Genomic DNA, 61216 nt, shown 5'->3' with positions numbered 1-61216 from the left:
GAGGGGTTATATAGGGGAGGAATTCTCCTTAATTGGGGGTTAACCAGTGTCCAATCACCAGAGGTGCCTATATAACCCACTATGTAATGAAGCTCCTGTGTCCCGTGATGTATGATCAAGAAATCTTCATTTTGCAAAGAATTGTGGGAAAAAATTACAACATAAAAAAGCTCACCATGCCTCTTACTAAATACCTTGGAATGTCTACTTTCCAAAAAGGGGTCATTTGGGGGGTATTTGTACTTTCCTGGCTTGTTTGGGTCACAAGAAGTGAGATAGTCCACCAGTACATCAGATGTGATCAATTTTGTATGATTTGCAACACATCTTGTAGACTCTCTAACTTTCACAAAGACCAAATAATATCCACTAATTTGGGTTATTTTTACCAAAGATATGTAGCAGTATAAATTGTGGCCAAAATTCATGAAGACAAATTAATAATTTGCAAAATTTTATCACAGAAACAAAGAAAAATGTGTTTTGTTTCAAAATTTTCGGTCTTTTTTCATTTATAGTGCAAAAAATAAAAAACCCCAGAGGTGATCAAATGCCACCAAAAGAAAGCTCTATTTGTATGAAAAAAAGGACAAAAATCATTTTGGTACAGTGTAGCATGACTGAGTAATTGTCATTCAAAGTGTGAGAGCGCCGAAAGCTGAAAATTGGTCTGGTCACGAGGGGGGATTAAGTGCCCAGTTATCAAGTGGTTAAAGGGTAAGTTCAACTTCAGGCACATGCTACATGTTTCACCCATTTTTAAACTCCCTGTGACAGCTTGCACCCACTGTCACCATTAGAAAAGAGTGCATCATTCATTTGCAGAGTTCTGTGAATGAATAGACTGCAAGTACTGACAGCCTTTGTGGGTGTTGGTGAGCGCTTTGGTACCATAGTTCATTGATTCTTCCTGCTCTCAGGTAACTTGCCTGCCTGTATGAGCTATGGGCAGACGGCTAGGCTGAGAGCCCGCAGGAGCCTGAGATTGCACCCGCAATATTTATATACTAACATGCAACTGTGTTTGAGCTTTGGGATGCAAACCCTAATGCAGGGGGAGGCAACCTCGGCACTCCAGCCGTGGTGAAACTACAAATCCCATCATGCCTCATGCTGGTGATTTTAGGGGTCTTGCAGTGTCTCATGGGACTCGTAGTTTCACCAAAGCTGGAGGGCCGCCCATCAGTGCCGCATGTCAGTGCCGCATGTCAGCGCTGCATATCAGTGCCGCCCATCAGTGCTGCTTATCAGTCCCGCCCATCAGTGCTGCTTATCAGTGCTGCTTATCAGTGCCACCCATCAGTGCTGCATATCAGTCCCGCCTATCAGTGCTGCCCATCAGTGCTGCATATCAGTGCTTCATATCAGTGACACCCACCAGTGCTGCATATCAGTCCCACCCATCAGTGCTGCCCATCAGTGCTGCATATCAGTGCTTCATATCAGTGACACCCAACAGTGCTGCATATCAGTCCTGCCCATCAGTGTGGCATATCAGCACTGCATATCAGTGCTGCCCATCAGTGCTGCATATCAATCCCGCCTATCAGTGCTCAATAGTTCCCCCTTATCAGTGCCGCCTCCTCAATGCCCGTCAATGAAGGAGAAAAAAAAATGTAAAAAAATGTTGGTCTTTTTTAATTTGTTTAGCAAAAAAAAAAACCCAGTAGTGATCAAATACCACCAAAATAAAAGCATGTACCATAAAATAAATAAATATTTTTTCTTTATATTTTTTTTTATATTTTATTTATTTTTTTAAAGATTTAAAGATACTGTCAAATATTTATTAACCCGACACAGCCAAGCAAAGCTTTTTCTAAAGGGATTTCTTATTACAGAATCCAGACCAGTATTGGATGCATTTTGATTGGCTGTTATGAGTCCTTCGCTCTGCTTGTTGGGCCACTTGTAATAAATGATTTGGTATCACACTGGTGGCAATGAATATAAAGTCACTCACCTCGGTTCCCGCCATTGGAAATGAAGGTAGGTACGGCTTATCTCACAATCTGTTAAAACAAAATGAAGCAGTAAGACTTCTGAACTCGATATACGTACATACTGGTTTTGAGTGGCACCCCCCCCCCCCCCCCTTGTTTCACTGTGGAAATAGACATAGAATCTGAGTGGTGTCCAAACCTGTTTTTAAGCCTTTAGCGCTTGCGATAATGTTTGCATCATAGAGAAAGAGTCACCAGTCACCACCGCTCCAGGCAGGTCGGCCGACAATGAAGCCTCTCCTCCAGTTTTAGAAGCCACAGGACCTGACAATGCATGTAACAATGAAGAGAGGGAGAAAATTCTGGACAGCCGCAACCCGAAAATATATTTTGACTTTTTATTAATAAAAACGGGATTGCAAAATACAAGCCACAGCAGGATGGACAGAAAATACCCAACCCACTCCTCCAATCCTTACACTGGTCACCATTCAGTGTCCGCCAACATTCTCCTCCAATCCCAACACTGGTCTCCATTCAGTGTCTGCCAACCCTCTCCTCCAATCCCTACACTGGTCATCATTCAGTGTCCGCCAACCCTCTACTCCAATCCCTACACTGATCACCATTCAGTGTCTGCCCCCCCTCTCCTCCAATCCCTACACTGGTCTCCATTTAGTTTCCACCAACCCTCTCCTTCAATCCCTACACTGGTCTCCATTTAGTGTCCGCCAACCCCCTCCTTCAATTCCTACACTGGTCTCCATTCAGTGTCTGCCAACCCTCTCCTTCAATTCCTACACTGGTCTCCATTCAGTGTCTGCCAACCCTCTCCTTCAATCCCTACACTGGTCTCCATTTAGTGTCCGCCAACCCCCTCCTTCAATTCCTACACTGGTCTCCATTCAGTGTCTGCCAACCCTCTCCTCCAATCCCTACTCTGGTCTCCATCCAGTGTCTGCCAACCCTCTCCTCCAATCCCTACATAGGTCTCCATTCCATGTCTGCCAACCCTCTCCTCCAATCCCTACTCTGGTCTCCATCCAGTGTCTGCCAACCCTCTCCTCCAATCCCTACATAGGTCTCCATTCAGTGTCCGCTAACCCTCTCCCTCGATTCCTACACTGGTCTCCATTCCGTGTCTGCCAACCTTCTCCTCCAATCCCTACACTGGCTTCCAATCACCCAGCGAATTAAATTCAAAATACTAACCACAACATACAAAGCCATTTACAACTCTGCCCCGAGCTACATCACCAATCTTGTCTCCAAATATCACCCAAACCGTCCCCTCTGCTCTTCTCAAGACCTTCTACTCTCTAGCTCCCTCGTCTCCTCCTCCCATGCTCATCTCCAGGATTTCTCCAGAGCCTCTCCCATCCTCTGGAACTCTCTACCTCAACCTGTCTGGCTATCCCCTACTCCTTGCTACCTTCAGGCGATCCCTGAAAACTCATCTCTTCCGAGAGGCCCATCATGCCTCCAACTAAACTCCTACCACTTCCATCATCTCCATTCCCCACAGTTACAGCCTTTTGTAGCACCTGCCCGACCCTATTAGATTGTAAGCTCTTCTGAGCAGGGCCATCTTAATCCTCCTGTATTTTAAACTGTATTGTCTCCTTTTATATTGTAAAGCGCTGCGTAATCTGTTGGCGCTATATAAATCTTGCATAATAATAATAATAATAATAATAATAATAATAATAAAAAATAAATGACTTCATGATATGAGTAGTGTGTGTACACCTGAAATCTAATCTATATACATAATTAGACCATATTGACACCCAATAGGTCCATGTGTAAATGTGTTATTATAATAAATTACTATAATAAACATGTGCATGAGCATATATATGTCCAAAAAAGAGTGAAGAGAAGAAGAAAAGAAGAAAAATCTTAGTATATTCATATGGGCTTTAGTAAAAATATATAATAAATGAATAAATGGATTAAGGAAAAAAGGGGGAGGGGAATGGAGACCTATCGGATGCAAGGAAAAAAAAAAAGAAAGCCCCACGATGAACAAATTAGTCACGCCATAAGTCGAGGCTCCAGTGTGTAAATCAAAGTGATCCCGGTATTCTCCTTAAAGCGGTTCTTCACCCTAAAGGGGAAGTTCCGCTAGTATTATCCCTCCCCCCCTCCGGTGCCACAATCGGCACCTTTTGGGGGGGAGGGGGGTGCAGTTACCTGGATAATCCAGGTAACTGCACCCACTTCCGGCCAGACCGCCGCATGGCTCCGCCCACCGCCGCATGGCTCCCCCCCCCCCCCCCGTTGTGTTCTGGGAAACACACAGTTCCCAGAGACACAGCGGGGAACCAGCGCAGCGCGACTCGCGCATGCGCAGTAGGGAACCGGGCAGTGAAGCCCTCTTGCTTCACTTCCCGATTCCCTGACAGAGGATGGCGGCGGTGGCTGCAGCGAGACGAGCGATCGCTCGTCATCTGCCGCCGACATCGCTGGAACCTGGGACAGGTAAGTGTGATATTATTAAAAGTCAGCAGCTGCAATATTAGTAGCTGCTGGCTTTTAATATTTTTTTTTTTTGTGCAGCTCCTCTTTAACCATCATTAGACTCAATACGCAGACAATCATGATATTAAAACCTGTTGTACAAAGCAACATGACTTAAAACATATACAACATACATAATAATATAGACATAGAAAATCTGCACAAGAATGTATAATGTGCACTAATGAATAAAAGTATCCTCATATTTCTACATATATGGAACTCATTCAAAATAATCAAATTATTTGATCTATTTAAATCTGTGTGATGTAGACTTGTTTCTGAGTGAGGGTTCTGCTTTGATTTAATTGGGTTTGATCACCATTGATCATATTCAATTAAATTCTATATGGACATTTGTCCCTCGTCCCGCGAAGGTCTCCAACAGGAACATTTACAATACAATACTTAATAAGTCTATATACACTGGGGTCTCGACATAAGGAAGGCAAAACAGGCAGTCAGTGCACTAAATGAAGGCCAAACGTGCAGTCAGTGCACTAAAGGAAGGCCAAATAGGCAGTCAGTGCACTAAAGGAAGGCCAAATAGGCAGTTAGTGCACTAAAGGAAGGCCAAATAGGCAGTTAGTGCACTAAAGGAAGGCCAAATAGGCAGTCAGTGCACTAAAGGAAGGCCAAGCAGGCAGTCCATGCACTAAAGGAAGGCCAAGCAGGCAGTTAGTGGCACTAAAGGAAGGCCAAACAAGCAGTCAGTCCACTAAAGGAAGGCCAAACAGGTAGTCAGTCCATTAAAGGAAGGTGAAACAGGTAGTCAGTGCACTAAATGAAGGCCATACAGACAGTGAGTGCACTAAATGAAGGCCAAACGGGCAGTCAGTGCCCTAAATGAAGGCCATACAGACAGTCAGTGCACTAAAGGAAGGCCAAATAGGCAGTCAGTGCACTAAAGGAAGGCCAAACAAGCAGTCAGTCCACTAAAGGAAGGCCAAACAAGCAGTCAGTCCACTAAAGGAAGGCCAAACAGGTAGTCAGTCCATTAAAGGAAGGTGAAACAGGTAGTCAGTGCACTAAATGAAGGCCATACAGACAGTCAGTGCACTAAATGAAGGCCAAATGGGCAGTCAGTGCCCTAAATGAAGGCCATACAGACAGTCAGTGCACTAAAGGAAGGCCAAATAGGCAGTCAGTGCACTAAAGGAAGGCCAAACAAACAGCCAGTGCACTAAATGAAGGCCATATAGACAGTCAGTGCACTAAATGACAGCCATACAGACAGTAAGTGCACTAAAGGAAGGCCAAATAGGCAGTCAGTGCACTAAAGGAAGGCCGAAAAGGCAGTCAGGGCACTAAAGAGAGGCCAAACAAACAGCCAGTGCACTAAAGGAAGGCCATACAGGCAGTCAATGCACTAAAAGAAGGCCAAACAGGCAGTTAGCGCACTAAATGAAGGCCATACAGACAGTGCACTAAAGATAAGATAAGATTTATTGTCACAATGAAATTAAATTGATACTCCACACATTATTCATACATCACAATGTTCAACCATGCATTTACCACAAAGGATTTAATTATACCAAAGGAATATATATTGTATGTATCGGCGTATAACACACACCTTTTCCCCCTGAAAACAGAGGGTAAACAGTGCCTGTATGCTATACGCTGATACTATGTTTTACCAACAGGGGGCAGGAATGGGACAGTCCGCCCTAGAAGCCACCCATTGGGGGGGGGGGGGGGGTTGTCAAGCCGGCCGTCCCGCCTCTGCTGGCTCTGGGACAGTTTAAAGTTGAGAAAAAAATTACTTGCCTGCCCCTTCTCCTACACCGCTCCTCCTGCATCATTGTAAATATCTCAATAGCTGTGTTTTTTTCTCCTCCTCCCACTCCTCCTCCCCTTAGGGTAGCTTTAGATTGGAGGAGGAGAGTGGTCACATGACCATCTATGAAACGTCAGAGGAGAGCAGTCATGTGACCAGATCAGTGGAAAAAAACTGAGCTATTGAGGTAAATTGAAGCCTCATTTTACACTAGGAGTGACACAGGAGGAGCAGTGTGGAAGGGGCCGGTGTTCTGCTGAGAACTGTCCCCCCATTGGATAGTGTCTGTCTGCCCCGTACTGCACAGGCTCAGTGCTTGCTCAGTAGGGAGGACAAGGAGAAGCCGAAAGTCTCTGAAGAAACGTAATAGTACTTTGTGCCCTGAGTCCAGGTTCAAGCCCCACCATGCAATTGGACATACGGTAGATGATGTTAAACAGCACTTAGTAAGAGGGCCCTTCACAGGCTCACTTCACTCGCCATGATTTGGGCACGGCCTCGCTTTGCTCGCAATTTTTTATTCTACCTCTATGTCCACTTGGATGGTGGGGCTTGAACCTGGACTCAGTGCGCAGGTGCCATTCATCTTCAGAGACTTTCGGCTTCTCCTTGTCCTCCGTATTGCACAAGCACAGTACAAGGCAGACACTATCCAACAGGGGACAGTATTCGACAAGACACCGGCAGTGATTTTTTTCTTAACTGTAAAGAATGCTGGTAGTGTAGGGTGGGGGCTGGCATACTGGATGGGGGTCTGTGTACTTGGGAGGGGGGCTGTAAAATGGATGGGGGGCTGTATACTGGGGAGGGGGGCTGTATACAGGATGAGGGGGCTAGTTACTGGATGAGGGGGCTGTATACTTGATGAGGGGGCTGTATACTGGATGAGGGGGTGGTATAATGGATGGGGGTTGTGTACTGGGGAGGGGGCTGTGTACTGGATGAGGGGGGCTATAAAATGGATGGGGGGCTGTATACTGGGGAGGGGGGCTGTATACAGGATGAGGGGGCTATATACTGGATGAGGGGGCAGTATACTGGATGAGGGGGCTGTATACAGGATGAGGGGGCTGTATAATGGATGGGGGTTGTGTACTGGGGAGGGGGTTGTGTACTGGGGAGGGGCCTGTGTACTGGATGAGGGCTGTGTACTGGATGGGGGGGCTGTGCACTGGATGGGGGCTGCGTACCGGGGAGGGGGGCTTTGTTCTAGATGGGGGGCTGTGTACGGTGCAGGGTGAGGGGTACAGTGTACTGTAAAGGGGGCTGTGAAAACATTTTTTCCTTAACCGATTGCCGACCGCCTAACGCACTTATACATCAGCAGAATGGTACGGGCAGGCAAAGCAATATATATATATATATATATATATATATATGTAGCTTTGAATTTGCCTAGCGCCCACCGCGGTCTCTGTGGCTGTGCCCACGGTATCCCACAATCAAGTCACGGAATGGCAGAATGGGGTGGGATGCCTTTGTAAACAACATATCCCTGTTCTGCCTAGTGACAGGCCACTGATTGTCTGATCCCTCTCATTGGGAGCAGCGATCAGTGTTGTGTCACAGTAAGCCCCGCCCCCACACAGTTATAACACATACCTGGGACACACTTAACCCCTTCCTCGCCCCCTTGTGGTTAACCCAGTCACTGCCAGTCGCATTTACACAGTAATCAGTGCATTTTCATAGCACTGATCACTGTATAAATGACAACGGTCCCAAAATAGCACCAAAAGTGTCCGATGTGTCCGCCATAATGTCGCAGTCACGTTAACAATCGCTGATCGCCACTATTACTAGTAAAAAAAAAATATTAATAAAAATATTATAAAACTATCCCCTATAACTTTTGCCCAAACCAATCTTTTTTTTTAATTAAAAATATGTAGAATAATACGTATTGACCTAAACTGAGCAAAAAATTATTTTGTTTTTTTTTATATATTTTTGGGGGATATTTATTTAGCAAAAAGTAAAAAATATTGTTTCGTTTTTTTCAAAACTGTCGCTCTATTTTTGTTTATAGCGCAAAAAATAAAAACCGCAGAGGGGATCAAATACCACCAAAAGAAAGCTCTATTTGTGGGGAAAAAGGAAGCCAATTTTGTTTTGGGAGCCACGTCGCCACGACCGCGCAATTGTCAGTTAAAGCGACGCAGTGCCGAATCGCAAAAAGTGGCACCGGTCATTTGGTAGCCAAATGGTCCAGAGCTGAAGTGGTTAAACTTCCCTCTTATAATTGGGGTGTGTGTTATATGCCGATAAATACGGTATATAAAAGTGTCCCCATAGTATAAAAGTAGAAAAAAAAAAAAAGTGTCATTATATAAAAAAAAAAAACCACAATAAAATAAGACTATAATGTGACCTCCTTTCATGTCATTCCTGCGTTGATAGCCTTAATAGCCCTGGGAAAGAAGATCTCTTTAACCACTGACAATTGTGCGGTCGTGCGACATGGCTCCCAAACAAAATTGACGTCCTTTTTTCCCCACAAATAGAGCTTTCTTTTGGTGGTATTTGATCACCTCTGCGGTTTTTATTGTTTGCGCTATAAACAAAAATAGAGCGACAATTTTGAAAAAAATGCATTATTTTTTACTTTTTGTTATAATAAATATCCCCCAAAAATATATAAAAAAACATTTTTTTTCCCTCAGTTTAGGCCGATACGTATTCTTCTACATATTTTTGGTAAAAAAAATCGCAATAAGCGATTATTGATTGGTTTGCGCAAAAGTTATAGCGTTTACAAAATAGGGATAGTTTTATAGCATTTTTATTAATAATTTTTTATTATTATTTTTTTACTAGTAATGGCGGCGATCAGCAATTTTTATTGTGACTGCGACATTATGGCGGACACATCGGACATTTTTGACACATTTTTGGGACCATTGTCATTTATACAGCAATCAGTGCTATATAAATGCAGTGATTCCTGTGTAAATGACACTGGCAGTGAAGGGGTTAACCAGTGGGTGGCAGTGTAGGGGTTAAGTGTTCCTAGGGGTGTGTTACTAACTGTGGGGGGGTTGGGCTTTCATTTATTGAACACTGATCTCTGCTCCAATCACATGGAGCAGAGATCAGCGTCACTAGTTGCTAGGCAGAATGGAGAAATGTTGTTTACACAGCATTTCCTCCATTCGGCCGCTCCGTGAGACGATCGCGGGGATGCCCGCGGCGGTCGAGTCCACGGGTCCCGCAACCGGACTCACGGGGGTCCCGACCAGCGCGGGAGCGTGCCACCGGCAGCACGCTCCTGATGGCAGGACGGCATTGAAGATTGGACGTACCTGTACACCAATATGCCTGCCCGTGCCATTCTGTCGACGTACATCGTCGTGCGCTGGTCGGGAACCGGTTAAATCTATTTGTCCGTGTTTTAATCACCCTAAAACGTCTCCCAGATGGCAATAAGGTAAAGTAATGACAACCAGGATGAGTCGGGTTTCTCACTATTTTTCCTGCTCCACAAAGGCAACGAGTCTCATATATTTCTTCTAGAGAAACAAGTTCACACCCTACAATTTTCATCCACTCTCCTTAGAGCATTTTTTATCTGCCTGCGTATAACTAGGGTACCGAACTAGAATACAATACGTTAATGTACTCTCTATGGCGGAGCCATAGAAGGTCTCTAGTACCGTCCTTCCCAAGCCATTCTTCCTAAGGAGTCGCCAAAAATATAAACGCTGTTGCGATTTCTTAATGATGGCTTTAATGTTGATTGTCCACGATAAGTTTTCAGAAATGCATGTTCCCAAAAAACTTAAAGGTAGAGACCCGCTCCACGCACGCGCCTTTAATAAAAAGCGGTACTGGTTCAGGCCTGTTCCTTCTGAAATCTATAATCAGTTCCTTTGTTTTCCCTGTATTTAGGATCAGGTTATGTTCTGGACACCATTCCACTTTCCTCTCAACCTCTCTCCTGTATTGCTCCTCATCGTCTCCAGTGATACAACCGATTACGGTAGTGTCATCAGTAAACGTAACTATACTATTGGTTTTTATAATAGGGGGTCATATGTGTACAGCACATAGAGAAAGGGACTTAAAGCGGGAGTCCGCCGGGACTCCGCGTTTTTTTTTTTTTTAAAGCCAGCAGCTACAAATGCTGCAGCTGCTGACTTTTAAAATAGTGACACTTACCTGTCCAGCGCGCCCGCGATGTCGGCACCCGAAGCCGATCTCTCGATAGTCTCTCGGGTGCTGCCGCCGCCATCTTGGGTATGGGAATCAGGAAGTGGAGCCTTTCGGCTTCATTTCCCGGTTCCCTACTGCGCATGCGCGAGTCGCGCTGCGCAATAAGGATGGACCCGCTGCCTCTGGGATCCGTGTGTTTCCCATCAGGCAGCGGGGGACTTTCGGAAAGGGGCGTAATCTACGCCCCTTTCTGCAGAGAGCTATCCTGGAAGTGGGTGCAGATACCTGTACTGTACAGGTACCTGCACCCCCCTCCCCCCTGAAAGGTGCCAATTGTTCCGATGAGCGGAATGTCCACTTTAGGGTGGACCTCCGCTTTAACACACAGCCCTGTGGTGCTTCAAAACGTATTTCTCCCTTGGAAGAAACAAACTTATCCAATTTGACCACCTGTGAACGATGGACCAAAAAAATCCCATATCCAACAAGCAAAGGCCGGCAAATCCAATCCGATCTGGAATGATGGTATTAACCCTTTCATGACTAAGGCCGCGTACACACGGGCGGATTGTCCGCCCAACTAAGTACGTCAGACAGTCTGACAGACTGTCCGTCATACTTTTGAATGAACGGACTTGACCACACACGATGAACGAACAGTCCGCCGAAAACTTGCACGATGACGTGTACAGCACGTATGACGGGACTATAAATTCGACGTCCAATACACTGCAATGCAACCTTCGGCCGTGTAAATCCTTTCCGAGCATGCGCCATACTTAGTCCGTCCAACTTGCCTACTAACGAGCGGACTGTCCGCTGAAACCAAGTTTGGACGGACAAACTTACGGAAATTCCGAAAGACTTGGTTCGGCAGATTGTCCGCTGAACTGTGTTTCAGCGGACTAAGTTGGGCGGACAGTCCGCCCGTGTGTACGCGGCCTAAGCCTATTTTCGGCATTTGGTGTTTAAATCCATATTTAAAATCCATATTTTTTGCTAGAAAAATTACTTGGAACCCCCAAACATTATATATATATTTTTTTTAGCAGAGACTCTAGAGAATAAAACGGCGATTGTTGCAATATTTTATGTCACACGGTATTTGCGCAGCGGTGTTTTAAACGCAACTTTTTGGGAAAAGGGACACTTTCATGAATTAAAAAAAAAAAAAAAAACAGTAAAACTAGCCCAATTTTTTTGCATAATGTGAAAGATAATGTTACGCCGAGTAAATAGATACCAAACATGTCACACTTTATAATCGCACGCACTTGTAGATTGACGACAAAGTACGGTACCTAAAAATCTCAATAGGCGATGCTTTAAAAAATATTTACGGTTACCAAGTTAGCGTGACAGAGGAGGTCTAGTGCTAGAATTATTGCTCTCGCTCTGACGATCGCGGTGATACCTCACATGTGTGATTTGAACACCGTTTACATATGCGGGCGCAACTTCCGTATGCGTTTTCTTTGCTTTGCGAGCTCGCGGGGACGGCGGGCGCTTAAAATTTTTTTTTATTTTTTTATTTATTTTATTTATTTTAAAATGACTAAATTGTTTTTAAAAAAAAAAAATTAAATTTTGATCACTTTTATTGCTGTCACAAGGAATGTAAACATCCCTTGTGACAGTAATAGGTGGTGACAGGTACTTTTTATGGAGGGATCGGGGGTCTAAAAGACCCCCCACCCCTCCTTTACACATCAATGTATTCAGATCGCCGAAAACGGCGATTCTGAATACCGTATATTTTTTTAAAACCGGCGCCATTGGCAGCCGAGTAAACGGGAAGTGACGTCATGACGTTGCTTCCGTGTTTACTATGAGGAGACTGGAACAAAGCCGATTACGGCTTCGTTCCAGTTCCTCCCCAGCGGCCGGAGGCAGCGCAACTTGAATCGGTGCTCCCGATCGAACGGGAGCACCGGTAACAGCGGCGGGAGGCGGCGGGAGGGGGGACGTCCCCTCCCGCTCCTCCGGCATAACAGCCGAGCGGCTTTCAGCCGCATCGGTTGTTATGGCTGGAAAGCCAATCGCCTGCTGAAGAAAACGGTACCGGGATGATGCCTGCAGGTGCGGGCATCATCCCGGTATACCCCCCGGAAGCCGAGTACGCAGATCTGCGTACGCTCGGCGGGAAAGGGTTAAAGGCAGTGCTTTAATCTATAAACAACATCCTTATGTCGTTTTCCAAATGCTCCAGATGTCTAAGTGCACCATGCAGCGCTAAAGTCATCGCATCTTCTGTGCTTCTATTTGCCCTATACCCAAACTGATAAGGATCTAAACTACCTGGTAATCTAGCTTTGATATATTTCAAGACCGACCTCTCAAAGTACTTCATTAGTACTGAGGTCAGTGCTATTGGTCTATAATTGTCTAAACTTCCCACATTTGACATTTTTGGAATTGGAATAATAGTGACAGATTTTAAACATGCCGGAACAGCAGCAGATGATAGTGATCGATTAAAGATCTTGGCAAAGTCTCCAGCTAATTGATCAGCACAAGCCTTAACTACTCTCCCTGGAATTCCATCTGGACCCGATGATTTCCTCGTATTTATAGCCTTAAACGCCTGCCTCACCTCATATTCCTGTATAGTGAGTGTACAGTTTCCTGGCCCTAAAGGACACCCTATATCTTGGTTTAGTAATACAACCTCAAACCGTGTGAAGAACCTATTTAATTCTTCAACCAGTGAAGCTCTAGAATTCCCTTCCATTTTTTTTAGTTCCTATATGTTGTGTCCAATACTGTATACCCTCCAGCCCTCCCTTGCATCGTCTTATAGGATAATTTGGCTTATTTTATGCCTCTGTAGCGCTGGTATCCTTGTCTTCTGATGTGTATTAGCAATTATAATGAAAGTCTATGGACGGTTCTATAGCTTAGTGTTTGGGACCATCTAGCAGCCAAATACTGAAGGTGAACTTAAATGATATTTGGCTTTCAAGCATTGAACTATTTACAGGAAGTGACTGTTATTTACATTGGAGAGTTGACCCTTTTACACCAGGATGCCGAGTGACCTAGCCATGGACACCCTCTCTTGCATTGCATGCTGGGTAGGAGATAAAAGGACCCTGAGCAGCCATTTTAGGTCTCTTGGGGAACGCATGGCCTGCCTGTTAGAACTTGTGCGGAGGCCTCCCGGAGCAAGCGGCCTGCTGCCCTTGCGGAATGCAACCCAGCTCAGTTGTATGAGTGACTGAAGTGCCAGAGACACAGTGATCGGATTGAGAGGATCCAGAGACACTCGTTTGAGCATAGGGAGACCAGGTCCACCTGTTGGAACTGGACGGAGTGACGGAGCTGGCTGACGCAGAAGCAAGCTGCAACCACCGGACCAAAGTCACCATACCAAGTTTCCGATCCAGTTGGTGAGCAGGTTGCTACCCAACGTTTTCTAAAGTCAGACTTATATACAGGCCTCGCTGGGATACTTAGTCCCATGGAGGAGGAGTATAGCAACTGACGCTAGGCAGGCATAAGGCCTACTTTCTATCACACTTCAAGCACTGTATTATATTTGTAGAAGCAACACTAGGATCATTCTTAATTTAACTTTAACTGCTTTAACTTTGGATTACACATTTATAAGGAGTTGTCATTGCTAGCGAAGATCCGAAGATAAAGAGTACTTTAAGTGAGATCTCACGCATAGCTATAAAAGTAGGGGGAGCTCATATATATATATATTGTTTGTAACTGTTTTATCAAAGTTCATTGTCCTGTCAATCTATTTTGGATGACAGCACAATTGCTGTAATCACCTATCTACAAATATATGTAGTAAAATATACTTTGGTTAAGTTGTGTGGAGTGTGTGGGAGCACCGGTAACAGCGGCGGGAGGGGGGGACGTCCCCTCCCGCTCCTCCGGCATAACAGCCGAGCGGCTTTTAGCCGCATCGGTTGTTATGGCTGGAAAGCCAATCGCCTGCTGAAGAAAACGGTACTGGGATGATGCCTGCAGGTGCGGGCATCATCCCGGTATACCCCCCGGAAGCCGAGTACGCAGATCTGCGTACGCTCGGCGGGAAAGGGTTAATTATACATGAATGTCAGGGAGCGTTTCTATGTGACTAGGGATGAGCCGAACACCCCCCGGTTCAGTTCGCACCAGAACTTTCGAACGGACCCCGCGTTCGTAACGAACGTTAGAACCCCATTGAAGTCTATGGGACTCGAACGTTCGAAATGGAAAGTGATAATTTTAACGGCTGATATGCAAGATACTGTCCTAAAAAGTGTTTGGGGACCTGACTCCTGCCTCAGGGGACATGGGTCAATGCAATAAAAAGTTTTAAAAGCGGCCGTTTTGGCGGGAACACTGATTTTAACCACTTCAGGACCGCCGTATTGCCAATGTACGTCAGCACAATGGCACAGGCAGGCACAATCACGTACATCTACGTGATTGCCTTCCAGCGGGTGGGGGGTCCGATCGGACCCCCTCCCGTTGGTTACGGCGGTCTGATTCGGTCCAGGAGCGCTCCGTGATGAGGGGATGGCCGTTGGTTTTCGGCCACCCCCTCTGGATCGCTCCTGGCCAATGAGAAGCTTCCTCCCCTGTGTATTGTTTACACAGGAAGGAGGAAGTGATGTCATTCTCCTCGGGGCGGTCTTTTTGACCGGACTACGAGGAGAAGACAGAAAGTAAGTGTGCACCAACACTACACTGACATGTAGGTACACACAGGCACACAAACCCCCCCCCCGACCCCCCCCCCCGATCGCCCCCCGATCCCCCCCGCCCCCCCTCCCCCCCCCAGTCACAGTGTCACTGATTGCATTGATCATTTCTTTACTGATCAATGCATTCAGTGTCAGTTGTGACAGTAAAAACTGTCAGGACAGTTAGTGTTAGGTCCAGGGTAGCCCCCTATCACCCCCCAATAAAGATTTAACCCCCTGATTGCCCCTAGAGTTAACCCTTTCACCCCCTTTTGCCAGTGTCACTAAGCGATCATTTTTCTGATCGCTGCATGTGTCGCTAGGTAGCTAGTTATTTTTTTAGGTTCACCGCCAGGTTTTTATATCGCTAGGTACCCCGATATACTACCCAATAATGGTTTTAACCCCCTGATTGCCGCTAGTTAACCCTTTCACCCCCTTTTGCCAGTGTCACTAAGCGATCGTTTTTCTGATCGCTGCATTAGTGTCGCTACAGTCGCTAGGTAGCTAGTTATTTTTTTAGGTTCACCGCCAGGTTTTTATAGCGCTAGGTACCCCGATATACTACCCAATAATGGTTTTAACCCCCTGATTTCCGCTAGTTAACCCTTTCACCCCCTTTTGCCAGTGTCACTAAGCGAAAAATTTTCTGAACGCTGCATCAGTGTCGCTAGTGTCGCTAGGTAGCTAGTTATTTTTTTAGGTTCACCGCCAGGTTTTTATAGCGCTAGGTACCCCGATATACTACCCAATAATGGTTTTAACCCCCTGATTGCTGCTAGTTAACCCTTTCACCCCCTTTCACCAGCGATCACAGTATAAGTGTCACTGGTGACGCTGGTTAGCCAGTTAGTTATTTAGGTTCCCCGTCAGGTTTTTATATAGCGCCAGGGACCCCCATATACTACCTAATAAAAATTTGAACCCCCTGATTGCTCCTAGTTAACCCTTTCACCACTGATCACCGTATAAGTGTTACGGGTGACTCTGGTTAGTTTGTTTTTTATAGCATCAGGGCACCCACCATTTATTACCCAATAAAGGTTTAACCCCCTGATCACCCGGCGGGTGATATCAATTAGGTTTTAGGGTCAGGGTCTGCGTCGCCCCAGGCAGCGCTAGGTTAGTGCTAGTACCGCTAACACCCACACACAAAGCATACACCTCCCGTAGTGCTATAGAATCTGAACAGATCAATATCTGATCTGATCAGATCTATACTAGCGTCCCCAGCAGTTTAGGGTTCCAAAAAAACGCATTGTTAGCGGGATCAGCCCAAATACCTGCTGGCACCTGTGTTTTGCCCCTCTGCCCAGCCCACCCAAGTGCAGTATCGATCGATCACTGTCACTTACAAAACACTAAACACATAACTGCAGCGATCGCAGAGTCAGGCCTGATCCCTGCCATCGCTAACAGGTTTTTTGGTAGCATTTTATATTCAAATCCGGAAGGCAGTGCTTGGTTTTCGGGGTCCCGTACGTGGCTAGGCTCCCAAAAAGTCCCCCACATGTGGTATCCCCGTACTCGGGAGAAGCAGCAGAATTTATTTTGGGGTGTAATTTGACTTCTGCCCATAGCATGTGTGAGCAATATATCATTTAGTGACAACTTTGTGCAAAAAAAAAAAAGTTTGTAATATTCCCGCAACTTGCGGCAAAATATAAAATATTCCATGGACTCAACATGCCTCTCAGTAAATAGCTTGGGGTGTCTACTTTCCAAAATGGGGTCATTTGGGGGGGTTTTGTGCTATTTTGGCATTTTATGGACTTCGAAACTGTGATAGGTAGTGAGGAGTTAAATCAAAAATTTGCACCCTTAGAAATCCTGAAGGTGGTGATTGGTTTTCGGGGTGCCGTGCGCGACTAGACTCCCAAAAAGTCCCACACATGTGGTATCCCCGTACTCAGGAGAAGCAGCAGAATGTATTTTGGAGTGTCATTTCACATATGCCCATAGCATGTGTGAGCAATATATCATTTAGTGACAACTTGGTGCAAAAAAAAAAAAGTTTGTAATATTCCCGCAACTTGTGGCAAAATATAAAATATTCCATGGACTCAACATGCCTCTCAGTAAATAGCTTGGGGTGTCTACTTTCCAAAATGGGGTCATTTTGGGGGGTTTTGTGCTATTTTGGCATTTTATGGCCTTCGAAACTGTGATAGGTAGTGAGGAGTTAAATCAAAAATTTGCACCCTTAGAAATCCTGAAGGTGGTGATTGGTTTTCGGGGTGCCGTGCGCGACTAGACTCCCAAAAAGTCCCACACATGTGGTATCCCCATACTCGGGAGAAGTAGCGGAATATATTTTGGGGTGCAATTCCACATATAACCATGGCATGTGTGAGCAATATATCATTTAGTGACAACTTTTTGTAAAAAAAAATTTTTTTTTTTTTTTTTGTCATTATTCAATCCCTTAGGACAAAAAAAATAAATATTCAATGGGCTCAACATACCCATCAGCAATTTCCTTGGGGTGTCTACTTTCCAAAATGGGGTCATTTGGGGGGGATTTGTACTGCCCTGCCATTTTAGCACCTCAAGAAATGAGATCGGCAGTCATAAATTAAAAGCTGTGTAAATTCCAGAAAATGTACTCTAGTTTGTAGACGCTATAACTTTTGCGCAAACCAAAAAATATACGCTTATTGACATTTTTTTTACTAAAGACATGTGGCTGAATAAATTTTGCCCTCAATGTATGACTAAAATTTAGTTTATTCGATTTTTCTTATAACAAAAAGAAGAAAATATCTTTTTTTTTCAAAATTTTCGCTCTTTTTCCATTTATATCGCAAAAAAAAAAAAATTGCAGAGGCAATCAAATACCATCAAAAGAAAGCTCTATTTGTGGGAAGAAAAGGACGCAAATTTCGTTTGGGTGCAATATTGCATGACCGCGCAATTACCAGTTAAAGCAGCGCAGTGCGAAATTGCAAAAAGACCTCTGGTCCTTAAGGTATTTATTGGTCCGGAGCTGAAGTGGTTAATGACGATTAAAGTGAAAAAAAAAAAATGAAATATTCCTTTAAATATGGTGCCTGGGGGGTGTCTGTAGTATGCCTGTGAAGTGCCACGTGTTTCCCGTGTTTAGAACAGTCCCTGCACAAAATGTCATTAAACGGAAATAACACCATTTAAAACTGCTTGCGGTTTTAATGTTATATCTGGTTCCTGCAATATGGTTGAAAATCATTCAGAAAAATGGCATGGGTAGCCCTCCCTGCCCATTACCAGCCTATTTGGGTCTTGTACGCATATTAAGGGGAACCCCGTACCCATATTAAAAAAAGGAAATGTGTGTGGCCCCCAGGCCCTATATACTCAGAACAGCAGTATACAGGTGGTGCAAACAAGACAGGGACTGTTGTAGGTTTGTTGTGTTAAGTTGAATCTGTTTGTAATTTTCAACTGGTACATTTTTAAAGTGTAGCTCCAGTCAAAAAAACTATTTTTAAGCTTTTTGGAAAACATAGGGAAGGGTTATCACCCCTGTATAATTTGTTTTGTCGTCCATCTTTTTTCATCTCACTTGCTGTTGTCTCCTTCCGTTTGCAAGTAGGAGATGTTTGTAAATTGGATGTTTGAAAGTAGGGGCCTACCCTATATGCTCTGCAGAAATGGCGGAACAAGGTGTTGGTTTTGCCACAACATTGTAAGCCCTCAAAGTGACTCTTGGTGGGCGCTGGAGCGCCCTGCTGTGAACGATTATATCAAGAATTGTAATTACATGCCATTGTTGAACAGTGGTAGAAAAATTGACCTTTGGTGGTTGTGGTGCTGGTGCCACAACACTATAAGTCCTCACCGTTACTCTGGGTGGGCACAGGAAGGGGCCCTCCTGTGAAATATTATATCAAGAATTGTAATTACATGTCCCTGTTAAACAGGGGCAGAAAAATTGGGCCTTAGGCACTGGTGCCATCACACTGCAACCTCTGCCATATACTCTAGTTTTATTGCAGGAATTAGCCCTGCTGCAAAGCATTGCATCAAAAATTGTACTTAAACGCCCCTGTTAAACAGGGGCAGAAAAATTGGGCCTTAGGCACTGGTGCCATCACACTGCAACCTCTGCCATATACTCTAGTTTTATTGCAGGAATTAGCCCTGCTGCAAAGCATTGCATCAAAAATTGTACTTAAACGCCCCTGTTAAACAGGGGCAGAAAAATTGGGCTGCTGGCATCACCCAGAACCAAAAATGTTCTTCCAACATATCAGCGGAGGAGGATAGACAATCAACATAACAGGACAGTCACTCAGCATCAGCATAGGCAGTCTTGAAGGGATGTGGTATTTCAAAAAAAATTATTCGGTTACATCAGCTTCAGGTGCTTGGTAGCTGTGGGTGATCCAAGACTGATTCATCTTGATGAAGGTCAGTCGATCAACTGATTCGGTGGACAGGCGCACCCTGTGATCGGTAACGAAGCCACAAGCAGCACTGAAGGTGCGTTCCGAAAGAACGCTGGATGCAGGACAGGCCAGTAGCTCAATTGCATACTGTGCAAGCTCTGGCCAGTGATCCATCCTCAAGACCCAGTAAGCCAGAGGATTTTCGGTGGGAAAGGTGTCCAAGTCTGACCTTGCCCCTAGGTATTGCTGCACCATGTAAATTAGACGCTGGCGATGGGTGCTGGAACCAATCATACCTTGGGGCTGCGGACTAAAAAATTGTCTGAAAGCATCAGTCAGACGGCCACCTTCTCCACCGCTCCTTCTGACTGATGCCTCAGCAACACGTTGTCCAGGACCAGGAGTTTGTGACCTCCCAGTCTCTGGGAACGCGTTGCACAGAGGTTTCTGCAAGGCCTCCCGGAGATGTCTCATCCTCTGCTCCCTCTGCGATGGCAAGATAAGTTCGGCAACCTTACCCTTGTACCGTGGATCAAGGAGAGTGGCCAGCCAGTAATGGTCCCTCTCCTTGATCCGAAGAATACGAGGATCCTTCCGCAGGCTTTGCAGGATCAGGGAGGCCATGCAGCGTAGGTTAGCTGAGGCATTCGGTCCAGAGTCCTCTGGGTCACTAAGGACAACATGATCCGCAGCTACCTCCTCCCAGCCACGTACAAGTCCACGTGTTTCTTGGGACTGTAAATCATCCCTATAAGACTGCTGCTGCTGCTGCTGATGCTGAGTGCCAGCCTCCACCTCCATGCTGACACAATCATCCTCCTCCTCCTCTTCCTCCTCCTCACCCTCTTCCTGTGTGATGGGTGGCACAGCAGGAACACTGTCTGGATAAAGGGGGCCTTGAGAGGCAAGGAAGTCCTCCTCTTCCTGCCTCTGTTCTGCCTCAAGTGCCCTGTCCATTATTCCACGCAGCGTATGCTCCAAGAGGTGGACAAGAGGTACAGTGTCACTGATGCATGCACTGTCACTGCTCACCATCCTTGTGGCCTCCTCAAACGGTGACAGGACAGTGCATGCATCCCTGATCATGCCCCACTGGCGTGGTGAGAAAAAACCAAGCTCCCCTGACCCTGTCCTGGTGCCGTGGTCGCACAGGTACTCATTGATGGCCCTCTGCTGCGTGTGCAGCCGCTGCAGCATGGCCAATGTTGAGTTCCATCTGGTGGGCATGTCACATATAAGGCGGTTCTTGGGCAGGTTCAACTCCTTTTGGAGCTCAGCCAGCCGAGCACAGGCATTAAATGATCGGCGGAAATGCACACAGACTCTCCTGGCCTGTTTCAGGACATCCTGTAAGCCGGGGTACCTGCCCAAGAACCGCTGCACCACCAGGTTAAGGACGTGAGCTACACAGGGCACATGGGTCAGTTGTCCCTGTCGGAGGGCGGAGAGGAGGTTGGTGCCATTGTCGCAAACCACCATTCCTGGCTTAAGCTGGCGTGGCGTCAACCACCTCTCGGCCTGCCCCTGCAGAGCTGACAAAACATCCGCCCCAGTGTGGCTCCTGTCCCCCAAACAAACCAGCGCAAGCACGGCATGGCATCGTTTTGCCTGCGTACTTGCGTAGCCCCTGCAACGCCTACGGAGCACCGCTGGTTCTGAGGACAGAGCACTGGAAGAGGCCATGGAGGAAGAAGAAGAGGAGGGGGTGGAGGAGAGAGGTGTGTCACAACCAATAGTAGCATTTTGGAGGCGTGGTGGCGGAACAACCTCCAACACTACTGCACCTTGTCCTGCATCCTTCCCAGCAGCCAGAAGAGTGACCCAATGGGCCGTGAAAGACAGGTAACGTCCCTGTCCATGCCTGCTGGACCATGAGTCAGCGGTAATATGCACCTTACCGCTGACCGCCCTGTCCAGCGAGGCAAGGACATTGCCTTCCACATGCCGGTAGAGAGCCGGAATCGCCTTCCGTGAGAAAAAGTGGCGTTTGGGGACCTGCCACTGAGGAACCGCACATTGTACAAACTCACGGAAGGGGGCCGAGTCTACCAACTGAAAAGGCAGCAGTTGAAGTGCTAGCAATTTAGCCAAGCTAGCATTCAACCGCTGGGCATGTGGATGGCTGGCAGTAAATTTCTTCCGCCGGTCCAGCAGCTGGGGCAGGGACATTTGCCTGCTATAATCGGACGTGGATGTACCACTAGCAGAGTTCCCGAAAGCACTTGGCTGTGACACACCTAATTCTACACCTTCATTCCTCTCAGAGCAGGTTTCAGAGAGGACTGAAGGTCTAGTGGGGTTGGAGATGCCAGCTGATGAGGAGCAAGGAGAGGTCCGCTTTGTTCTTTGGTGTGGGTCTTTGAGGTATGCTTGCCAACGAGCTGCATGGCAGGTCAACATATGTCTGGTCAAGCATGTGGTGCCCAAGCGGCTGATGTTTTGGCCACGTGAGATACGCTTGAGACATATGTTGCAAATAGCAGCGGTGTGATCTGATGCACTCGTCTCAAAAAAGGCCCACACCAAAGAACTTTTAGAATAACGCGCAGAGGAAGCGCTCTGCGCAGGCGGAGCTCTGCGGTGTGCTTCAGTCGGTGTGCTGCCCCTAAGCTGGCCCCCGGAGGGCATCCTGCCTCGTTGGACATGTGCCTCCTCCTCCTCCTCCTCCTCCTCCCTCCTTCCAGGCACCCACGTGGAGTCAGTGCCCTCATCATCCCCTCCCTCTTCATCGCTGTAGCAAACCTGGCAGTATGCTGCAGCTTGTGGAACATGACTGCCAGATTGCTGTGCTTCTTGAGCATCCCCTCTCTTGGCGCTCACGCTACTGCCTTCCTCTAGCTGAGTGTCATCATCAGAGCCCACCAAACACTGGGCATCCTCCTGGAGCATGTACCCAACACTGTGCTCAAAGAGTTCAGGAGACTCCTCAGGAGGACGTGGTGGGTCTAGGGAAGGAGTCACTGATGATGACATTGAGAGGAGGGACGACGATGTGTTGGCAGCTGCTTTTCTACTACCCTGGGTGAGAGAGGATGAGGAGGATGAAGAGGGCTTGGTCATCCACTCTACCAAGTCGTTGGCATGTTGCGGTTCAACATGTCCAGCTGCAGAAAAGAAGGACAAGCATGTCCCATGGCCACGTGCTGATGACAATGCACCGCGTCCACGACCAGCACTGTTGTCTCTAGACACAGAGCCTGCTTGCCCTCTTTTATCGGCTCGCGCCTGTCTGCCTCTCCTTGCTGGCCTTCCAGACATGGTAATGGCCTGAAGGGAGTTGGGTAAAACAGTAGTTGGGTAGTTTATATTGTGCTGGAGGCACACAACACCCACTAACTCCTGCAGATGCCTTTTTTATAGAGTTAAAGGGGTATATACAGATGTATACTGTGCTGTGCTGGAAGCACACACAACTTCCAATAACTCCTGCAAATGACAATCGGGCTCAAATAGAGAACAGCTATGTAGGTGTATATAGTGGTATGTACTGGGTACAGAGCACGCAGACAGCACGCACTAACACTACTGACTGCAAGCTCTATTATTAAAGCTAGATCACTAGCTATATAGGTGAGGTGAATATAGTGGTGTATACTGCGGTCAGGGCACAGACAGTAACCACTACACAAGAGCAAGATAGGAAATCAGCCAAAAACGATTGGTGTGTAACTGTGTTGAAGGTACACAGAACACCCACTGCTTCAGATGCCAACACACTGCACGAGGCTGCCTTAATGGCAGCCTTATATAGTGTGGGGCATGCACTACACAGCCTGAGCTATGATTGGCCACAGGCAGGATGACTGTGGCCAACCATGGCTCTCCTCGCTGCTGGCGCTGCGATTGGCCAAGCATGCGGGGTCACAGTGCATGCTTGGCCAATCGTGAGACAGCAATGCATTGCGCCATCGCAGTGCATTGTGGGCCACACGAATTTTGCCGCGAACGGCCCAAACGTTCGGAATTCGGCGAACGCACGAACGACCGATGTTCGAGTCGAACATGCGTTCGACTCGAACACGAAGCTCATCCCTATATGTGACCAATGAGTGTTCAATACATGTACAGACATGACATCTGAGTAAACTTGTGCGCATCGACGCCACGCTCATGCCGCACCAGTGACGTCCTCAGTGAGTGCTGCTTGGTTACCATGGCATTGTCCATCTAGCTGATCTAGCTGATCTTTGGCGGGAGTGTAGTTTTGGCGCCATCGGTGGCCGGACGGCTCCCGCTCGTCATCACGCTTGCGTGACGTTGGCGCACGTCTGCCCTATTTGGCTGGCTGGCTTGGGCATCCCCATTTACAGCTTACTAGATGACCGGTTTGCACTGCCTGCCTCATATCACGTATAGATTTGATATCCGTTATTTAGAGGTACTTATGCACACTATGGCTTCTTTATATACTTTTTTGATTATTTATTTTATTTATTTTAAACATGTTACAAACACTAATACATATACATATAAACTAGGGGAAAAGTAAAAGGAATAAACATATCTTGGCAGATTTATATATACCTGGAACATAATTTTATATCCTCCAGCAATTAATTCAATCTATTTCTATTATAATTCCTTTCAAGTCAATATCATGCATATTACCTCCCTTATATTCTCAAGCTTGACTCAATCAGATTTTTCCTTTACCTTTACCCCTTTTTATCCACCAGACAAAACCAGATATAAAACAAACAAAACCAAACAAAACAAAGAGAGAGAAGGAAAGAGGAAAAAAAAAAAAAGAGAAGGACCCAGAGTCTATCCATGGAGAACCACCTCAGGTAAGCCTACCTTTCTTAACCACTTTCAGACCGGACCATTTTGCTGGTAAATGACCAGAGGTCTTTTTACACTTTGGCACTGCGCTGCTTTAACTGGTAATTGCGCGGTCATGCAATGTTGTACCCAAACAAAATTTGCGTCCTTTTCTTCCCACAAATAGAGCTTTCTTTTGATGGTATTTGATTGCCTCTGCGATTTTTATTTTTTGCGATATAAACGTAAAAAGACCGCAAATTTTGAAAAAAAATGATATTTTCTACTTTTTGTTATTAGAAAAATCCAATAAACTCAATTTTAGTCATACATTTAGGACAAAATGTATTCAGCCACATGTCTTTGGTAAAAAAAAAGTCAATAATTGTATATTTATTGGTTTGCGCAAAAGTTGTCACATCTACAAACTAAGGTACGTTTTCTGGAATTTACGCAGCTTTTAGTTTACGACTGCCTATCTCATTTCTTGAGGTGCTAAAATGACAGGGCAGTACAAAACCCCCCCAAATGACCCCATTTTGGAAAGTAGACCCCCTAAGGAAATTGATAAGAGGCATGTTGAGCCCATTGAATATTTTATTTTTTTGCCTCAAGCGATTGAATAATGACAAAAAAAAAATTTTTTTTTTTTTTTTACACAAAGTTGTCACTAAATGATATATTGCTCACACATGCTATGGGCGTATGTGAAATGACACCCCAAAATAAATTCTGCTGCTTCTCCTGAGTACGGGGATACCACATATGTGGGACTTTTTGGGAGCCTAGCCGCGTACAGGGCCCCGAAAACCAAGCACCGCCTTCAGGCTTTCTAAGGGCGTCAATTTTTGATTTCACGCCTCACTACCTATTACAGTTTTGAAGGCCATAAAATGCCAAGATGGCACAAAACCCCCACAAATGACCCCATTTTAGAAAGTAGACACCCCAAGCTATTTGCTGAGAGGCATGTTGAGTCCATGGAATATTTTATATTTTGCCACAAGTTGCGGGAAAATTACAAACTTTTTTTTTTTTTTTTTTTTTTTCACAAAGTTGTCACTAAATGATATATTGCTCATGCATGCCATGGGCATATGTGAAATGACACCCCAAAATAAATTCTGCTGCTTCTCCTGAGTACGGGGATACCACATATGTGGGACTTTTTGGGAGCCTAGCCGCGTACGGGGCCCCGAAAACCAAGCACCGCCTTCAGGCTTTCTAAGGGCGTAATTTTTTGAGTTCACTTCTCACTACCTATTACAGTTTTGAAGGCCATAAAATGCCAAGATGGCACAAAACCCCCACAAATGACCCCATTTTAGAAAGTAGACACCCCAAGCTATTTGCTGAGAGGCATGTTGAGTCCATGGAATATTTTATATTTTGCCACAAGTTGCGGGAAAATTACAAACTTTTTTTTTTTTTCACAAAGTTGTCACTAAATGATATATTGCTCACGCATGCCATGGGCATATGTGAAATGACACCCCAAAATAAATTCTGCTGCTTCTCCTGAGTACGGGGATACCACATATGTGGGACTTTTTGGGAGCCTAGCCGCGTACGGGGCCCCAAAAACCAAGCACCGCCTTCAGGCTTTCTAAGGGCGTTACAGTTTTGAAGGCCATAAAATGCCAAGATGGCACAAACCCCCCCCCCCCAAATGACCCCATTTTGGAAAGTAGACACCCCTAAATTTAGGGGTACACTAGTGAGACTAGGTAATAAATGGCGGGTGCCCTGAAACTATAAAAAAATAACTAACCAACCAGCGTCACCTGTAACAGTTATATGGTGATCACTGGTGAAAGGGTTAACTAGGGGGCAATCAGGGGGCTTTATGCGGTAGTATATGGGGGTCCCTGGCGCTATAAAAAGCTGCGGCGAACCTAAATACCTACCTGCCTAACTAGCGTCACCTGTGACACTAATACAGCGATCAGAAAAACGATCGCTTATTAGGCTGGGTTCACACTGGAGCGATGCGGGAACGCCACGAATGCGCGGCGGGTTCCCGCATCGCATGCCTCCCGGCGGCAGTTCACACTGCCTTATGCGAACTGCTGGGAGTGTCAGTGAAATGTTAATGACACCCCCAGATCAGTTCGCATATCGCAGTGCGATCTGCAAACTTGGATCGCATGGTGTGAACACCCATGCGATCCGATTCTGCTGCGGACCAAAAAAAGGGTCCCGTGCGAGTTTGCGGCGGGTGCGACACGAATTCAGCCATACTATCTGTATAGCTGAACTCGAATCGCACAGAGATCGGATGTGATTTGCACTGCAGTGCGGTGCGAATCACATCCGTTCTCATAAACCGCTGCAATGTGAACCCAGCCTTAGTGACACTGGCGACGGGGGGTGATCACGGGGTTAAACCTTTATTGGGGGGGTTAGGGGGGTACCTTAGAACTAAAGGGGGCTAACCCTAACTGCCCTAACAGTTATTAGTCACAAATGACACCTGCCGGGTGATCAGGGGGTTAAACCTTTATTAGGTAATAAATGGCGGGTGCCCTGAAACTATAAAAAAATAACTAACCAACCAGCGTCACCTGTAACAGTTATATGGTGATCACTGGTGAAAGGGTTAACTAGGGGGCAATCAGGGGGCTTTATGCGGTAGTATATGGGGGTCCCTAGCGCTATAAAAAGCTGCGGCGAACCTAAATACCTACCTGCCTAACTAGCGTCACCTGTGACACTAATACGGCGATCAGAAAAATGATCGCTTATTAGGCTGGGTTCACACTGGAGCGATGCGGAAACGCCGCGAATCCGCGGCGGGTTCCCGCATCGCATGCCTCCCGGCGGCAGTTCACACTGCCCTATGCGAACTGCTGGGAGTGTCAGTGAAATGTTACTGACACCCCCAGATCAGTTCGCATATCGCAGTGCGATCTGCAAACTCGGATCGCATGGTGTGAACACCCATGCGATCCGATTCTGCTGCGGGCCAAAAAAAGGGTCCCGTGCGAATTTGCGGCGGGTGCGGCGGGTGTGGCGGGTGCGGCGGGTGCGGCGAATGGCTGAACTCGAATCGCACAGAGATCGGATGTGATTTGCACTGCAGTGCGGTGCGAATCACATTCGTTCTCATAAACCGCTGCAATGTGAACCCAGCCTTAGTGACACTGGCGACGGGGGGTGATCACGGGGTTAAACCTTTATTGGGGGGGTTAGGGGGGTACATTAGAACTAAAGGGGGCTAACCCTAACTGCCCTAACAGTTATTACAGTCACAAATGACACCAATGCAAAAAAAAAAAAAAAAAAAAAAAAAAATGACATTGGTGTCACTGTGACTGGGGGGCAGGGGTAATTGGGGGGGTGATCGGGGGGTAAAGGGGGGGTGTGAGTGTGCCTGGCATGTTCTACTGTGTGTGGGATGTGTTGGTGCAACTCACTGATCCGCTCTCCTCCGTGTCGGAACGAAAAATACCGACACGGAGGAGAGAATACATCACTTCCTCTCCTGTGTTTACATTACAGGAGAGGAAGTGATGTCACCGGGGATTTCCATTCGTCGGGAGCGATCGCGAGGGGGTGGCCATGAATGAATGGCCGTCCCCTCGTCCGGGATCGCTCCCGAACGAAAACCGACCGCCGCAGGCACCGGGCGGGGGCCCGATCGGGCCCCCGACCCGCGGGAGGCAAAGGACGTACATATATGTGCTTATGCCTGCCCGTGCCATTCTGATGACGTACATCGGCGTGAGGCGGTCGGCAAGTGGTTAAGGGAGAGGTAGGTAAGGTCTTTAAATCTCTACTTTAGCTGTCCAAATTACCATCAAGGAGGGTACAACCTTCATCCGAGCTCAAGAAAGTATTCCAAGGAGACCAAGTCTCCGAATATCTCTCTTGTTGATGTCGTGAAGAGAGGACCAAGTCTTCTAATTTACTAATTTCTTTCACTTTACACAACCACATCCCTATCGTCGGTGGTGACATTGATCTCCATGCTAATGGAACACAGGCTTTTGCAGCGTCTAACAAATGACGTATCACCGATTCACTGTATATCCTTTCTGGTATCTTAGACAGGTGTAAAAGAAAAAAGGTAGGATCTTCTGGTATCCTATATTCTGTGATCCTCTGAAGGATACAACCAATCTCTGTCCAAAAATTCTTTAATTTAGGGCAATCCTAAAAAATATGCAGCATAGTACCTTTATCGGCCTAACCTCTCCAACAGAGATCAGAAGAATTGGGGAGGAACTTCTTCAATCTGTCTGGTGTTCTGTACCACCTAGTAAAAATTTTTAAATTAGTCTCTTGAGTTTTCACACAAATAGATGATTCATGTGTAAACTTCATGATTTGTCGCAATTGTGTCCTACTGAAGTTTCTCTCCAATTCACGTTCCCATTCCTGTACACAAAGCAGCAGGTCATTTTCTCTTACTGTAGATAATACCTCGTAATTAGCTGATAAAGTATGTGACTTTGCTCCCCTTTCTGAACACAATTTCTCAAAGCTGCTAGGGGGCCTGTCAAACTGTCTCGGATCCGACAGAGTACCAAGAAAGTGAGTAATCTGTAAGGTACCCACTTCTATCAATTCCGTCACAGTCAGCCACCTCCCCTCCTTTATGTAGCTTGAAGCCTGTGTGTAGCCCATGCTCCATAAATATTTAAAGGCTCTATTGTCCATCCCTGAAGGGAATATAGGATTCCCTAATATTGGATATAGTGGAGATATCTCAGGGATTATACCAATAGATGGAAACAGGGTTACACAGGTCTTAATGGTATTTCCTATCAGAGGATGTTTAATTAATTCTTTAGGAAGAGATGTAAAACACCAAGGAGCTTTTCCTAACACAATAGGTGATTGGACACATTCCATCTGTACCCACAGTTTGAGGTCTCTATGTCTATTCCAGTCTATTACCCTACTAAGATGAATAGCTTGGTAGTATCTACACCGCTAGACCACCCTGTCTCTTAGAAAGTGTTAATTGACTATGCCTTATTTTAGGCTGTTTATTGGCCCATATGAAATCAAAGATTTACTTTTGACACTGTTTAAAGTAGATAGCTGAGATCCTTATTGGTAATGTCTGTAAAAGATACAGAAATTTAGGCAAAATGCTCATCTTGATAATATTACAGCGCCCCATCCATGAATGTAAACCCAATTTCCATTTACTAAACATAATCTTCACTTTTTGAAGCAATGGGGGGAAATTTAACCCGCACATTTTGCCAATATTGGGCGCTAACCGCGTTCCCAAGTAGGTAAGAGCTATATCTGTCCATTTAAATCTAACATTTTGTTTTAATTGTTTATCTAATATTTGAGGGCAATTCACCCCCATTGCTTCAGATTTAGTGAAATTGATCCAAAGGTTAGAGAGCAAGCTATATCTTCTAAACTCCTTCATCAGGTTCGGAATCGAAATCAGGGGATTTGTCAAAGAGAACATCATATCATCAGCATAGGTCGAGATCTTTTATTGAGCCTCTCCTATTTTAACTCCTTTAATATCTTTAATTAAACGTATTGTACAGAGAAACGGTTCCAATGACAGGGCAAAGAGGAGTGGTGACAAGGGACATCCCTGTCGGGTCCCATTTGAGATCTGGAAGACTTCGGATAATACTCCGTTAGCCCGTACTCTGGCAACTGGTACAGAGTAAATTGATGTAATCCATTTTAACATCTTACTTCCAAAGCCTCTATATCGTAAGACCGACATCATAAAATTCCAGTTTACCCTATCGAAGGCCTTCTCTGCATCTGTATTTATAAACACGCATTGTATCTGGGATTTCTCCACTACATGCAGGAGGTTGAGGAACTTTCCTTGTATTGTCTCTCACTTCTCGTGTAGGGACAAATCACACCTGGTCCAGATGTATCAGACTTGGAATATACTGTTGTATTCTACTTGCTAAAATTTTTGTGAAAAGTTTAAGGTCCAGATTGAGTAAGGAGATAGGGCGGTAACTTCCGCAGGAAGACGGGTCTTTTCCCTCTTTCGGGATTACTGAAATTTTTGGGCTAATTTTGTATCCCTTGCAAATGTTGCTGACGTGTCAAGAGAGTTAAATAATTTGACCATATATGGAGCTAATGACAAACAAGGTCTTATAATATTGGGCCGCCAGGCCATCCGGGCCTGGGGCTTTACCTAGTTTAATATTCCCTATTACTCCCTGAAGTTCTTCCATTGTTATAGGCGTTTCCAAATTATCTCTGTCTAGGTCTGATGCTTCCTTTTTTCACCTTTGTTTTAATTATACTCATGCTGATCTTCTATGGTCATCACTTAATACGATTGTATATGGTCACTTGCCCATCCCTCATTTCTCTTGGTCTATATATTTTCTTCACTTTGTATTGCTTTACTCTTTTGTAACTTTCTTTGCACATCTTTTAGGTGATTGTTTTAATGGCTCCATCTGTGCACTGTCACGTCACTCTTTTTCACTTTTCTTTATCCAGGCATTTTATTTCTTTGGTACTTGGCAGTGCTACCAGGTTCATCATAAAAAATACCTTCTATTTATCTTTATCGGCATAATACTCCAATTACTCTATTTGTCTGCTGGCCGGGTTCTTATCATTGTTGGTCGGGTGCTCTGGGCGGACTATCTGCGCCTCAGCTCCCAGGGGAGGCATGATGTGGCGACCCATGCACTCCGGGACAACTCATGCTCGGCATTCCTATGCGATGTAAGTTCTGTGGACTTGACCATCTTTTTTCTATATAAAATGTATTTATATATAATATTTTTTATACTATGGGCTTTTTAATCTAGAACACCTGTTATTATTCATTATTTACAGACATTATACATTCGCTCCTGACGAGTCGGCCAACCGACGAAACGTGTCGAGCTATTAAGGATGCAATCCCTCACATTTCCATCATTTGTTACAAAATTTTTATGAATTATATTGTATATTATTACTGTACTATTTCTTTGAAATTTGTATAAATCTTTCTCCTTGTTATGATTATTCTATATCATGTTTACTCGGATGTCATGTCTGTACATGTTTTGAACACTCATTGGTCACATAGAAACTCTCGCTGACATTCATGTATAATTAATAATACAATTTCTACTTCTACATTGTTTTTGAGCCTGCCTCATTTAAAGTCCCATACTCGTTTTGTCTTTTGAATTCAGAATAGGGATGGAGACGCACTGCCTTGTGCGTTTCATTTAAAGTCCCAGTATATGGAGATATACACCCCCCCCCCCTTTTTGTATATTTACCATATACATTTGCGCTGACGTCATCTGCACATGTGCACTGAAGAAATGGCTTGATCGTGCCATTTCTAAAGGGCCTGTGCTGTGACTGGCGGCTCCCGCTAAAGGAAAGCCATATGGGCAGTTAGTGCACTTAGAGAAGGCCATGCGGGCAGTTAGTACACTTAGAGAAGGCTATAAGGGCAGTTGGTGAACTTAGAGAAGGCCATGTGGGCAGTTAGTGCACTTGGAGAAGGCCATGTGGGCAGTTAGTGCACTTGGAGAAGGCCATGTGGGCAGTTAGTGCACTTGGAGAAGGCCATGTGGGCAGTTAGCGCACTTAGGTGTGATTTACACCTATGCAGGTTGCAGTTTGCATATTGCAGGTGCATTTTGCGTTTTTCAATACACTTTTGTGATCCATTGAAATCTATAGAACCAAAAGTCAGAAAAAAAAAATCATTGGCCCTTTTCATAAAATGCACAGATGTGAACTACATCCATAGGAAACCATGTAGTATAGTATGTAGTGTGTTTCTGCAAAAATGCACGGAAAAATACATAGGTTTGAACCAGGCCTGAAGAAGGCCATACAGGCTGTTAGTGTACTTAGGGAAGGCCATATGGACAGTTATCTATTTAACTAAGGTACTTATATAGCACCGTCAATCTATTCAATATTACACAGCGCTTTACATATACATTGACATCAGTCGATTACAATCTAAGGTCCCTAACTCACATTCATACATACACATACTAAGGCCAATTTCGACAGGATCCAATTAACCTCCCAGCATGTCTTTGGAGTGTGGGAGGAAACCTGAGTACATGGAGGAAACCCACATGAGAACAGGGACAACATGCAAACTTCAGGCAGGTAGTGTCATGGCTGAGATTCAAACCAGCGGCCTTTTTACTGGCAGGTGAAATTGCCAACCACTACACCACTATTTGTGTACTAAGACAGGGTCAGATGGGCCCAAAAGAAAATCCTAATCAGGTAGGCTGAATGGGTGACAGCCTTTTTAAGCCATATGGGCTTTGAGTGCACTAAGAGAAACCAGACAGGCCTGGGCCATATGGGCCCAAAAGAGGGGTTAGGGCGAAGGAACATATGATATGGATCATGGTTGGTCAAACCCCCTAGATCAGTGATGGTGAACCTTGGCACCCTAGATGTTTTGGAACTACATTTCCCATGATGCTCAACTACACTGCAGAATGCATGAGCATCATGGGAAATGTAGTTCCAAAACATCTGGGGTGCCAAGGTCCCCCATCACTGCCCTAGATGATTGGCACAGGGAAACAAAGTGGACTAAAGCCTCGTACACATGGTACAATTGTTGGCAAGGAAATTGTCTGATGACAGACCGTTGTCTTAAATTCTTACCATTAATATGCTCCTTTTGACAATTGTTGTTCAATTTTCAGCCAACAAATGTTGGATGACAGGCTAGTAAATTTTCGGCGGACAACGACTCCACATCTGATTTTGGTATGGTCAGTACACAAATCCGTCACACAAAAGTCGAAAAGTACAAACACGCATGCTCGGAATCAATGCTCACCAAGCACAAAATTAGCAGCAGGGGCCCAAAGGGTGGCGCTCAAGAGCTGAAATTCCTCGTAGTACATCACTACGTTCGTGTTTGTGGCACAACAATTGTGTAACGATGATATGCAAGACAAGATCTGGGCACACACCCTGAAGACAAAAATCAGACGCTTGGTTGGCCAACAATCGTACCATGTGTACGAGGCTTGTGATTTCAAAAGAAGATAAAATTAGATGTAGACATGTGGAGACAACTTTTAAGACACCTATTTAGTGAAGTATGATCAAGTCAGAGAATACAGAAAAATAATCCAAGATTAGGGAAAGAAAACCAGTCAAGGAAGAGTCATTTATGGTAACATAGAAATTTAGCTATGAGTTCCCGGAAAACAGAAAAAAAATAAACAAAAGTGGCGGTCACAGTTGGTGTAGTTTTGACTACAGACTTCGACCTCAAAAGAAGAGGACGGTCTTGGTGTGAGAAATCTAGTAAAGGGGGAACTAGTAAAAAAAAAAAAAAATGTGAGGACAATAGAATAACAGATAGGACCAAAATAAAAAGACTAAAAATGCCTCCTCAGATAGGACATGCTGGTGAAATAAGGTTTGGCTTAGGAGGGACAACCGTGCCCATAAAAGTTAATGGTCCCATGTAAAATACAGGAATGAGGATTACCTCACCGGTTTGTTTCAGAAGAAGGTCCTATTGGTTTTAGCAGCAGACATCACAGTTCAAATGCAAGTCTTAGCAAAAGCAGCAGAAGATGTTCTCTTGGTATGGAGAGGGAGGCCTTTTATATAAGGCTCTGTTATAATATGAATGATCTGCATTCCTTTCTGATGTAGAGTTCTAATATGTAAACCAACCGGGAAATTGAAGTTAAACTGGTTAAACCAGCAACTGTGAAAATAATATTTTTCTGCCTCGCACTTCCCCATCAAATACATTTTGAGCGGGAATAAATAAAATAAGACAACCACTTTTTATTTATTTATTTATTTTTTAGTACAGATGATTTAACCACTTCAATACCGCGCCTATTCTGGCACTCCTCTCCTACATGTAAAAATCATATTTTTTTTACTAGAAAATTACTCAGAAACAAACAATATATATATATATATATATATATATATATATATATATATATATATATATATATATATATATATATATATATATATATATTAGCAGACACCCTAGGGAATGAAATGGTGGTCATTGCTTTTCGCACGGTATTTGCGCAACAATTTGTCAAACTTTTTTTTGGGGAAAAAAACTGTTTTGTGATTTAAAAAATAACACAACCGTAAAGTTAGCCCAATTTTTTTTATATAATGTGATATAATAATAATAATAATAACAATCAGCGTTCAGATTATATAATGTGAAAGCTCAGTTGATGTTATGCTGAGTAAAAAGATACCCAATCTGTCACGCTTTAAAATTGGGCACACTTGTGGAATGACGCCAAATGTCAGTACTTACAAAATCTCCATAGGTGACGCTTTAAAATCTTTTACAGGTTACCAGTTTAGAGTTACAAAGGAGGTATAGTGCTAGAATTGTTGCTTGCGCTCTAACACACGTGGCGATACCTCACATGTGTGGTTTGAACGGCGGTTACATATGTGGATGGGACTAATGTTTGCGTTCGCTTCTGAGCGCAAGCTACCGGGGACAGGGCAGTGCTATTTTTTATTTTTTTTTTACTTTCTTTTACAACATTTTTTTTTACCACTTTTATTGCTATTACAAGGAATGTAAACATCCCTTGTACTAGGAATTATTTGTGACAGGTCCTCTTTATGAAGAGATGTGGGGTCAATAAGACCCCACATCTCTCCCCCAGGCTAGAAAGCATGAGATCGGGAAAAAAAATCCACTATCTCATGCTTACCAGCTGCAACCGTGGCTTTGTTTACAACCGCGGCCCAGGCGTGACGTCATAACGCCACGCCTGGGCCTCTGACGTCATCCGGTGGCGGGCGATTCTGGGGGTCCCCTTATTAAAGGGGGCTTCCAGATTCTGATAAGCCCCCTGTCCGCAGACCCCCACAACTATCGGCCAGGGTTGTGGGGATGAGGCCCTTGTCCCCATAAACACAGGGACATGGTACTTTGAGGGGTCACAGACCCCCAAAGCATCCTCCCAATGCAGCCTGGTACGGTTAAGGAGGGGGGGGGGGCGCTCTCTCGCCCCCCCTCTTTTCCTGCAGCCTGCCAGGTTGCGTGCTCAGATAAAGGGTCTAGTATTTATATTTGGGGGGAATCCCACGTCATTTTCTTTTATTTGATGTGGGGTTCCCCTTAATATCCATACCAGACCTGAAGGGCCTGGTAGTTGAATTTGACGAAACCCCACATTTTTTTTTTTTTTTTTTTTTATCAATGACTTTCAATGACTGTTCTCTGTATTATGGGGAGCCGTCATCAGCACATGGCCATGGGACACGCTTGTCCTTATTTTCGGCAGCTGGACGTGTTGAGCCGCATCATGCCGAAGACTTGTTAGAGTGGATGACCAAGCCCTACTCATCTTCCTCATCCTCTCTCACCCAGGCTCAGGGTACTAGCAAAGCAGCTGCCAACGTGCCCTCTTCCCTCATCTCAATGTCATGATCAGTGACTCCTTCCCTAGACCCACCATGTCCTCCTGAGGAGTCCCCAAAACTGTTTGAGCACAGTGTTGGGTACATGCTCCAGGAGGACGCCCAGTGTTTTGTAGGCTCTGATGATGATACTCAGCTAGAGGAAGGCAGTAGCGTGAATGCAGAGAGAGGGGATGCTCAAGAAGGACAGCAATCTGGCAGTCATGTTCCACCAGCTGCAGCATACTGCCAGGTTGATCCAGTGATGAAGAGGGAGGGGGATGATGAGGTCACTGACTCCACATGGGTGTCTGATAGGAGAGAGGAGGAGGAGGAGGAGGCACATGTCCAACGAGGCAGGATGCCCTCCGGGGCCAGCTTAGGGGCAGCACACCGACTGAATCACACCACAGAGCTCCGCCTGTGCAGGGCGCGGCCTCTGCACATTATTTCAAAAGTTCTTTGGTGTGGGCCTTTTTTGAGACGAGTGCATCAGATCGTACCACTGCTATTTGCAACATATGTCTCAAGCGTATCTCACGTGGCCAAAACATCAGCCGCTTGGGCACCACATGCTTGACCAGACATATGTTGACCTGCCATACACCTCGTTGGCAAGCGTACCTCAAAGACCCACACCAAAGAACAAAGCGGACCTCTCCTTGCTCCTCATCAGCTGGGATCTCCAACCCCACTAGACCTTCAGTCCTCTCTGAAACCTGCACTGAGAGGAATGAAGATGTAGAATTAGATCTGTCACAGCCAAGTACTTGCGGGCACTCTGCTAGCAGTACACCCACGTCTGATTATAGCAGACAAATTTTCCTGCCCCAGCTGCTGGACCGTCGAAAGAAGTTCACTCCCAGCCATCCACATGCCCAGCAGGTTGAATGCTAGCTTGGCTAAATTGCTAGTACTTCAACTGCTGCCTTTTCAGTTGGTAGACTCAGCCCCCTTCCGTGAGTTTGTGCAATGCGTGGTTCCTCAGTGGCAGGTCCCCAAACGCCACTTTTTCTCACAGAAGGCGATTCTGGCTCTCTACCGGCATGTGGAAGGCAATGTCCATGCCTCGCTGGACAGGGCGGTCAGCGGTAAGGTGCATATTACCACTGACTTATGGTCCAGCAGGCATGGACAGGGACGTTACCTATCCTTCACGGCCCATTGAGTCACTCTTCTGGCAGCTGGGAAGGATGCAGGACAAGGTGCAGTAGTGTTGGAGGATGTTCCGCCACCCTGCCTCCAAAATGCTACTACTGGTTGTGACACACCTCTCTCCTCCACCCCTCCTCTTCTTCTTCCTCCATGGCCTCTTCCGGTGCTTTTTCCTTGGAAACCAGCGGTGCTCTGTAGGCGTTACAAGGGGCTACGCAAGTACGCAGGCAAAAAGATGCCATGCCGTGCTTGCGCTGGTTTGTTTGGGGGACAGGAGCCACACTGGGGCAGATATTTTGTCAGCTCTGCAGGGGCAGGCTGAGAGGTGGTTGACGCCATGCCAGCTTAAGCCAGGAATGGTGGTTTGCGACAATGGCACCAACCTCCTCTCTGCCCTCCGACAGGGACAACTGACCGATGTGCCCTGTGTGGCTCACATCCTTAACCTGGTGGTGCAGCGGTTCTTGGGCAGGTACCCGGCTTACAGGATGTCCTGAGGCAGGCCAAGAAAGTCTGTGTGCATTTCCACCAATCCTTTAATGCCAGTGCTCGGCTGGCTGAGCTCCAAAAGGAGTTGAACCTACCCAAGAACCGCCTTATATGTGACATGCCCACCAGGTGGAACTCAACGTTGGCCATGCTGAAGCAGCTGCAGAGGGCCATCAATGAGTACCTGTGCAACTACGGCACCAGGACAGGACTGCTGTCCCACCCATCACACAGGAAGAGGATGAGGAGGTGGAGGAGGAGGATTGTGTCAGCATGGAGGTGGAGCCTGGCACTCAGCATCAACAGCAGCAGTCTTTTAGGAATGATTTACAGTCCCAAGAAACCTGTGGACTTGTACGTGGTTTGGAGGAGTCGGCTGCGGATCATGTTGTCCTTAGTGACCCAGAGGACTCCGGACCGAATGCCTCAGCTAACCTACACTGCATGGCCTCTCTGATCCTGCAAAGCCTGCGGAAGGATCCTCGTATTCTTTGGATCAAGGAGAGGGACCATTACTGGCTCTCCTTGATCCACGGTACAAGGGTAAGGTTGTGGACCTTATCTTGCCATCGCAGAGGGAGCAGAGAATGAGACATCTCCGGGAGGCCTTGCAGAAAGGTCTGTGCAACACGTTCCCAGAGACTGGGAGGTTACAAACTCATGGTCCTGGACAACATGTTGCTGAGGCTTCGGTCAGTCACAGAAGGAGTGGTGGAGAATGTTGACCAATGCGTTCAGACAATTTTTTAGTCCGCAGCCCCAAGGTATGATCAGTTCCAGCAACCATTGCCAGCGTCTGATTTACATGGTGCAGGAATACCTAGGGGCAAGGTCAGACCTTTGCCACTGAAATTCCTCTGGCTTACTGGGTCTTGAGGATGGATCACTGACCAGAGCTTGCACAGTATGCAATTGAGCTACTGGCCTGTCCTGCATCCAGTGTTCTTTCGGAACGCACCTTCAGTGCTGCTGGAGGCTTTGTAACCGATCATAGGGTGCGCCTGTCCACCGACTCGGTTGACCGACTGACCTTCATAAAAATGAATCAGTCTTGGATCACCACCAGCTACCAAGCACCTGAAGCTGATATAACCGAATATTTTTTTTGAAATGTCACATCCCTTCAAGACTGCTTATGCTGATGCTGAGTGACTATCCTGTTATGTTGACTGACTATCCTCTTCCTCCTCAATGATCCTGCTGATAGCTTGGAAGAACATTTTTGGTTCTGGGTGATGCCACCAGTGGCTAAGGCCCATTTTCAGCCCCTGTTTAACAGGGGCGTGTAAATACAATTTTTGATGTAATACTTTGCAGCAGGGCTCATTCCTGCACTCCAACTAGAGTATCTGGGAGAGGTTGCAGTGTCGTGGCAACAGCACCAGTGCCTAAGTCCCAGTTTTTCAGCTCTTGTTTAACATGGGCATGTAATTACAATTTTTGATGCAATTCTTTGCAGCAGGGCTCATTCCTGCACTCCAACTAGAGTATCTGGAAGAGGTTGCAGTGGCATGGCACCAGCACCAGTGCCTAAGGCCAGATTTTTCAGCCCAGGGGCATGTAATTACAATTTTTGATGCAATGCTTTGCAGCAGGGCTCATTCCTGCACTCCAACTAGAGAATCTGGGAGAGGTTGCAGTGTTGTGGCACGAAAACCAGTGCCTAAGGCCCAATTTTTCAGCCCCTATTTAACAGAGGCATGAAATTACAATTCTTGATATAATATTTCACAGCAGGGCCCGTTCCTGCGCCCACCAAGAGCAACTGTGAGGACTTATAGTGTTGTGGCACCAGCACCACCACCACCACAACCACCAAAGGCCCAATTTTTCTACCACTGTTCAACAATGGCACATAATTACAATTCTTGATATAATCGTTCACAGCAGGGCTCTCCAGCACCCACCAAGAGTCACTTTGAAGGCTTACAGTGTTGTGGCAACACCAACACCTTAGGCCCACATTTCTGCAGAGCATATAGGGCAGGCCCCTACTTTCAAACATCCAACTTACAAACGTCTTCTACTTGCAAACGGAAGGAGACAACAGGAAGTGAGATGAAAAAAGACGGACGGCCCAAAAAATTATACTGGGGTGATAACCCTTCCCTATGTTTTCCAAAAAGCTTAAAAATAGATTTTTTGACAGGGGCTACACTTTACAAAATGTACCAGTTCAAAATTACAAACAGATTCTACTTAACACAACAAACCTACACAGTCCCTGTCTTGTTTGCACCGCCTGTATACTGCTGTTCTGAGTATATAGGGCCTGGGGGCCCCACACCTTTCCTTTTTTTAATTTGGGTACGGGGTTCCCCTTTATATCCGTACAAGACCCAAAGGGGCTGGTAATGGGCAGGGGGGCTACCCATGCCATTTTTTTTATCAATGATTTTCATCTGTATTGCCGGAACCAGACATTATATTAAAACCGCAAGCAGTTTTAAATGACTTTTTTTTACGTTAAATGTCATTTTGTGCAGGGACTGTTCTAAACACGGGAAACATGTGCCACTTCACAGGCATACTATAGACACCCCCCAGGCATGATATTTAAAGGAATATTTCACTTTTTTTTTTCACTTTAATCATCATTAAAATGAGTGCTCCTGAAAAAACATCCGTTAAAAAAAAAAAAAAAAAAAATTGCCATTGACCCATGTCCCCTGGGGCAGGAGCCGGGTCCCCAAACCCTTTTTAGGACAATATCTTGCATATTAGCTTTAAAATTAGCACTTTTTATTTTTTGAACGTTCAAGTCCCCATAGACTTCAATGTGGTTCTAAAGTTTGTACGAATTTTTGGTCCGTTCGAAAGTTCTGGTGTGAACCGAACCGGGGGGGTGTTCGGCTCATCCCTAATAGCTATCCAGTGGAGGACTCTTCCGAAGAAGGCCACGTACGGGTTGGCTTCTTAGCAAGAGCCTGGAGGGGCTGAAGTGAATCCAGTCTCGCCATGCTGGCTGAAAGATCCAGGTATCACACGAGTGTTCCATAAGTGTTCGTTTCCTGAAGTCTACAACACCGTTTGTGGCAGAGAAGTATCCCTGTATGTTCTACAACAATGTCTGTGGCAGAGACTTGTTCCTGAGTAAAGCACCTTGTTGGCTACTAGGCCTTGTGAGAGAAGGACTGTCCAACCTGAGTGAACATCCAGTTGTGAATGGCTACTGGCTATTGAACTTCCTTTTTCTAGTCCCGTCGTACGTGCTGTACGTCATTGCGCTAGCAAACGCCGGACTTTCTGTGTGTCCGTGTGTGGCCAAGTCCGTTCGGTAGAAAGTCCGCCGGACTATCCGCCGGATTGTTTGCCGGACTAAGTACGCTGGACAATTCGCTCGTGTGTACGTGGCATTAGAGTACCTGAACTTCCTCCTAACCCTCTGATCCTATTTTGAGAGACTGTTAATTGTCTACGTTTTTCAAATAAAAATCCCTTTATGCGGATCTGTTGTCAGTCTCTGAGTTTACTGGGCCATCTACTGCGGGAACCCTTAGACACAGATCGAGGAGGAGAAGGTAACGGTAAGCCAAATCAAACCAGCAGCTCCTTCGGGGGTCAGTGCTACACTAAGAAAAGACAAAGCATTCATTTCCTTTTGCACATTTCTTTGTAAGTAAAAGTCTGTTATCTGCTTCGGCAAGAATGGATCTCAGTGTGCTGAGAATCATTGATATAGATTGATAATTTCATACATATGCAGATATTGATATCCTGAATGAGGCACTTCTCTCACAGGATGGCAATATTTACAGCCAACAATGATAATGATTCAAATTTGAGGTCAACCATGAATTCAGGTTGAATTTTCCAGATTCAAACGGGCTAAAATTTGGTAATGTCCTACACAAATGGTAACTCTGGACAGCAGCTGAGGGATTAGGGTAAGGCGACCAGATATTCAAACTGAAATCCAGCAACATATTTTGTTATTGGCAGTGGGGAAACAATTTAATAAGCATATTTTCCACAAATGATATATGAAGGGTATGTGATGTGTGTTTATGGAATGATTGTATGATATATAAAGTAAGGTCCATATATATTTGGACACAGGCACAATTTTAGATTTTTTTAGGTATTTACCAAAACATATTCAAGCTATAGTTATATAATCATACTAAAGCCTCATGCACACGAGACGCAGTTAAACGCGCGTTCAGATGCAGTTGGACAGTTTTTTCAACTGCACCTGAACTCATTCAATGTTATCCTATGTGTCCATGCACACAGTCTCGTTTTTTTCCGTTTATATGCAGTTGCGTTTAATCTCGTTTTTCCAGAAGCAAAAAAATGCGTTCAGAAACAAAAATTTCTGCGTTTCAGACGCAAAACGCGGCAAAACGCGGTAAAACGCGGCAAAACGCCGTTTAGCCGCGTTTGCGTTTATATGCGTTTTTAAAGGTGACCTTTTTTTTTACATTAAAAATCTCAAAAATGATTGCAAATGATGAAAAACCATTAGAAAAATATTTTAAACAATTGCAATTGCAAGTGGACAATCCACAACTTGTGGCAAGTGACGTGGCAAGTGGACAATCCACAACTTGTGGCAAGTGACATGGCAGGTGGCAAGTGATGTGGCAAGTGGACAATCCACAACTTGTGGCAAGTGACGTGGCAGGTGAAGTGGCAAGTGACGTGGAAAGTGGACAATAGACAACTTGTGGCAGGTGACGTGGCAAGTGACCTGGCAGGTGACGCGGCAAGTGACTTGGCAGGTGACGTGGCAAGTGGAAAATCAACAACTTGTGGCAGGTGACTGGCATGTGACGTGGCAAGTGGACAATCCATAACTTGTGGCAGGTGACGTGGCAAGTGACGTGGCAAGTGACGTGGCAAGTGGACAATCCACTTGTGGCAGGGGACGTGGCAAGTGACGTGGCAAGTGGACAATCCACTTGTGGAAGGTGATGTGGCAAGTGACGTGGCGAGTGGACAATCCACAACTTGTGTCAGGTGACGTGGCAAGTGGACAATCCACAACTTGTGGCAGGTGATGGGGCAAGTGATGTGGCAAGTGGACAATCCACTTGTGGCAGGGGATGTGGCAAGTGACGTGGCGAGTGGACAATCCACAACTTGTGTCAGGTGACGTGGCAAGTGGACAATCCACAACTTGTGGCAGGTGATGTGGCAAGTGATGTGGCAAGTGGACAATCCACTTGTGGCAGGTGACGTGGCAGGGGACGTGGCAAGGGACGTGGCAAGTGGACAATCCACAACTTGTGGCAGGTGATGTGGCTGGTGACGTGGCAAGTGGACAATCCACATCTTGTGGCAGGTGACGTGGCAGGTGACGTGGAAAGTGGTGTGGCAAGTGGACAATCCACAACTTGTGGCAGGTGATGTGGCTGGTGACGTGGTAAGTGGACAATCCACAACTTGTGGCAGATGGCATGGCAGGTGACGTGGAAAGTGGACAATCCACATCTTGTGGCAAGTGACGTGGCAGGTGATGTGGCAAGTGACGTGGCAAGTGGACAATCCACAACTTGTGGCAGGTGATGTGGCAAGTGATGTGGCAGGTGATGTGACAAGTGGACAATCCACATCTTGTGGCAAGTGACGTGGCAGCTGACGTGGCAAGTGACGTGGCAGGTGACGTGGCAAGTGACATGGCAAGTGGACAATCCACATCTCGTGGCAAGTGACGTGGCAGGTGATGTGGAAAGTGACGTGGCAAGTGGACAATCCACAACTTGTGGCAGGTGACGTGGCAGGTGATGTGGCAAGTGACGTGGCAGCTGACGTGGCAAGTGGACAATCCAAAACTTGTGGCAGGTGACGTGGCAAGTGACGTGGCAGGTGACGTGGCAAGTGATGTGGCAAGTGGACAATCCACAGCTTGTGGCAAGTGACGTGGCAAGTGGACAATCCACAACTTGTGGCAGGTGACGTGGCAGGTGACGTGGCAAGTGAACAATCCACAACTTGTGGCAGGTGACGTGGCAAGTGACGTGGCAGGTGAAGCGGCAAGTAGACAATCCACAACTTGTGGCAAGTGACGTGGCAGGTGATGTGGCAAGTCACGTGGCAAGTGGACAATCCACAACTTGTGGCAGGTGATGTGGCTGGTGACGTGTCAAGTGGACAATCCACAGCTTGTGGCAGGTGGCATGGCAGATGACGTGGAAAGTGGACAATCCACATCTCGTGGCAAGTGACGTGGCAGCTGACGTGGCAAGTGGACAATCCAAAACTTGTGGCAGGTGACGTGGCAGGTGACGTGGCAGGTGACGTGGCAAGTGATGTGGCAAGTGGACAATCCACAGCTTGTGGCAAGTGACGTGGCAAGTGGACAATCCACAACTTGTGGCAGGTGACGTGGCAGGTGACGTGGCAAGTGAACAATCCACAACTTGTGGCAGGTGACGTGGCAAGTGACGTGGCAGGTGATGTGGCAAGTGACGCGGCAAGTAGACAATCCACAACTTGTGGCAGGTGACGTGGCAAGTGAACAATCCACAACTTGTGGCAGGTGACGTGGCAAGTGACGTGGCAGGTGATGTGGCAAGTAACGCGGCAAGTAGACAATCCACAACTTGTGGCAGGTGATGTGGCTGGTGACGTGGCAAGTGGACAATCCACAGCTTGTGGCAGGTGGCATGGCAGATGACGTGGAAAGTGGACAATCCACATCTCGTGGCAAGTGACGTGGCAGGTGATGTGGCAAATGACGTGGCAAGTGGACAATCCACAATTTGTGGCAGGTGACGTGGCAGGTGATGTGGCAAGTGGACAATCCACAACTTGTGGCAGGTGATGTGGCAAGTGATGTGGCAGGTGATGTGACAAGTGGACAATCCACATCTTGTGGCAAGTGACGTGGCAGCTGACGTGGCAAGTGACGTGGCAGGTGACGTGGCAAGTGACATGGCAAGTGGACAATCCACATCTCGTGGCAAGTGACGTGGCAGGTGATGTGGCAAGTGACGTGGCAAGTGGACAATCCACAACTTGTGGCAGGTGACGTGGCAGGTGATGTGGCAAGTGACGTGGCAGCTGACGTGGCAAGTGGACAATCCAAAACTTGTGGCAGGTGACGTGGCAAGTGACGTGGCAGGTGACGTGGCAAGTGATGTGGCAAGTGGACAATCCACAGCTTGTGGCAAGTGACGTGGCAAGTGGACAATCCACAACTTGTGGCAGGTGACGTGGCAGGTGACGTGGCAAGTGAACAATCCACAACTTGTGGCAGGTGACGTGGCAAGTGACGTGGCAGGTGAAGTGGCAAGTGACGCGGCAAGTAGACAATCCACAACTTGTGGCAGGTGATGTGGCAAGTGACGTGGCAGGTGATGTGGCAAGTCACGTGGCAAGTGGACAATCCACAACTTGTGGCAGGTGATGTGGCTGGTGACGTGTCAAGTGGACAATCCACAGCTTGTGGCAGGTGGCATGGCAGATGACGTGGAAAGTGGACAATCCACATCTCATGGCAAGTGACGTGGCAGCTGACGTGGCAAGTGACGTGGCAAGTGGACAATCCAAAACTTGTGGCAGGTGACGTGGCAAGTGATGTGGCAGGTGACGTGGCAAGTGGACAATCCACAGCTTGTGGCAAGTGACGTGGCAAGTGGACAATCCACAACTTGTGGCAGGTGACGTGGCAGGTGACGTGGCAAGTGAACAATCCACAACTTGTGGCAGGTGACGTGGCAAGTGACGTGGCAAGTGAACAATCCACAACTTGTGGCAGGTGACGTGGCAAGTGACGTGGCAGGTGATGTGGCAAGTGACGCGGCAAGTAGACAATCCACAACTTGTGGCAGGTGATGTGGCTGGTGACATGGCAAGTGGACAATCCACAGCTTGTGGCAGGTGGCATGGCAGATGACGTGGAAAGTGGACAATCCACATCTCGTGGCAAGTGACGTGGCAGGTGATGTGGCAAGTGACGTGGCAAGTGGACAATCCACAATTTGTGGCAGGTGACGTGGCAGGTGATGTGGCAAGTGGACAATCCCCAACTTGTGGCAAGTGACGTGGCAAGTGACACGGCAAATGCAAGTGTACAACTGCTCTCTATGCTGCTGCTGCTCACTCTGATCAAAATAGCAGAAATAGTTAAAAAAAACGCTTTGAGAGCTTGGGGAGGGTCTACATGATGTTATCTTTATAAACGCGTCTAAACGCAAACGCGTCTAAACGCGTCTAAACGCGTCTAAACGCGACATGCAAACGCGGCAAAACGCGCGTTTCTAAACGCGCGTTTCAGCTTTTTTTTAACAGAGGTTTCATCTGCGTCTCGTGTGCATGAGGCCTTATATTTTTATACTACTACTATTTTTGTATTATTACTATTATATATTTTTGATGTAAACTCGATCTGAGACGCAGGAGTGGGCATATGTAGTAGATTTTTTTCCCATATGACCCTAGAGTTATGAATGTATGCACATCTATATGTGAAGACATATGGACTCTACATATAATGTTTAGTGTAGCGCTGGCTCCTGACGAGCAGGCGCTATGGTTTTTGAAAAGTTAATTTGCCTGAAACCACAGTTGGGTTTCGGGACTATTTCTCCAAATTTCTGGTTTCGGTACCAGTCCAGCTGGGTTGCACTGGGTTCTCCTTGAACGCAGGTGTCGCTGTCACCACCGGCAAGAGTATAAACGCAGTCTTGCTGGGTGCATTGAATGTCACTATTCTCTCAGAACCAGCCCAGTGGGAGTGTTTTCCTGCTGTGCATTCTGGGGGTGGTATTTAAGGTACCAATGCCACATTGGCGGGGGTCTGATATTTTCTGTCTGTTCGGTTCTGGTGGTCCTCCTGACCCAGCCCCATGGCCCTCCTGGCCTGGGGTGTGGAACTATGCATCCTGAGTCTCGGGGCCAGCTGGCCCGGGGCGACGCAACTGCAGGGACAGGCCCAAGTGAATTTCAGGGCCTACTGATCCAAGGGTGGTCCGGTGCCGTCTCATCTGAAGGGAGAGACCCAGCAACTGAAGAACCCCAGGGGAGAACTCTTTCAGGAGAAGACCATGTGCAAGGTTGGTTTCTCTGAAGGAGCCTGGAGACTTAGTTGAAGGACGCAACCTGGATCAACACTCATACGGTATCGCTGGATCGGCTGAGAGAACATGGCACCGTATGTCAGTTCTTTGAATTTATCCCTATCCCTCAGTAACGCTCAAGTGTATCTCACAAGTCTGTGACAGAGACTTTGTCGAGCATCCCACCGGCTGCTAGGCCTAGTGAGAGAGAGGTCTATCCGGAGGTTGTTAAATCCAGTTGTGAATAGGTCTCTATCCTCTGGATTTTATCGAAAGACTTCTATTTTGCAATCTAAGTGTCTGAACTCACTCCTATCCCTCTACCATTTATTGAGAGACTCTGTTCTGTTCTAAATAAATAACCCAAAAGAAGATTCAGTGTCAGTTTCCACATTCTTTGGACCATCTACCATGGGAACCCCAAGACGGAGAAGCAACCAAGTGAGGTAATGGTAAGCCCAAATAAAACCAGCAGCTCCTTTGAGGGTCAGTGCTACATTAGTATCACTATATGTTATTACACGTACATTGTTTCACTTACTTACAACACACTAATATGGTAAAGTGTGCACTTCCCTAATTTTGGCATGGGTGTGGTCACATATCACTTATAGGTTATTATTATTAATAATAATATTTAATTAATTATTACATTTTTATAAAAAAAAAAATCTAAATATTTATTTATTTTTATTTAATAATTGTCTTTGGTAATGTGTATTTATCCCAATGACAATTATTAATCATTTATTATAATGTTGGGTCGTCACTTGGATGGTTTTTAATAATTATTAATTGATAATCACGTATATATTAATTTAATTATTTGCATAAAATAATGATGGTAGGATATTTACACTATGTTTAATTAATTTCAATTTTTTACTATAATATTTCTTTTTACACACATTTTTTTTTACTATTAAATTCACTGACACAGGGAAAAGGAATAGTTTTTTCTGGCTCCCATATTTTTTTCTTTAAAAGAATAATACAATTTGGGATGTATATTGCTGCTAGGGTCCTATCTTATTTTATTTTATTTTATTTCAATTTTATTATTATTTTTATTTTATATGGAGATACATACTCAATATATAGTATCTTAATTGATCTGTCTGTTTGCAAGCATTCTGTAGTATAAGCAGAATAGGTAAGCTAAAGATAGATAAATTCACATAGGATAATGAAATTAATAAAATATAATCCGCAATCCTTGGTCTCTGAGGGTCCTTTAATAATTATTTGCGTTAGGTGAGATAAATATACACCTTTGAGTGGTAGTCTTTTTGTCTGTGATGCTCATTATGCAGATTAGGTATACAATGCCCATAACCAATATGGCGTTGTTAGCCAGACCCTAGCGTCTGAGAACGAGGTCTGGTCTTATAAAAAATGGTGGTGCACGGCTGCGTCACCCGTTCCCCATTGATAATGCTATCTATGACGAAACGCGTCTGGGAGGGCACGCAGTGACGCCACCATGCTACACGAGGGGAGGACGGGCTCCCGAAATTGCTGGGCCGGCTTTTGATTTTATACGATTGATGTCATCAGTGCCCATAAGTGCCACCTCATCAATGCCCACCAATTCAGCCTATCAGTGCCCATCGGTGCTGCCTCATCAGCGCACATCAGTGAAGGTGAAAAATTACTTAGTTACAAAATTTACTGACAGAAAAAAAAAGTAAAAAAAATTCTCAAAAAGTTTTGGTCTTTTTTTGTAAAAAATAAAAAATCCAACAATGATCAAATAAAATTGTTTGGGTGCAGTGTAGCATGACCGCACAATTCTCATTCAAAGTGCGACAACACTGAAAGCTGAAAAATGGCCTGGGCAGGAAGGGGGTGTTCATGCCTGGTAGGCAAGTGGTTAATTCTGCAGTGTTTAGAGATATACCATCAGTATAAATTGATTGGAAGGCAGTTCACAGTACAGATGGACAACGATCCAAAACACACTGCAAAAGCAACCCAGGATCTTTTGAAGGAAAAGAAGTGGAATATTCAGTCACCTGATCTCAACCCAATTGAGCATTTCACTTGCTGAAAGGCAAAATGAAAGGCAGAAAGACTCACAAACGAAGAACAACTGAAGACAGCTGCAGTTAGAGCCTAGTAAAGCATCAGAAAGGAGGAAACACAGTCTTCGGTAGGGATGAGCCGAACACCCCCCGGTTTGCACCAGAACTTTCGAACGGATCGAAAATTCATACGAACTTTAGAACCCCATTGAAGTCTATGGGACTCGAACGTTCGAAATAAAAAGTGCTAATTTTAATGTCTAATATGCAAGATACTGTCCTAAAAAGGGTTTGGGGATCTGGCTCCTGCCCCAGGGGACATGGGTCAATGCCTAAAATGTTTTTTAAAATGGCCGTTTTGGCGGGAGCACTGATTTTAATGACGATTAAAGTGAAAAAAAAGTGAAATATTCCTTTAAATATCATGCCTGGGGGGTGTCTGTAGTATGCCTGTGAAGTGCCATATGTTTCCCGTGTTTAGAACAGTCCCTGCACAAAATGACATTTAAGGGAAAAAAAGTCATTTCAAACTGCTTGCGTTTTTAATGTAATATCTGGTTCCGGCAATATGGATGAAAATCATTGACAAAAATGGCATGGGTAGCCCCCCTGCCCATTACCAGCCCCTTTGGGTCTTGTACGGATATTAAGGGGAACCCCATACTCATATTAAAAAAAGGCCCTATATACTCAGAACAGCAGTATACAGGCGGTTCAAACAAGACAGGGACTGTGTAGATTTGTTTGTAATTTTGAACTGATACATTTTTAAAGTGTAGCTCCAGTCAAAAAATCTATTTTTAAGCTTTTTGGAAAACATAGGGAAGGGTTATCACCCCTGTATAATTTGTTTTGCCGTCCGTCTTTTTTCATCTCACTTCCTGTTGTCTCCTTCCGTTTGCAAGTAGGAGACGTTTGTAAGTTGGATGTTTGAAAGTAGGGGCCTGCCCTATATGCTCTGCAGAAATGGCGGAACAAGGTGTTGGTGTTGCCACAACATTGTAAGCCCTCAAAGTGACTCTTGGTGGGCGTTGGAGCGCCCTGCTGTGAACAATTATATCAAGAATTGTAATTACATGCCATTGTTGAACAGTGGTAGAAAAATAGGGCCTTTGGTGGTTGTAGTGGTGCTGGTGCCACAACACTGTAAGTCCTCACAGTTACTCTGGGTGGGCACAGGAACGGGCCCTGCTGGGAAATATTATATCAAGAATTGTAATTACATGCCCCTGTTAAACAGGGGCTGAATAATTGGGCTTCTGGCACTGGTGCCAAGACACTGCAACCTGTCTCATAAACTCTAGTTGTAGTGCAGGAATGAGCCATGCTGCAAAGCATTGCATCAAAAATTGTAATTAAACGCCCCTGTTAAACAGGGGCTGAAAAATTGGGCTGGTGGCATCACCCAGAACTAAAAATGTTCTTCCAACATATTAGCGGAGGAGGAAGAGGATAGACAATCAACATAACAGGACAGTCACACAGCATCAGCATAGGCAGTCTTGAAGGGATGTGATATTTCAAAAAAAATGTATTCGGTTACATCAGCATCAGGTGCTTGGTAGCTGTGGGTGATCCAAGACTGATTCATCTTGATGAAGGTCAGTCGATCAACTGAGTCGGTGGACAGGCGCACTCTGTGATTGGTAACAAAGCCACCAGCAGCACTGAAGGTGCGTTCCGAAAGAACGCTGGATGCAGGACAGGCCAGTGGCTCAATTGCATACTGTGAAAGCTCTGGCCAGTGATCCATCCTCAAGACCCAGTAAGCCAGAGGATTTTCGGTGGGAAAGGTGTCCAAGTCTAAAAAGAATGAAAGGACAGGTTCCCCTTGGGGTTTTCAGGCAGCGACAAGAAGCAGAAATACATTTTTAAAAATATATTTATTTTATTAGTTCAAAGGCTTAATCGCCGTCATAAATTTAAAATACGGACTCTGGTATATGTTAGTACAGCATATCGATGGGTAAAGGATATATGCAACATTTGGTACAAAGATAGTTACAGGAACAGTTTACAAATACATCAATATTTCAAAAGCTACAAATAGCACCCATGCTACCCCAATGCATTTCAACCTCCAGGGTCTTCTTCAGGGGGGGGGGGGACAAAACCCAAGCTGAAGGGGTGATTATATCGTATATTCTGCAAATAGTCAAAAGAAAAGAAAAAAGACTTTCAATAAAAAAGTTTTTTAGCCTACAAATTAGCTAATTATTATACCTTATTTCAGTAATATTTACCAGTTCCACCAAACCGTTACTGTTCAACCAGAGACTTTTATTAAAATCTGAAAAAGAAATTAGTGCCTTCTCTCGAAGGGTCATCCTGGTACCGCTGCCCTGCTGTTCTAACCCACTTCATCCACCCACCAAACTAGGGGAAAGAAGGGGGGGGGGGAGAGGAAAATGACTTCACAGGGGCATCGATCGCTGACTTGCAAGAATTGACAGTATCTGGAGTTTATCCAGGGGAACCAGAGGAACAGAAGAGGAGGTTCTTGGCACACCCTAGGTGGCCACACCTAAAAATAATGAAATATAATAAAATATAAATTAAGTGTTGCACGTCAAGATATTCTAAGTGAATAGATAAAATGTTGTGTTACAATATTGTACTATTATATAGGTGCATATATGAATATAAATAAGAAATAGAAAGTGGAAGAAAAGTAATGCTTAGTTGCCCAAAGATTATATGTTTATACAAAAGCAATTTAGTAAAAAACTGTGGAGTCACCAGTATGATGATTATCGTTATTGTGAAGTGGTGTTACTATTATTCGTAAATGATTAACAAGTGGTGAGAACAAACCAAAATGTGTAGGTTGTGGAGGAAAAAAAATTAAATACAATTTGAAAAAACTGACACAGGAGTGTGTTTAAACCACTGATCCCCATCTGCATATGGTGATGTGACTGTGATAGTATTAGTGATAGAAAGTGCAGTGAAAACTAAAAAGATATTAGTAGCATTAATGATTGATAATATAATACCTGTATACTCTATCTGCTGCACTTGTTTTGTAGCCTGCAGATGATTAAGTTAGCCCCATTATGGCAAGTAAAAAAAGAGAGAGCCCCCAGTACCGCAGCAACCCTACAACTAAATATAAAGTAATATAGTTATTCAACTTCACATTATATTAACGGAGAAAAACAAAGGAAGAGGAAATATCTCTCTTCAACATCCTCCATACCTGTTTCAATGATCTGTATCATATGGTGTTCCAGGAATCAAATGAATGAGTCCTGACTGCTACACCCTATTTATATCACTTGTTTAATTGTTCGATTGAGTATAGGTGTGGTTCTCCTCCTTCCTAAAAGGTGTGCCTATTCTCCGCCCCTCCACTGCTCTCCTCAGCGCCCAGAGCCATAATTATGGCTCCTGTCAGTTCCTCGGCGTTCCGGAAAACAAACAATGCCCCGGAAACACCGTCGTCTCCGACGCAACCTGCGTGACGTCGCGATGATGCGCGTGCGCATGCGCAATGCAATACTCCCCATGAAAACCCGGGGTGAACTTGCGCAAGCGCACAGCGCAACCAGCGACGTGATCACGTATATATACCTCAGGAAAAACGAGCTAAGGCATCAAGATGAGGGATTAAAAAGAAAAATAAAACAATATTAGTGAATGCAAAGAAATATATTCTTTGGTTGAATCTCAACATGGAGCCATCATGTGGGCTCGGCTTTTATCCCTCTGTTTTCCCTCTGTTTCCCCCTCCCCCTTTTCCGTTTTTGTTCTTCTCTCTCCCGTCTCCCCTTTTTTCCAGGATCATAATTGAATTTTTATCATAAAAATACCATGGAAGAAGCAGTGAAACAACAGTGGTGGTATCCATTACTCTGACAATATTTCACATTACTAGCAATATATGTATTATATTTATTGGTGCATTGTCACTTTATGTGATTTCTCCTGGGCATCAAGGATCTGCTGAAATTATTGAGGTCTGACTATATCGGGGGTTTCGCTGACTTCCTGGCACGGGGAGGGGAGGAGGAAGCACTTCATTGTTGCTTCCTATCCCCCGATTCCCTCGGCTAGGTTTGGCTGGGGGGAGTAAGCCCCGTGTCGGCGGCATTCCGTGATCGCCGCCGCACGTCGCTGGTTGCGCTGTGCGCTTGCGCAAGTTCTCCCTGGGTTTTCATGGGGAGTATTGCATTGCGCATGCGCACGCGCATCATCGCGACGTCACGCAGGTTGCGTCGGAGACGACGGTGTTTCCGGGGCATTGTTTGCCTTCCGGAATGCCGAGGAACTGACAGGAGCCATAATTATGGCTCTGGGCGCTGAGGAGAGCAGTGGAGGGGCGGAGAATAGGCACACCTTTTAGGAAGGAGGAGAACCACACCTATACTCAATCGAACAATTAAGCAAGTGATATAAATAGGGTGTAGCAGTCAGGACTCATTCATTTGATTCCTGGAACACCATACGATACAGATCATTGAAACAGGTATGGAGGATGTTGAAGAGAGATATTTCCTCTTCCTTTGTTTTTCTCCGTTAATATAATGTGAAGTTGAATAACTATATTACTTTATATTTAGTTGTAGGGCTGCTGCGGTACTGGGGGCTCTCTCTTTTTTTACTTGCCATAATGGGGCTAACTTAATCATCTGCAGGCTACAAAACAAGTGCAGCAGATAGAGTATACAGGTATTATATTATCAATCATTAATGCTACTAATATCTTTTTCATTTTCACTGCACTTTCTATCACTAATACTATCACAGTCACATCACCATATGCAGATGGGGTCAGTGGTTTAACCACTTGCCGACCGCCGCACGACGATGTACGTCGACAACATGGCACGGGCAGGCATAAGGGCTTACATGTACGTCCCTGCCTTCCCGCGGGTGGGGGGCCCGATCGGGCCCCCGCCCGGTGCCTGCGGTATTCATTCATTCATTCATTCATTCGGTGACCATTCATTCATGGCCACCCCCTCGCGATCGCTCCCGACGAATGAAAATGTCCGGTGACATCATTTCCTCTCCTGTAATGTAAACACAGGAGAGGAAGTGATGTATTCTCTCCTCCGTGTCGGTATTTTTCGTTCCGGCACCGAGGAGAGAGGTTCGGTGAGTTGCACCAACACACCACACATACAGTAGAACATGCCAGGCACACTCACACCCCCCCTTTACCCCCCGATCACCCCCCAATTACCCCTGCCCCCCCAGTCACAGTGACACCAATTGCTTTTTTTTTTTTTTTTTTGCATTGGTGTCTTTTGTGACTGTAATAACTGTTAGGGCAGTTAGGGTTAGCCCCCTTTAGTTCTAATGTGCCCCCCTAACCCCCCCAATAAAGGTTTAACCCCGTGATCACCCCCGTCGCCAGTGTCACTAAGGCTGGGTTCACATTGCAGCGGTTTATGAGAACGAATGTGATTCGCACCGCACTGCAGTGCAAATCACATCCGATCTCTGTGCGATTCGAGTTCAGCCATACAGATAGTATGGCTGAATTCGTGTCGCACCCGCCGCACCCGCCGCAAATTCGCACGGGACCCTTTTTTTGGCCCGCAGCAGAATCGGATCGCATGGGTGTTCACACCATGCGATCCGAGTTTGCAGATCTCACTGTGATATGCGAACTCATCTGGGGGTGTCATCATTTCACTGACACTCCCAGCAGTTCGCATAGGGCGGTGTGAACTGCCGCCGGGAGGCATGCGATGCGGGAACCCGCCGCGGATTCGTGGCGTTCCCGCATCGCTCCAGTGTGAACCCAGCCTAATAAGCGATAGTTTTTCTGATCGCTGTATTAGTGTCACAGGTGACGCTAGTTAGGCAGGTAGGTATTTAGGTTCGCCGCAGCTTTTTATAGCGCCAGGGACCCCCATATACTACCGCATAAAGCCCCCTGATTGCCCCCTAGTTAACCCTTTCACCAGTGATCACCATATACCGTATATACTCGAGTATAAGCCGAGATTTTCAGCCTCTTTTTTGAGGCTGAAAGTGCCCCCCTCGGCTTATACTCGAGTCACCGCTGTCTGCCCGCTCGATCAGCGTGTCGAGCAGACAGACAGCGGCCATTCTATTCAAAAGCCGCGCCTCTGGCTCCGCCTTCGCCTGTGATAGGCGGAACACTGAATTTCCCAGCAGCCTGTGTTCCGCCTATCACGGACATCGTATCATCCTCGTACTACGGACGAGGATGATACGACGTCTGTGATAGGCGGAACACAGGCTGCTGGGAAATTCAGTGTTCCGCCTATCACAGGCGAAGGCGGCGGCGCAGCTTTTGAACTTTACAATGGCCGCCGACGAAGAGGGCACGGGACGGAGGCAAGGGAAGGCACGGCACGGGACGGGACGGGACGGCGGCGGCAAGGCAAGGCAAGGCACGACACGGGACGGATGCAAGGAGGCAAGTCACGGCACGGGACGGAGGCAAGGAGGCAAGGCACGGGACGGAGGCTCGGGACAAAGGTAGGCTGGACACACACACACACACACACACACACACACACACACACACACACACACACACACACACACACACACACACACACACGGATGGAGACACACACAGGGATGGATGGATGGAGACACACACACACACAGGGATGGATGGATGGATGGATGGAGACACACACACACACAGGGATGGATGGATGGAGACACACACACACAGGGATGGATGGATGGATGGACACACACACACACAGGGATGGATGGACGGACACACAGGGATGGACGGACACACAGGGATGGACGGACACACAGGGATGGACGGACACACAGGGATGGACGGACACACACACAGGGATGGACAGGCATGTCTCACCCTCGGCTTATACACGAGTCAATAAGTTTGCCAGTTTTTTTGGGGGTAAATTGGGGGCCTCGGCTTATATTCGGGTCGGCCTATACTCGAGTATATACGGTAACTGTTACAGGTGACGCTGGTTGGTTAGTTATTTTTTTTATAGTTTCAGGGCACCCGCCATTTATTACCTAGTCTCACTAGTGTACCCCTAAATTTAGGGGTGTCTACTTTCCAAAATGGGGTCATTTGGGGGGGGGTTTGTGCCATCTTGGCATTTTATGGCCTTCAAAACTGTAACGCCCTTAGAAAGCCTGAAGGCAGTGCTTGGTTTTCGGGGCCCCGTACGCGGCTAGGCTCCCAAAAAGTCCCACATATGTGGTATCCCCGTACTCAGGAGAAGCAGCAGAATTTATTTTGGGGTGTCATTTCACATATGCCCATGGCATGCGTGAGCAATATATCATTTAGTGACAACTTTGTGAAAAAAAAAATAAAAATTAAAGTTTGTAATTTTCCCGCAACTTGTGGCAAAATATAAAATATTCCATGGACTCAAAATGCCTCTCAGCAAATAGCTTGGGGTGTCTACTTTCTAAAATGGGGTCATTTGTGGGGGTTTTGTGCCATCTTGGCATTTTATGGCCTTCAAAACTGTAATAGGTAGTAAGGAGTGAAGTCAAATATTTACGCCCTTAGAAAACTTGAAGGCAGTGATTGGTTTTCGGGGCCCCGTACGCGGCTAGGCTCCCAAAAAGTCCCACATATGTGGTATCCCCGTACTCAGGAGAAGCAGCAGAATTTATTTTGGGGTGTCATTTCACATATGCCCATAGCATGTGTGAGCAATATATCATTTAGTGACAACTTTGTGTAAAAAAAATAAATAAATTTTTTTTTGTCATTATTCAATCGCTTGAGGCAAAAAAATAAAATATTCAATGGGCTCAACATGCCACTTATCAATTTCCTTAGGGTGTCTACTTTCCAAAATGGGGTCATTTGGGGGGGTTTTGTACTGCCCTGCCATTTTAGCACCTCAAGAAATGAGATAGGCAGTCGTAAACTAAAAGCTGCGTAAATTCCAGAAAACGTACCTTAGTTTGTAGATGTGACAACTTTTGCGCAAACCAATAAATATACAATTATTGACTTTTTTTTACCAAAGACATGTGGCTGAATACATTTTGGCCTAAATGTATGACTAAAATTGAGTTTATTGGATTTTTCTAATAACAAAAAGTAGAAAATATCATTTTTTTTCAAAATTTGCAGTCTTTTTACGTTTATATCGCAAAAAATAAAAATCGCAGAGGCAATCAAATACCATCAAAAGAAAGCTCTATTTGTGGGAAGAAAAGGACGCAAATTTTGTTTGGGTACAACATTGCATGACCGCGCAATTACCAGTTAAAACAGCGCAGTGCCAAATTGTAAAAAGACCTCTGGTCATTTACCAGCAAAATGGTCCGGTCTGAAAGTGGTTAAACACACTCCTGTGTCAGTTTTTTCAAATTTTATTTTATTTTTTTTCCTCCACAACCTACACATTTTGGTTTGTTCTCACCACTTGTTAATCATTTACGAATAATAGTAACACCACTTCACAATAACGATAATCATCATACTGGTGACTCCACAGTTTTTTACTAAATTGCTTTTGTATAAACATATAATATTTGGGCAACTAAGCATTACTTTTCTTCCACTTTCTATTTCTTATTTATATTCATATATGCACCTATATAATAGTACAATATTGTAACAAAACATTTTATCTATTCACTTAGAATATCTTGACGTGCAACACTTAATTTATATTTTATTATATTTCATTATTTTTAGGTGTGGCCACCTAGGGTGTGCCAAGAACCTCCTCTTCTGTTCCTCTGGTTCCCCTGGATAAACTCCAGATACTGTCAATTCTTGCAAGTCAGCGATCGATGCCCCTGTGAAGTCATTTTCCTCTCCCCCCCCCCTTCTTTCCCCTAGTTTGGTGGGTGGATGAAGTGGGTTAGAACAGCAGGGCAGCGGTACCAGGATGACCCTTCGAGAGAAGGCACTAATTTCTTTTTCAGATTTTAATAAAAGTCTCTGGTTGAACAGTAACGGTTTGGTGGAACTGGTAAATATTACTGAAATAAGGTATAATAATTAGCTAATTTGTAGGCTAAAAAACTTTTTTATTGAAAGTCTTTTTTCTTTTCTTTTGACTATTTGCAGAATATACGATATAATCACCCCTTCAGCTTGGGTTTTGTCCCCCCCCCCCCCCCCCCGAAGAAGACCCTGGAGGTTGAAATGCATTGGGGTAGCATGGGTGCTATTTGTAGCTTTTGAAATATTGATGTATTTGTAAACTGTTCCTGTAACTATCTTTGTACCAAATGTTGCATATATCCTTTACCCATCGATATGCTGTACTAACATATACCAGAGTCCGTATTTTAAATTTATGACGGCGATTAAGCCTTTGAACTAATAAAATAAATATATTTTTAAAAATGTATTTCTGCTTCTTGTCGCTGCCTGAAAACCCCAAGGGGAACCTGTCCTTTCATTCTTTTTAGAATATTTAGGGGTATGCAGCCAGCTCGTTATTTTATTTCCATGCACTTTCTCTTTTTTCTTACATTTAGGTGTCCAAGTCTGACCTTGCCCCTAGGTATTCTTGCACCATGTAAATCAGATGCTGGCGATGGGTGCTGGAACAGATCATACCTTGGGGCTGCGGAATAAAAAATTGTCTGAACGCATCGGTCAGACGGCCACCTTCTCCACCGCTCCTTCTGACCGATGCATCAGCAACACGTTGTCCAGGACCAGGAGTTTGTAACCTCCCAGTCTCTGGGAACGCATTGCACAGACCTTGCTGCAAGGCCTCCCAGAGATGTCTCATCCTCTGCTCCCTCTGCGACAGCAAGATAAGGTCGGCAACCTTACCCTTGTACCGTGGATCAAGGAGAGTGGACAGCCAGTAATGGTCCCTCTCCTTGATCCGAAGAATACGAGGATCCTTCCGCTGGCTTTGCAGGATCAGGGAGGCCATGCAGCGTAGGTTAGCTGAGGCATTCGGTCCCGAGTCCTCTGGGTCACTAAGGACAACATGATCCGCAGCTACCTCCTCCCAGCCACGTACAAGTCCAGGGGTTTCTTGGGACTGTAAATCATCCCTACAAGACTGCTGCTGATGCTGAGTGCCAGCCTCCACCTCCATGCTGACACAATCATCCTCCTCCTCCTCCTCCTCCTCCTCCTCTTCCTGTGTGATGGGTGGGACAGCAGGAACACTGTCTGGATAAAGGGGGCCTTGAGAGGCAAGGAAGTCCTCCTCTTCCTGCCTCAAGTGCCCTGTCCATTATTCCACGCAGCATATGCTCCAAGAGGTGGACAAGAGGTACAGTGTCATTGATGCATGCACTGTCACTGCTCACCATCCTTGTGGCCTCCTCAAACGGTGACAGGACAGTGCATGCATCCCTGATCATGCCCCACTGGTGTGGTGAGAAAAAACCGAGACCCTGTCCTGGTGCCGTAGTCGCACAGCTACTCATTGATGGCCCTCTGCTGCGTGTGCAGCCGCAGCAGCATGGCCAACGTTAAGTTCCACCTGGTGGGCATGTCACATGTAAGGCGGTTCTTGGTTAAACTCCTTTTGGAGCTCAGCCAGCCGAGCACAGGCATTAAATGATTGGCGGAAATGCACACAGACTTTCCTGGCCTGCTTCAGGACATCCTGTAAGCCCGGGTACCTGCCCAAGAACCGCTGCACCACCAGGTTAAGGACATGAGCCACACAGGGCACATGGGTCAGTTGTCCCTGTCGGAGGGCAGAGAGGAGGTTGGTGCCATTGTCGCAAACCACCATTCCTGGCTTAAGCTGGTGTCAACCACCTCTCGGCCTGCCCCTGCAGAGCTGACAAAATATCTGCCCCAATGTGGCTCCTGTCCCCCAAACAAACCAGCGCAAGCATGGCATGGCATCGTTTTGCCTGCGTACTTGCGTAGCCCCTGGAACGCCTACGGAGCACCGCTGGTTCTGAGGACAGAGCACTGGAAGAAGCCATGGAGGAAGAAGAAGAGGAGGGGGTCGAGGAGAGAGGTGTGTCACAACCAATAGTAGCATTTTGGAGGCGTGGTGGCGGAACAACCTCCAACACTACTGCATCTTGTCCTGCATCCTTCCCAGCTGCCAGAAGAGTGACCCAATGGGCCGTGAAAGACAGGTAACGTCCCTGTCCATGCCTGCTGAACCATGAGTCAGTGATAATATGCACCTTACCACTGACCGCCCTGTCCAGCGAGGCAAGGACATTGCCTTCCACATGCTGGTAGAGAGCCGGGATCGCCTTCCGTGAGAAAAAGTGGCGTTTGGGGACCTGCCACTGAGGAACCGCACATTGTACAAACTCACGGAAGGGGGCCGAGTCTACCAACTGAAAAGGCAGCAGTTGAAGTGCTAGCAATTTAGCCAAGCTAGCATTCAACCGCTGGGCATGTGGATGGCTGGGAGTGAACTTCTTTCGACGGTCCAGCAGCTAGGAGAGGGAAATTTGCCTGCTATAATCGGACGTGGGTGCACTGCTAGCAGAGTGCCCATAAGCACTTGACTGTGACACACCTAATTCTACACCTTCATTCCTCTCAGAGCAGGTTTCAGAGATGACTGAAGGTCTAGTGGGGTTGGAGATCCCAGCTGATGAGGAGCAAGGAGAGGTCCGCTTTGTTCTTTGGTGTGGGTCTTTGAGGTACGCTTGCCAACAAGCTGCATGGCAGGTCAACATATGTCTGGTCAAGCATGTGGTGCCCAAGCGGCTGATGTTTTGGCCACGTGAGATACGCTTGAGACATATGTTGCAAATAGCAGCGGTGCGATCTGATGCACTCGTCTCAAAAAAGGCCCACACCAAAGAACTTTTAGAATAACGTGCAGAGGCAGCTCCCTGCACAGGCGGAGCTCTGCGGTGTGATTCAGTCGGTGTGCTGCCCCTAAGCTGGCCCCCGGAGGCCATCCTGTCTTGTTGGACATGTGCCTCCTCCTCCTCCTCTCTCCTACCAGGCACCCACGTGGAGTCAGTGCCCTCATCATCCCCTCCCTCTTCATCACTGGAGCAAACCTGGCAGTATGCTGCAGCTTGTGGAACATGACTGCCAGATTGCTGTCCTTCTTGAGCATCCCCTCTCTCTGCGCTCACGCTACTGCCTTCCTCTAGCTGAGTATCATCATCAGAGCCTACAAAACACTGGCATCCTCCTGGAGCATGTACCCAACACTGTGCTCAAAGAGTTCAGGAGACTCCTCAGGAAGACATGGTGGGTCTAGTGAAGGAGTCACTGATGATGACATTGAGAGGAGGGAAGACGATTTATTGGCAGCTGCTTTGCTAGTACCCTGATACTGGGTGAGAGAGGATGAGGATGATGAAGAGGGCTTGGTCATCCACTCTACCAAGTCTTCGGCATGATGCGGCTCAACATGTCCAGCTGCCAAAAAGAAGGACAAGCGTGTCCCATGGCCACGTGCTGATGATGACGATACACCGCGTCCACGACCAGCACTGTTGTCTCTAGACACAGAGCCTGCTTTCCCTCTTTTATCGGCTCGTGCCTGTCTGCCTCTCCTTGTTGGCCTTCCAGACAAGGTAATGGCCTGAAGGGAGATGTGGAAAACCAGCAATTGGGTAGTGTATATTGTGCTGGAGGCACACAACACCCACTAACTCCTGCAGATGGCAGATGGCTCAATTAGAGAAGAGCTATATAGGTGGATATAATGGTGTATACTGCGGTCAGGGCACGCAGACAACACGCACAATCTCCTACAACTGACTGCAAGCTCTATTACAAAAGAGCAATATAGCTAGCTATATAGGTGGATATAACGGTGTATACTGTGGTCAGGGCATGTAGACAACAGGCACAATCTCCTACAACTGACTGCAAGCTCTATTACAAAAGAGCAATATAGCTAGCTATATAGGTGGATATAGAGGTGTATACTGCGGTCAGGGCACGCAGACAGCATGCACAATCTCCTGCAACTGACTGCAAGCTCTATTACAAAAGAGCAATATAGCTAGCTATATACAGTAGATGGATATAACGGTGTATACTGCGGTCAGGGCATGTAGACAACAGGCACAATCTCCTACAACTGACTGCA

General features: G+C 45.9%; 1 long non-coding RNA gene across 1 annotated transcript; it reads right to left on the bottom strand.

Moving 5' to 3' along the window:
- Nucleotides 1-1962: 1962 nt before the first annotated feature.
- Nucleotides 1963-33801, bottom strand: LOC143957721 (uncharacterized). The gene is made up of 2 exons (XR_013270072.1): nt 33669-33801; nt 1963-2012 (listed from the first exon to the last, which is right to left on the bottom strand). It is a non-coding gene; the product is annotated as an uncharacterized LOC143957721 (long non-coding RNA).
- Between the last annotated feature and the right edge of the window lie 27415 nt (nt 33802-61216).

The sequence above is a fragment of the Lithobates pipiens genome, unplaced genomic scaffold, assembly GCF_037356315.1.
Source record: "Lithobates pipiens isolate NorthernLeopardFrog02 unplaced genomic scaffold, aLitPip1_a1.2 Scaffold_55, whole genome shotgun sequence".
Lineage (NCBI taxonomy): Eukaryota > Metazoa > Chordata > Amphibia > Anura > Ranidae > Lithobates > Lithobates pipiens.
The sequence above is the reverse complement of the archived record's forward strand: the minus strand, read 5'-3'. Positions and strand labels throughout refer to the sequence as shown.